This window comes from Dasypus novemcinctus, chromosome 17, assembly GCF_030445035.2.
Source record: "Dasypus novemcinctus isolate mDasNov1 chromosome 17, mDasNov1.1.hap2, whole genome shotgun sequence".
Classification (NCBI taxonomy): Eukaryota; Metazoa; Chordata; class Mammalia; order Cingulata; family Dasypodidae; genus Dasypus; species Dasypus novemcinctus.
Window position 1 is genome coordinate 81646960 of NC_080689.1, and position 72089 is coordinate 81719048.

Below are 72089 nucleotides of genomic sequence, written 5' to 3' on the forward strand. Positions count from 1 at the left end.
CTGGGCATTTAGGATTTTTCTTATGTTTGATTCTTAGACTTCTTGAAATGATTGAGTTAAAGGAAGAATACTTTTAGTCACTTTTATTATGTCTTACTAAATAGCTTTTCAAAACGTTATACCCATTTACAATGCTAATGACCTGCTTCGTGATCGTTTTATTCCAACTGCGTGAGGATTATTTTACAGTTTATTTCCACACAACTAGGTCCCTCCTCTCCCAACTAAAAAAGATTGTGCCTGGGTGTGAGGTAGGACATGGACATTCATACGTGCTCACGAAAATGTGTCCTCTGCAGATGCTGATCTCTGCACATCTTCTCCCTGAGAAACACACAACTCACCCATTGGCTCCAGGGCCAGAGTCTGACTTGAGTTACTATTTGATGGTCAGTTCTGTAGGTTTTTTGTCACAAACCTTGAGCAGTAAAGTGGACATTAGAGTGACCTCCCTTTTCTGACTGCAACTGCAGCTGTTCATCCAGAAAGAGGGGGTGAGGGAACTTGTCAGTCTTTTTACCCAGGATCAGTGCATACTCCACGTGAGCGCAGTAAGGAGTGTGGGCTGGGAGCCCTGTGCTGTGGAGGGACGGGTCTGAGCCACACCAGGGAGGTTCCCAAAGTTGCCTGTCGTGGGATGAATCCTGCTGCCGTCCCTGGGAGCTGTCTCCCTGGGAGCTGTGCACATAAGCTTGCAAAAGGTTTCCTTGAACGTTGCATGGCCATCTCAGTGCTTCGTGGAATGCAGGCAGGTGTTCTTATCCCCAGTTTTATACTGAGGTTTATGTCAGATGGGTTACACAACTCACTTGGCATCATGTAGGGGCAGAACCAGTACCAGGTACTGGACCATCCTGGGTTTTACTTATATTCTAGGCCCCCTAACTGTTGTTAAACATGCCATTTGGGGTGGAAGGCTCAATCCTCACCCAAGGCACAGATGAGTTACCTCGGTGCTTTTGCCCAATGTTGACGCTCGAGTCAGGATACTTGGGGATTTCTGGGTTTACTTTACGTGCGATCTCCCGTCTGCCTTGATTAAATAATCTGGGTAGTCTTCCATGCCATCTTGAACACCCTAGCGTTCTCAAAGTCCCTGTGGTGCACACATTTTAGGCGGCAAGCTCCTCAAGGCCTGCGGAGACCTGCACAGGGCCACACTCTCGGGCTTCGAGGCCGATCTGGACGACCACCAGCCCATCTCTGGCGGAGTGTTGTTTTAGTTTCTCTTTGCCCAGTCAACTTCCTTAGAGCAGTGCTTCTTCTATGCTTTTTCATTTGGTGCAACTTTAAAAATCCCCCCTAAAGTGAATGCTGCAAGACCTCTTTTCCTAGTACAGTGGTTATTTCCACACTATACATAGCACAACATGTCCAAGAAAGAACCTGAGCAGCTCTTGCTACGCCGTGTAGGAATCATAGCACTTTAGATGTGAAGGACCTTCACAATCACCCAGGCCAACCCCTTCCTACTGCTGTTGTTTCGACTCCAGAGTGAATCTTCGTTGTTTATTCTCCTTCCACTAAGGAAAATTACCTTAGTTCAGAAATCATAGGCAACTAATAATCACAATCACAGGGGCCCCTTACAATTCCAAAGTCCTTTTAGTTTTTTAATGCTCTTTTACTCAGAACTATGCATATGTGAAATGAAGTTTATTTGGTATTTTATGAATTAGAATCTTAATTTGCCAAAATTTCCTCCTCTTCAGAGTAGTACAGTAATTTACTGTGAGATTTCCAAGTGACTTCTGAATAGTCAAAGAAAGAAAATCATTAAAGAAAGGAAACCAAATCTATGGGTTTTATCTAACTTCAGTCATGATCATTTTTAAATCAATTCAGTTTATTTTAATTAGAATAACCCATTCTTTAGGTTAAGCAGCCAACAGGGAATTTTCTGAGGTTATTTAAGTTTTGACAATTTCCTTAACAATTTACTGAATATTTTTTATTTCATCTTTGCTAGAGACAAAGGGCTTGTGGATTTTGATAACTGGGCACACAGCATATTTTAAATCATAGGATAGAGGGAGGAGGTCTAAAGACATGACTTAAACTAGAATTTACAGGGTTAGAATTTGAGCGGCCTGTTCTTGCAAGGAGGAGGTTTCTTTATAGTGGTCTCTGTATCACTAGTGGAACCCTGAGGAGAGGATTTACTACTTATGTTCTGATAAGGAGATAGAGTAGGACAGCATCTTGTCTCAACTTTTTGAAAACTGTAAAGCCACATTCACATGTAGGTGGATAAAATTAACAAGACTAGTTAACCTTTACCGACAGCTGCACCTTCTGCTTTTGTGTTGTAACTTGTAGCTATCCATCCAACAATCTCCAAAGAAGTGCTTGCTGCTATCTTAAAATTACAGATGAGGACTCTGAGGCTTAGATGGTGCAGGTAACATGCTTGAGGCTGGGTCAGCCAAGTTAGTGGCCGAGCTGCGCTCATAGTCAGGTCTGCCTGGCTCCAGAGCCAACAATCTTTCCTCCCCACTTTTATTATTACACCCAAGAAACTATTACACAAATGTGTTTATGCTTTCCTTGGCAAGTTATTCTAAGGCCTAACAATTCCTTTTTTTCCAGACATGCTAAGAAGGGCCTTCAGGCTTGCACCTCTTCTAGTCTGTGGCTGCACCTTCTCTTGCTTCCCCTCCCTCCTGCTTAATCACCCCATCACGGGCCTACCTGGGTCCCTTCCTCTGACTTGGCCTTACTTTCCCCCTTGGGGTTATGGGGACAAGCTCTATAGTAACTGAATTGGGAATCTTGGGGGTACACCCTGTGGGGTACACATCAGCAATATTTGGCTCCCCCGTTGCGGCTTAAGCAACCTGCGACGTGGACCTTGTAGTGAGAAAAGCTTGTTTTCATTTCCTCTTTGGCCAAGCCCATCTGGGCAGAGCAGGTGCAGGGCTGGGCTCTTAAAATAGAAGACTTAGTTCCGTGCGACGTGGCACAATGGAAACCCCCTGGCTTTTCCCCCTGTTGTTCAGGTTAATGAAACGATGGAGAGTTGTCCCCTCATTGTGGCATTTTCCTGACTTCTGTGAAACCTTCTGCTTGTCAGTTGACCTCTCTAGTTTCTTCACGTGTCAAATGAGGACTTGTTAACCTCAAGCATTACCAGTAGCTTTCCCCTCCCCCTCTTTTGTTGGGAAATAGCATTTATTTTTTTCTTTACTTTTAAAGAAGCTTTAGATTACATAAATGTTATATCAAAAATATAAGGGATTCCCATATCCCCCAGCCACTCGTCTTTCCACACTTTGCTCCATTAATGACATCTTTCATTAGTGTGAACAGTTGTTACAATTGATGAACACATAATACTGCAGGAAGAATTAAACAGATGGAGATAGTGAATTCCAAAATCTGAGCTCTAATAAAAAACACAGATATAAAATGGTAAACTATAGACCGTGCTTAGTAGCGATATTTCAATATGTGTTTATCATCCCTAGCAGGAAAGACTGGAACTAAAAATTATTCTTAATGGTTAAAAATTACCATCGTACCAACTTTACGTTACACATTACCACTTAAAAGCTTGAATAAGTCCAAGTGAATGGGCTTAGGATCACAGATAACAGTGGGTGATTTAATTTAATATTGAGGGAGGAGTGTTTCTGTAGCAACAGTTCTTCCTTTTTGACAAGAAGAAAAGATTACTGTTAAAAGCTCTAAATCTTGAGGGACTGGGCTTTAAGAGATGGATGTTTATAAAACTCCTTCGGCTTTTTACTGGTGGTCAAACTGACCCTAAGTCCAGTGTCTCAGTTTCCTCCTTTAACTGGAAATAAAAATATCTCCTTCACAGTGGTGTTGTGGCAATTGAATGAGAGAAAGAATGTGGAGCTACTGAGCAAGTGCCTGATGCATATCAGGCCCTAATATGTGTGTTCACTCAGGGTCAAATAAGTTCCATTTACTCTGTTCATGAGTGCTTGCTAGCTATTGATTAGAGCTGTGGCTAAAATATGTCTAAGGTGGGCTCTGATTGCAAGAAGCTAGCAATATTTTAGATGAGACAAAAAGGATACATGTGGAAAAGGGGCAACAAATCCAGCCGGTGAAGGAGTCCTCTCTCTCCCAGTTCCACCTCTATGGGTCTTCTTTTTCAAGCTCCCTGCAGCCTGATATTGACTCTGAAGGAAGGGTGAGGCCCCAGGGGTTCTGCTTTTAGGCAGGGATTTGGCCTGCTAGTTCTCCGGAAAAAGCCTGGTTTTCCCAAGAATAAGTTAGCCCCCAGATAAGCACGTATCCCTTCATGAAAAAGCAGCATACGAACAATCAACCTAGCAAAGGATCATTCAGGAAGTGATTTAGGTTGAATTTTGGCAGATGGGCCCTTCACTTTCAAAAGAATTCCCCCAAAGCTACCCTTGGAGATGTGTTGACTTTTCCAAGACACATGGATTCCATGTAGATAGTGATGTCTGCTGAGGTTTCGTTTGTCCGCAGATTGAGTCGGGGGCTTCTTGTTGAGAATCTGAGGAGATGCAATCCAAATGTGATCCTCAGAGGGTTTCTAACTTTCAGTTCAAGTCAAATCAAATGAATTCAACCTTATTCAAGCCAATCCAATGCGTACCAGTCCACTGTCACTTGAGTGCTGAGTCTAAATCATTCCCTGCTGAATGAGAAGTTAACACAGCAGCATGGCTCGCCCTCTCGTCATTGCTGCTACCAGGGGAAGCCTTGGGCCCCTTCTCACCCCATGTGCCAACTTTTCAAGGCCTCCTTGTTGAAATTTACTTGAGAGTGTGGAGGAGAGGAGGGAGTATTGGACAGAATGCTTTGAGATTTGGTTTCTGGTCTTGGTTCAACGTCAACTACCAACAGGGTCGGGTAAGTCAGTCCCGTGCTCTTGGCCTGAGTCCTGTTTTTGTTTTTTTAAGATCTGGTTGCATCATTGTCTTTTGGGTGCATTGCCTTGCTGCATGGGTCTGAGTTGCCCTTTTTTTTTTTCCCTTCTTTTTTTTACCAGGAAGTCCTGGGGATTGAACCTGGTTCCTTCTTATGGTAAAAGGGAGTTCGATTGCTTGAGACACAGCTGCTTCCCTTAGCCTACTTTTTTTGCTAAAATAAAGAGTATAGTCTAGTTTCCTGGCCTCTTCTCCCCAGTTCTACATTCTAGGAATTCACCTTCAGCTCTTCCATCCAATTGTTTTTTATTAATTCTAACTGGCCTCTATCACTGTTATTTTACTTGGTTTCCATCAGCACATTAGTGTCTGATGTATTGTTTTGATTTACTCTTGCTTGTACCCAATTTTGTTGCAAGGCTTGTGCTTTTTTTCTCACAGACACCTTTGGATATCTCCTAGGGGTTGTGATATCCATGTCCTACTTTCTCCTCACAGTTCCCTGCACTCTGGGAGCCCTTGTAAAAACATTTTTATTGGTAATTCTATTCCTTCAGTAATCCAATCTCTTCTTTAGACTCTTTCTCCTATCAATAAAGCATTTTTAACAAAGAGTAAAAACTTATCACATTTTAAAATAAATCCTGGAGTTTTTATAGATTCTTTTGTTTTTTTTAGTAGGTACTGGGGATTGAATCCAGGACTTGTACATGGGAAGCAGGTGCTCAATCACTGAGCAATACCTGTTGTGCTCAATATTTCTTTTTAACTTCACAAAAAATATTTTTAAAGGTTTATTCTTAAACTGAATAAGTTGTTTGGCAAATTTGTCTGGACACACACACACATACACACAATCCTTTACAGTTGTGAAAGAGCAATAGTCCTAATCATTCAGGGCAAATAAGGACCTATTGCCTGGACAACTCAGAGATGTCTTGCATCTGGTCAAACCACTCTGACAAATGCAGACTTGCCTTCTTGACTCCAAGTGGAAGTGCGGTTTCTGTGTCACAGAAGGGGTGAGACTGGTGTGGTGCTTGGTTGGGAGCGGTGTTGGTGGAGTGGAACTAGCCAATCTGGAGTTCTGAGAAGTGAAAAGTCATGGCCAACAGCTGGCTCCAGGAGGTGCAATCAATGTGCATTGACGCACAAGGCAACGTAGAGCGGGCGTGCCCTACAAGGATGACAGAGGAATCAGTAGAGCATTCCCCGAAGGCTGTGGTTGGAAGGTGACTACAGGGCAGTGGACTCTTCAGGGAGGCCTGAGCTATCGGGTCCAATGGAGTTGCTCCCGGTGGGTGGTGATGTGACACTGGGCTTGAAGGGCAGGTACCTGAGCAATGGCTTTTGTCCTGGAGCAAGTCTCACTCTTTCTGGTTCTGCTTCTTCATCTGTAAACTGGGGTAATAATGTCACACTCTGTGAGTTGATACGTCTTGGAAACAAATAAATAACCACATGCAGAAAAACAATCCACATACAGGTCCACAAACATGTGTCAATGATCAACAATCCATGAATTAATTCATTCACTCATTTATTTATTCAACACATGCTCTTATGACCAAGGCACTGTGCTTTGTGATAATAGGCACAGCAAGTATTAAAGGTCCAGGTGAAGAATTCTAGTTTGGGTCCTAAATCAATGGTAGGAGAATCATAAAATGAAGTGTGGAACTAAAGAGGGACTCTCTAAAAAACAGGTACAATATGGTGGCACTTTTGGAATTTGGGAACCATCCTAAATGATATCATAATGACAGATACAGGCCATTATATTAATATATCCTGCCACAACTTACAGAGTTGAGTGGGAGAGAGTATAAACTACAATGTAAACTATAATCCATGCTTAGTGGCAATGCACCAAAATGTGTTTATCAATTGCAATGAATGTACCACACTAATGAAAGATGTTGCCAATGTGAGAAAACGTGGGAAGTGTGGGGAGACGGCATATGGGAATCCCCTCTATATTCTATATAAACATTTATGTAATCTAAATATCTTTTTAAAAAAATACTGAAAAAGAGTTACTCTCCATAGGTCCTCCAGCCCTTGCTTTGATACACAATTTCTGAGTGAAACTGCTTGGCTCACTACAGTGGACACAGGGCCTGCTTTTAGTAGCTTACTTTTTGATAGAAAATAAAGGCAGATGAGCTTAGCATTTACATGAATCAAATCCAGATGTGACAGATGGTATGTGGAGAACACAGTGATGTGTACAATCATCAGAGCTCATTCATCAGTCTCTTGGGAAGATGGTATTTCTTTAGGTCATCTAAACCAATAGAACCAATTTTATTTGGAAATAGAACCAATTGTTTTTGTTGATTTTCAGACATACCTGCAAGTAAACAGCTAATATAAGTTATAGAGTAAACAACTGTGATAGCGCTTCAAATAACGTGCTATTTGTGCCTCGTTATTTTGGGGCATGTCATGAATCTGACAACGTGGGTGACGTTATCTGTAGCTGTTGTCAGACAGGCCCAGTGAAAATCTGAGTTTTAGGAACTTTAACCTTACTTATTAACTCACTGCAGAATACAGTACTTAAGAGAAGTGAATTGTTTTTCTTACATAATAATTAGGTGTTTCTGTATTTCTGGGCAACGATTCATATTAGAAAGCCAAATTGAGGTTGGGGTGGGGAAAACCAGTCTGCAGAACGTGAGCGTGGTCAATCCTCTGGACAGACACGGATCCGTGAGGGGGTGGGGGTCATGCCGGGGGAGGTGGTGAGGGAGGGACCAGAGGAGCCATCACTCGTATGTGTGTGCTGAGCTTCTCCTGTTCCAAGGACTTTATTATTTTTGTTACAGACAATCAGGAACCAATGAAGGATGTTGTTAATGGGGAAGACTGTGGGAGGAGGAGGGGTTGGAGTAGATGAGAATCCCTTATGTTTTTTATTTTTTTATTTTTTATTTTTTGTCTTTATTTTTTTAATGTTACGTTAAAAAAAATGAGGTCCCCGTATACCCCCCATCCCCCTCTCTCCACTCCTCCCCCCATAGCGACGACCTCCTCCATCATCATGAGACATTCATTGCATTTGGTGAATACATCTCTGAGCACTGCTGCACCTCATGGTCAGTGGTCCACATCATAGCCCACACTCTCCCACAGTGCACCCAGTGGGCCATGGGAGGACCTACAGTGTCCGGTAACTGTCCCTGCAGCACTACCCAGGACAACTCCAATCCCCGAAAATGCCCCCACATCTCATCTCTTCCTCTAACTCCCTACCCACAGCAGCCACCATGGCCACTTTCTCCACACCAATGCCACATTTTCTTTGATTACTAATCACAATAGTTCATGAATAGAATATCAGTAAGTCCACTCTAATCCATACTCTGTTCCTCCATCCCCCTTATGTTTTTGATGTAACATTTATGTAATCTAAAGTTTCTTTAAAAACAAAAAGTTAACTAAAAAAATACAGACCTGATATAAAGAATAAAGTGATCCACTCAACTCTGAATCACACATTCTTTATGTGAAGAAGTGTTGACAATGCCAGCTTCACGGTCACTGCCAACGTGTAAAGTCATTAGCAAATAAAATATGACTTACTAAAAGAAAAAAAAAAAGACAGTCTGGGAGATACTGTGTCCTGAAGCCTGTGCAATACCAGAAGGGAAGGGACGGGGAGGGAGACGAGGCGATGTGAAGACAAGCTGCTGGGGAGCTGCGAGCCTCGGGCCCCTCCAGCCCTGGAGGATGTGGCGACCTCACTCTTTTCAACTTTGGGTGGGCTGCTCTGCTGACTACGGTCCCGTAGAGATTCTTTAACGTGATATCATCAAGCAGCTGAACCCTGGGACCGTGAGTGGCAGGTCAGCTGATCCACATTTCATTGCCCAGTTTATCGTGCATCGGCTGTGAGAAGCCCACAGCCCACGCGCACGCCGGAGAACAACCTGATTCGTGCTGCCTCTGGAGTCTCCCCATCTCTCTGTTTTTCTGTCTTTTCTCTCCTCATTCATTATTGCTTATGATTTATCTTTCTCTTTATTTTCTGTCCCTCCAATCTTTTTAAAAAATTTAATTGAAATTCAATGGAATTGAATTATAAACATCAATTTGTTGAATAAAATGTTGTTCTGTTTCCTGTGTGTCTTCCGCATACACACACATACACAGTATATTTTCTGTTCCTTAAAAAAAGAAGAGAGAGAGGAAATGAATACATCTGGAGGAATGCAGACTTATTCATTTGGATTGGTCACTTTGAACACAAGAGAGTCCCCAGGTTTGGAAAAACGTCTTAGTTGGGCAAAAGAAAATACGTGTTGGAAGCCCACATGTGGATCCTTGAGTGTGCGAAGTGTAGCGTGAACGTGGAATGGGAGGAGGTGTGAGATCCTTGTTTTACTTCAGGTCCTGGGGACAGATTCGAGCTTCTGTTTGTGCTGGGGCTCTTGAAGGGTCCAAGGTGAGGGCCTGTACTTCCTGCTGCAGACCCGTGTGGACAGGGCCAGCCGTGACCGTTTTCCTTGTGCAGCTTCCCAGCCCTTAGCACACAGAATGCACCGATCCAGGCATGACTGGGGGGTCGGGAGCTGTAGGAGTCTGGTAGAATTTATTATGACCCCCAAATTGTGCATCTGTTTATTTTCTCATTTTCTTCTGCGATGTTAGTGTTTTCCTTGTCATTTGTTTCTTTGCACAGTGAAAAGAAGTCATTAGAGGACATTAGTGATTTACCATCACGTGCCTGCTTATGAACTTCCAGGGCGAGAAGGCAGGTCTAATTGGCATGAAGCCCAAGAGGAGTTTGTGGTTTCTTAGCTTCCAGATTCTCCTTTTCCGCAAGGACAGGAAACATACCCTGAGCTTACTGTCCTTTTGGCTGGGAAGACAGCTGATAGTGGGACCACTGGGAGTCATAAGCTGATGACCAGAGACACATCTTTTTTTCTCTTCGGTATGAAATATTGGTCTTTTGGGAAATGCACCTTCCACATTAATCCAGCAACACTTCATATGTTCCATTTTGGCATCAGGCAGGATGAGCTGGGGGGAAATATGCTGAATGGAACTGGATTCTCAGGCCTGTGAGTGAGATACTGCCTCAGCAAAGAGTGCCTTCACTTTGCAACTCAGTTTCTCTATCTTTCAGAGATTTTTCTTGCCTTTACATTTCAAATAGATAAAGATGAGCAGGAGAACTGGAGTGTATTATTACATGTTGGAAGAAATAAAGATTTCAGACAAAACTTAAAGCTACCTTGTGGAATTACTACAAGGAGGATGTCCATTGAGCATAGCCATAGAACCAAAGAACCTATTAATAATTAAGAATTAAAAAAAGGATAGTAGATTGAGTATATGCTCCCTGTTCTAAGTGAATTATATACACTATTTTGTTTAATTTTCACAATGATATTAAGACCGAGATTATGGGTATTGCTTTACTAAAGATAAAGAACACAAGACCAAGATGGGTAAGTAAGTTTGTAAGTTTATAAGCTCATTAACCCACAGCTTCCCATTTGGAGGCCCCAAGCAGTGGACTGATGGATGAAGACAACCTTGCATCAGGTAATTCCTGGGCTGGCTAATGCTTGGGCAGGAGGGTGAAGGTTTGCATCTTCCCTGACCTCCAGCATGTGTTATGTGTCCCTTCTCTGTGCTAGACCTCTCACCCCCACTTCATCCCATTGTTCCTTATTGCAGTTTCTGGTAGTTTCCCTACTAGGCTAGGAGCTCTTTGAGGTCAAGAGCTCTGTCTTGTTCACTATGTTATCTGCAGAACATAGTACAGAGGCTGGCTGGTGAAGATGCTAATAAAGGTGCATAGAATGAATGAAGGTGGACATCCACACATTCCAACATAAAAACAAGTTTTGTCTGTAGCAGTTAGGGTTGCTTGGTAGAGAAGGGCAGGAGACTGAAACTGTGACTGGGTGAAGGGATGTATGGATAACTACATGCATGGATGGGACAGGGATGTGGTGGGCAGAAGGCTTCTGTCAGGGGTTCTGGGAAGTATACAGAAATATGTCCTGCAATGTTGCTATAGCTATTCCCTACCCTTCCCAGCCTCTGAGCTGTTCACCGAGATGCCCAAAATATTCAGTATAAATGATTTCTCATTGCTCTCAAATACTCCCAGGAGCTTTCTGGACCTTGAGAAGAAACTTCTTGCTTCCAGTTCCTTTCTCACAGGGAGTCACTATGGGCCCTATTACCATGTCAGCCTCTTAGAGCACAATGACTATTCAGAGCTGAGGCTTTCCAAGGGGAACAAATCCTAGGCCTGGAGATGGGGCAGTGAGGAAAGGTGAGTGATAACAATGAGTGTTAGGATCGCTGTTCCTCCCATTGCAGCACTGGACACAGCCCTGGCCAGGTGCTGTGAGGGCCCCAGGTGCAGGGGCCATAGGAACTTCTGAAAGGGTGTAAAGTGTAGCCCCAGCCCGTCAGAGGAGGGTGGGAGTGAAACCAGCAGATGTGCTCAGGGTTCTGGTTTCAGTTCCCCAAAGGATCTTCTCCTTGACCAAAGCAGTATGACCGTTGCTATGACATTTGCTATCTTGGTCTCTGGGACTATCCCTCATAAGGTATTGTTACTTTTTTAATCTTCTCAGTTCACTCATCTTGTAAGTTGATGGTAATCAGCCTGGGGGAGGGAATGGTTGGAGGCATGGTTGGGGCTTGAGGGATGAGATGATGGAAAATACTGGGTATGAAGAGGACCTTTGGTAAAGGAGTTTATTTACAAACTACCTTTCTTAATTCTCCATTTTTGCAGAAGTCCATGGATTCCTTCCCTAAGATGTCTCTAATTAGTTCACTATTGCATTGGGTAAAAACGTAACAGGATTTAGGTTATATAGTCTGTTGATGGCATCTACAGCTGATTGCAACTACAATCAGCAAAAGAGATTTCTCTCAGCAATGCAGGGAGTCTTTTTTTTCTTTTAAGATCTCTTTTTATTTATTTATTTATTTATTTATTCATTCATTCCCCCTTGCAGCTTGTTCCATTTCTTTGCTGTCTCTTCTCTGTGTCCATTCGCTGCACATTTTTTCTGTATCTGCTTGTCTCCCTTTGTTGTGTCATCTTGCTGTGCCAGCTCTCTGTGGTGTATGGGCCGTCAGCTCTCCACGGCATGCAGGCGAGCCTGCCTTCACAAGGAGGCCCTGGGTTCGCATCCCATATGGTAGACAGGAGCCCAACTGATTGAGCCACAGCCGCTTCCCTGTAGGGAGTCTTTTTATCCAACTCAATGGTGGCCTCAAGAAAAAAAATACAAACAAAAACATAGGTAAACGAGTGCTGGTCTCAAATTTCAATTCTGTTTCTAAATGACCAGACCATGTCATTCATTTGCTGTCCTTCAGTCTCCTTAATTAATAAATGAGAAATTTCATTTCTAAGCTCCTTTCTCACTCTAACAGTCTCTAATACTTTGTCCCTGAAAGTAGCAACCATGAGTAGTAGCTATTGAGGGGCCAGCACTCTGTTTTAGAATTTGGACTCTTGATCAGGCTGCCTGAGTATGAATCCTGATTTCTGGATTTACTGATTGTGTGACATTGGACATGGTATTTACTCTCTAAGTCCTAGTTTCCTTATCTATATAATGAGGGTAATCCAACCTGCCCCATGGGACTTTTGGAGGATCCACTGATATGATCCTTGTCAGAGTCTGGGACATTGTATCCCTTACTATTATCATAAAGTATTACAAAAACCTGCTGCACGTTGGCATTTGTTGAACCATCAGCTGTATCACAGGTCTCCTCTGTTCTTGTTTTGTTTCTTATCTTGATTATCAACATTTTATTAGTGTGACATAGGCCATGGCATGTTTCTCATTTGCTTCCACAGTGAACCCAAGGTAAAATAAAAGCTTGTATATATTCTTGAGAAAGACTCATAGAGAAGGAAGAAGCTTATTCACCATCTAGTCTGATTCTTTTATTAGTTAGTATTTGGATTAAGTCATGGTTCTACTGCTCAGGAGTTTCGTAGTCCTAAGCACATGGCATCACCTTTCTCAGCCTTAGATTCCTTATTTGGGAAGCAGGGCATGTGGCAGTACTAGCTAATGTCAGTTCCCTGCTCTCCTCTGCCTCCCTGGCTCCGTTGTCCTCTCCTTTCCTTCAACCCTGTCCAGACTTTACCCAGAGAACCTTGCTAGCTTCAGGGATACAGAAGAGTAGGGCCAGAGTTGGGAGATAGAACCTTCTCATAAAGAGATAAATTGCCACATGAGATGCCACATGGCAGGGGTAGAAAGGACTAGCTGAAACCTGAGAAGAGATGGGTCAGTAAATGGAGGGGAGGAAGGCTGAGAGGAGCTGGGGAAAGAGAGAGGGGGAAGGAGAAAGGGAAGCCATTGCTTACCTGAGAATGGGGGATGGAGAAGAAGAAGAAGGGACAGAGGAGAGGGAGGATGGAGGGTGTGGGGGGAAAGGAAAGCAGGGTTCAGAGGGGACATCTGTTGGGGTGTCCATGGGGGTCTTTGTCCATGACAATGTTGGCAAGTGGAGCCAAGGAGAGAGGAACTGGCAGGTGGAAAGGAATCATCCTAGACAGTTTCCCCCTTCTTCCCCATTGTTTCTCCTCTTAGCTTCATCCTGCTCAGACCCTTTGCTTAAATTTACAAAGTCTTCCCAGGCTACTAAACCTACAATATGCAAATGATACAAATTTATTGGAGAAGTCATGAGCAATTCCCAAGACAGCCTTGCTCCTCTCTGCTCTGCACCTGTGGATACAACCTTCTCTTCTGTAGTGAACCATCTCTGTCCCTTGCTAAGGTCAACATCTCCAGTGGTGCTCCATCTGCTCCTCTCACCTACTCAAGTACATCACTCCAGCAATTTTCTCCTCTTTCCCTTGCAGCATCAGACTTTTCTCTCCACTGGATCATTATCATTAACACTTAAAAATTTGGTCATTTAGTTTAATTTAAAATATACCCTGAGTAGACACCAATTCTTATTCCAGGAACTGCCTTACTGCTTCCCTTTTCTAACTCTTTCCTTCAAGAGTTGTCCATGATGGCTGTTTCCAATTTATCATCTCCCATTCTATTTGAACCCATTCCAGTCAAAACTTTTGCCCCTGCCATTCCACAGAATTTGCTCTTATCTAGTTCATCAATGACTGCCTCATTGCTAACTCCTGTGGTTCATTTTCATTCCTAATCTTCTTGGACCTGTCATCAGCTGTTGACATAGTTGGTCAGTTTTTCCTCCTTGTAGCACTTGGACTGCATTCAAGGGCACCACTACCCCCTGATTTTCCTTCTCCCTCTCTGGCTGATACTTCACAAACCTTCCTGGATCCTCCTCATATTGCCAACTTTCTTAAAGTTGGAGTGTCTCCCAGCTCAGAACTTGGATTCCTTCATCCATACTCAGCCCCTACGTGCTCTCACTCAGTCTTAGGATTTTAAACACCATCTCTATGAGGGAGACATCACACCTATGTCTCCAACACTGGCCCCTCTCTTCTGAATTCCAGACTCATAACCAGCTGTTTACCTAACGTCTCTACTTGGTGGTCTAACAGGCACCTCAGACTGAACATGTCCAAAATAGAGCTCCTAAACTCTAGAAATCAAGACAGTATCTCTTGGCATAAGGATATTCAAATAGAACACTGAAATGAAATAGAGCCCAGAAATAGACCAAATTGATGTATTCAGTTGATTGTCAATGAAGGCCAAAGCAATCCAATGGGGAAAGGAAAGGCTTTCAATAAATGATGCTATAACGACTTGATATTCATAGGGGAATTCATGAACCTTGTCCCCTGCATTATACCATACAAAAAATTAACTCCAGATGGATCAACATTTAGCTCTTGGTCTTTCCTCCCAAATCTGCTCCTTCTATAGGTTTCCTTAATTTCAATTAAAGCAACTGCATTCTTCCAATTCCTCAGCCTGTGCATTCTGGAGTCACCCTTTTCTTCTCTCTCTCTTTCTTTCTCCCTCCCACCTCCACAGGCAGTAAGTCTGTCAGGTCCACTTTCAAGATAGCTTACAGTATTATAATAGCCTCCTAGCTCTGGCCCTTACCTCCATACTTGCCCCTGCACCAACCCCTGATGGTTGTTCTCATCAGAACATTCTAGTGAAATCCTGTTTAAATACAAGTCAAAGGCAATCATGGCTCTGCTCAAAACTCACCAACGCTCATGTCTCTTGGAGTAGAAACGTTCACTCTGTGACTGATGAGAACCTACATGATCTGCTCCTCTTCCTCGCCATGCCGGCCACTTCCCTTGGTTGTGAGCACACCAGGCACACACCCACCCCAGGACTTTTTGTTTGTTGTTCCTGTGCCCAGAATATCTTTCCCTCTTCATCCACATGGTTTGCTTCCTCACTTCATTTAGTTCTTGCCCTAAATGTTACCTTCTCACTGACACCTTTCCTGAACTACCTAAACATATAAACCTGCTCCAGCAACCTCTGCCCTTCCTCCTAACCTTAATTTTCTTTTTAGCACTTATCATTATCTAAGATAGTTCATTTTATACTTATTAATATTGTTTATTATTTTTCTCCCCCACTAGACTAGAAGCTCCGTGAGGGCAGGAAGCTCTACCTGTTTGGTGTTCTCAGCATATAACACAGCGTCGGACACATTTCAGGCATTCAATAAATGCTTGTTAAATGAGTGAGTAAACTGGGGTTCAAGTCCATGGACTATTGGTCACAAGTTTTCAGCTTCCCCACACGGCCTTTCCCATCAGATGCTGTTGTCTTAAGGGACTGGTTCAGTTTCTTGTGTGTGTCTCGATTGTGGAATTACATTGTAAGCTCATCAGTGGCAAGGAGCATGAAACTGGTCTCATACAGTTTTACATTCCCCACTATTGCTAGCATTGGGAGGGGCAGGTAGAAGCTGCTAACCTCCCTTTAGCTCCCTACATCATATGTCATGTCCAGTAAATATGTGAGCTTGTGTAGATATGTGAGAAGTTAGGTCTACTACCCTCTAATGCTTTGCAAAATATTTCACACCTTTTTAAAAAATTATTTTTTTTTAATTTTTAAAGATTTGGATTATATAAATGTCCCATGAGAAATATAGAGGATTCTTCCCATATGCCCCAATCCTTCCCCTCCCATACTTTCCAACATTAACATCTTTCATTAGTGTGATACAGCTGTTAAAATTGATGAGCACATATTGAAGCATTGCTACTAACTGTGGACTATAGTTTATATTAGAGTTTATACTCTGCTCCGCTCAATTTTATAGGTTATGACAAAATGTATAATGGCCCATATCGTTCATTCCAATGTCATGCAGGCCACTTCCAGTGTCCCGAAATACCCCCATGTTACACCTATTCTTCCCCCTCCCTCCCCTCGAAGCCTCTGGTATTTCTCATCTTATAACTATTTGAGTCCGAGTATATTTGTATTCCAAGGAAGTTATGTAATTATGGCTTACATTGTTGCAACTTCTATACCCATACTTGTGAAAAAGGTATCGAGAGATTTTTTTGAGGGATAATTGTACAGAAGGAGATAGAGTGGTAAAGAGGAATCAGTAGCAAACTAGATGTCAGGACACAGGAGCCCAGGGGTTTAGCAGCTGAACAATCTGAAGCAGGCGTCCCTCTGCTGGAGTTTTCATCTGTATGAGGGGATTGGACTGGAAAGTATCTTTTCACTAATAATTACTCTAAGCTTTGCTAACGTTTTGGGTGTGAGCCCAGGGAAATTCATCTCATTTTTCCATGGGGCAGATTAATGTTAAGTTCAAAACTTTTTGTATAAAGCTTGGGACAGGTGTGGTAGCTTAGAATTATCTAGACAGCCCCGCCGGATAGAAATATAATGAGAACCACATATATAACTAAAAAATTTCCAGTGGCCACATTAAAAAAGTAAAAAGAAAGCTGTAAAATTAATTCTGATATCTTATTTGATTTAACCTAATATATCTAAAATATTACCATTTCAACATGTAGTCAATATAAAAATTATTAATCAGGTATTTCATACACATAATTCTGTACTAAGTTTTCAAATTTGATGTGTTTTTACACTTACAGCAAGTCTCAGTATGGACTAGCCTCATCTCCAGGCTCAGTAGCCACGTGTGGCCAGTGACGGCTGTGCTGAAGACAGAGAGGAACAGCAAGCTTCAAATATCTTGGAGATTGAAAGATTTATGACTGTGAAGAATGGGCTCAAGGAGCCCTGGAAGGAAGTCAAACAATAGGCAGATTGAGCTACTCCTGTTACGTGCAGTGATTGACATTTTTAGCAGCTAGAGTGTGTATTAAGCCAGGTGCTTAGCACTTTAGTTGAATTTTTTCATTTCATCCTCACATCAGTGTTACTAAGTCATATTCCTCCCCTTACATATGAGAAAAATGAGGCATAAAATTCGAGTAATTTCCTATTATGACTTGTGAGCCTATTTTCCTGGGCAATTATGTGCAGACAATGATGTGGGAAAAGGAGCTCAATAGTTTATCCACTGAGTCTTTCCAGGCTTAAATCCCAGCTGCCTTGACCCCTGGTGGTAATTCACCTGTGCTCACCCATGGGGATGGGGCCTCGGAGCTCAGGGCCCGTGTCCTGGCATCTTGGCCTTACATCCTCCAGTGGCCACTTCATCAACAATGTAGTTTGGTACAATGTTAGGTCCCACCTCGTTAGCCTTTATAAACCCTCCTCTTCCTCCCCAAGCTCCAGAGCCAGCCTAAGTGTCTCCTTCTATGGGAAGATGAAAAGGCCTGACCTACACGTGATCTCACTGGGAGCCAGGATTTCAAGAAAGTGCAAATAAAATTGTTAGGTTGGAGGGAGACAGATTGAAAAGCTAGGACTGGGAATTGTCAAAGCCAGGAACAAGGCGTGCTATAAAAAGACAAACAACAAACAAGCATCTCTGCTTTCCCTTTTCTCTTCCTATTTCATATCTTATCCTCTCATCACTCAACTTTTGCTTCTTTTTCCTCCCCTCTCTCTCTGCCTTCCCAATTTCTTTCTCTCCATTTTCCTTTACCTGTTTTTTCTTTTTAAGGAGGAATCAGGGGCCTTGTACATGGGAGGCAGGCACTCAACCATGAGCTGCATCCGCCCCCTCCTGTTCTTTTTATTTTGTTTACTCATCCACTCCACTCCCTTTTCCCATTTCTTCAAAATACTGTGTTTACCTCATGGAATTGCTCCAGGTCTTGTGGGCAGGAACGTGTTAGCATCAACATGAAGAAACATGGAGTATTCTAAAAACCTCCTTTTATAGAAATAATTTAAAAACAGAAGCTACATTCCAGTTTTGAAACCAGAGAGGATCCCATCCTGAGGCCTGGACGTCCGAGTTGGAAAAGGACCTCGAGGTCTCCAAACAGGCTCTTGGTCTTGCACACCAGCTGAGGTGGATGTGGGGGAAGCGGTGCACTCAGGGGTGCCTGGGGCGGTGGGCGTGGCCTAAAGCGGGGACAGGTGGGGTGAGGGGTGAGCAGCTGACTGCCCCAGTCTTGGAAGGCTAAACTTTTGTTATTATTATAAAACTTCCTCCAGCTACCAGGAAGTCTTGGCTCTTCTCACTGTGTCTTAGTTTATACACAGTCCACATGCTCTTTCCAGATGTCCAGACATCTTTTCCCCCAAACAGTTGATGTCCTCTGCCATGGGTGGGTCTCCCCATGTCAGAAGGAGTCGCTGCTTCCCACTTGCTACGTGCAGAGTGTGGAGACGCTCTCTCTGCCTTGAGAGAGGACAGCAGCCCTGCCTGACGGGGTGTCCCAGGGCAGGCCCTTCCTAGTTTCTTTGCCAGAGATCCTTTCCTCATTCTTGCTTTCTTTTTTATTTTCCTCTTCTCCCTTCCCTTCCCCTTTCCCTCTTTAATTTCTTCTCTTTCCTTTTCCTCCCTGCTTTTGCCTTTCCCCTCTCTTCTCTCTTACATGTACCACTACGCATGCTCAGAGCTGTCTGCACTCAATAGGCTGCACCCACTGGGCTTTCAGAGGTGCCAGGGTGTGAGCTCCTCACCTGCCATCGCTTTTAATCTTCGCAGTTATTTTTAACCTACCAGGTGGTGGCTATCGTTATCTGCATTTTAAGGGAGACAACATGAGGCCCAGGTCGGTGAAGAACCTTTCTCAGAGTCCCACAGCCTGTAAATGGCAGAGTTCTGACCCAGAGTTCATGTTCACAGCCCACAGGTGCAGCCTGGCTCTCTCGCCTGCTTGGACTTGAACACATGTTGGCATGAACTTTCCAGATTCAAGGAACGTTCAGACCCCACGGTGCCCGTTTCTGGGAGGGGATTCAGCCATACTGGGGTGCACGAACCCTTACTGGGGCCACTGGACCTTGTGGAAGGAAGCCTGGGGGAGCTGAGCGCTCTTCTTTGCCAGCCTCATTGGGTTAGCTTCCTAGCGATGCTGCAACAAAGGGCCACAAACTGCATTGCGAAATACAGCAGAAACTGCCTGGGTCAGCTCAGGATTCCACCACCTGTCCTCCAGCCGCCTGGAAAATCCCCACCCTCAGCACAGTCTGTGAAGTCCAGGGAACCCCCGAGGGATGCTGGACGTGTCTGCCCACCTTCCCTTCCCTCCAGCTCCTGGAACAACCTCTGCTCGTTGCAGCCTGAGGCAAAGCTCTATTGAACTAAAAAGCAAACAGAAATGTATTCTCTCAGGGTCCTGGGGAGCAGAAGCTGGAAATCAGGGTGTTGCGGGGTTGGCTCCTCTGGAGGCTCAGAGGGAGAAACCGCCCCTCCTCTCCCGCAGCTCCCGGGGCTTCCAGCCAGCCTTGGCCTTCCTTGGCTTGCAGGTGTGTCCCTGCGCTCCCACCTGACCTTCCCGAGCTGGTTTCCAATCGCCCCCTCCTTACTAGGACACCAGCCACTGGGTTAGGGCCACCCCAGTCCAGCAGGACCTTATGTGAACTAAGTGTACTTGCAAAGACCCTATTTCTAAATAAGGCCACGGTCACAGTATGGGGAGGTTCACACTTCAATATACCCTTTCAGGGGGCACAATTCATCCCATGACACCTGGTTTTACTTGTTGGGTCCTGGGGTCTGGCTTCAGAGTGTTGCTTTCTGAAGCGGAGCTGACGTCAGGTTCATAGATGAATCACAGAAGGACGAGGGGCTTGCAAGCCTCCAGTGTGCTTGGGTCTGCAGAGACCCTGAGCATTCCTACAGTGCTTGCGAGAACAGTTTTGAAATGGTTTGACGCCTTGCTCTGCTCCATCTACAGAGCAAGGTAATAGAAATTCAGACCGTTGCTTCCCCCTCCCAAATCTCCTGTACCGGGCATCTTGTCTGCACTGTCTAATATTGCAGCCACCTGGCCATGTGTGGCTTGTTTAACGCAAAGTAAAATTTAAGATTCAGATTTTCAGAGGCTCTGAGTCTACAGGATGTTCGATTAGAGAAAAGAAGGCTAAGTTTTTACTGAAAAGCTGAATGCTTAAGGAGCTAAGGGCTGGTGAGGGCAGCATGAGCTGAATTTAACGGAAGAGCATTGGAGAGTCAGGTGAGAATGTCTGCTGAGCACCCATCCTGTGTCAAACCTGCTGACACTCAGCTTAGTTTCAATGTTGAGGAATAGCTGTAGCTGCAGAGCAGTATGGGAGCAGAGACTGAACATGCTGGGCCTCAGCAGGGTTCCTGTTGGAGACAAAGCTCGGCTGTGATGTCTTCCCACCATGGTGCACAGCACTTTGGAGTCTACTATTCCCCTGGTGTTTGAGCAGCAAAATTCCCATAATGCCAGAGCTGGAAGATCCTTGAAAGGCTGCACCTTCGGTGCTCATCAGGCTGTTCCAGGGAATCTGTGCAGTGATGAGGAAGTTGATGTGGCTCAAGAAGTTGGGTGCCTGCCGACCACACAGGAGTCCCCAGATTTGGTCCTGGTGCCTCATAAAGAAGACAGCAAGCTGATGCAATAAGATGATGCAACAAGGAAACACAATGAGAGACACAACAAGTAGTGAGCAGGGGTGGCTCAAGAAATTGGGCACCTCCCTCCCGCATGGGAGGTCCCGGGTTCAGTTCCCAGTGCCTCCTAAAAAAGAATAAGAAGATGAGCAGTCCCTGTGAGTGCGAACAACAGGGAGGGGGGTAAATTATCCTCGAAAAAGTCATTGGAATTTCTGGTTCTTGGCGTAACGCTGGGGGTAGAGTGTCTAGCTGAGGCTTAAGCCTGAGGTGGGGTGGGAGTGGTTGAATAAAGGTGTTTTTAAATCTGTGGGGAAAAAAAAGAATAAGGTGAACCCTTAATTGTTGGATGTGGCTCCCAGGGATGGGTGAGCAAGTTTATGTAATTTGAAGGGATGGTATTGAGCCTTTCTGAACTCTACTAAGTCTCAAAAACATGGTAATAGTGAATATTCTCTAGAGGAAGGATGGCAAGGGGTTGCCCTATCCAGCTTTCCCACCACCGTGCTTTCCCACCCACTGCTCTAGGTTGGACGAGGGAAAGGAAAAAGAGTAGAAAAACTGGATTATCAATTGTTCGAGGGAAGGGATACTGCCTTAGCTGTGTCTGTACTTCCTTAAGAGTGTTTGCTGAGAGCAAACTCAGTGAGTGTGAGCTGGATGGGTGGGAGAATGAGAGGGGAAGGCTCGGTGCCCACACAGAAGTGGGAGGAGAATCAGAGTGGGTTTGACCTGCTCCCCCACCCCACCCCAATACGTGACGCTTCACACGTGGGCCCCCCGCGCTGTCCTTTGTGCCCTGCTGAAGCCTGCGCCCTTCTGTTTCCATACCTGGTGCTCCTCACTAGGGGGTGGAGGCGGGGAAGGAGCATGTCTGACCCCGTGGTCTGTGGAGCCCCGTTAGCGCTGGAAGGAGAGCAGTGGGGGCTTCAGAGGGCGGGTTCAGGCAGGAGGGATTTGATCCCTGCCCACCGTTTGCCAGCTGTACGGCCTCGACCTGTTACTATTCTTCTCAGCCTCTCTTACCTGTAAACTGGGTCTTAGACATTCCTCTAGATGAACTTATTTTGAAATATAATATACATACAGAAAAGTGTACAAGTCATAATCATACAGCTTTCACAAAGCAGCACTGCACAAACGGAGGGCAGAATAGTGCGGAGCTCCAGACCCTCTTCTTGGCCCTCCCAGTCATCACCCACCCCACCTGATGCAAGAGGACCCCATCCCAATGTCTAGCTTTATTTTACTTCTCTCTGTTTTTGAATTTTATATGGATAGACACGTACAGAATGTACCTTTTGCATTTGGTTTCCTCTGCTTAACATCATGTTTATAAGATTCGTCTACAGTGTTGGGTGTAGTTGTGGGGTGTTGTGTCTCCTTACTGAGCACTGTTCCAATGTGTATGTATACCACGAGGTAATTATCCCTTACACTGTGGGCAGACATTTCAGTTATTTGCAGTTTTGGACTCCGAGCACTATTACATATAAATTTTTTTGATGTACAGGTGTTAGGAGGGGAATGATTCCATCTAGGAGTGGAACTGCTGGATTATGGAACATGACCAGCTCTGAGCCCTCCAGAACCTGCCCGACAGTTTAATGTTCATTTCTGACCTCACAGGTTGTGAGGATTCAAGAGCTCGTTAGGGTGCTTGGCACACAGAAGGCCCCAACATGCCATTAAAAATGTAGCCAAGGCTTAACACTCCATTGATTTCAAGTACCATAATGGACTTAAACATTTTTTTGTCTTTATTTATTTTTTTAATATTACATTAAAAAAATATGAGGTCTCCATATACCCCCCACCCCCTTCCCGCACTTCTCCCCCCATAACAATCTCCTCCATCATCATGAGACATTCATTGCATTTGGTGAATATATCTCTGAGCACAGCTGCACCTCATGGTCAATGGTCCACATCATAGTCCACACTCTACCACGTTCCACCCAGTGGGCCATGGGAGGACATACAATGTCTGGTAACTATCCCTACAGCATCACCCAGGACAACTGCAAGTCCCGAAAACACTTCCACATCTCATCCCTTCCTCCCATTCCCTACCCCTAGCAGCCACCATGGCCACTTTCTACACACCAATGCCATATTTTCTTCAATTACTAATCACAATAGTTCATGAATAGATTATCAGTAAGTCCACTCTAATCCATACTCTATTCCTCCATCCTGTGGACCTTGGAATGGTTGTGTCCACTCCACATCTGTAACAAGAGGGGACTTAGATTCCACATGGATGCTGGATGCAATCCTCCTGCTTTCAGTTGTAGGCACTCTTGGCTCCCTGGTGTGGTGGTTGATCTTCTTCAACTCCATGTTAGCTGAGTGGGGTAAGTCCAATAAACCAGAGTGTGGGAGCTGAAGTCTGTTGAGGCTCAGGGCCTGGCTATCACATGGTCAGTCCAGAGATTCAGGTCCCCTGGGTATATATTAAACCCCAGCACCAACTATAGTTCTGGCAAAGGTAACAGGAGAGGCTTGTGAACAAAGATCACATCTGAGTCCAGCTCCATCACACAGAAACACAAACTCCAAAGTAGGGCCAAGTGACATGGCACTGAACTCCATCTGCCATTACCATAGAACCTGTGGGTCTCTGTAGCCCTCAGAAGAACCAATACCCGGGGTTGTATCTACTTTATCTGTCTCTGGGACTTTGCTGAGGTGTGCACAATGGCAACCCCTCTGATAACCTCCCGGCTCTTTTTGGAGACTCATAGCCATATAAACTCATTTGTCCTTTCCATTTCCCCCTTGATTCAGGTCAAAAAGCATTTTTAACTCCTGGTATTATATGTAGACAGGGATATACTGCTGGTCCGAGTTGAACCTTTTATTCAAGGTCATTTTCTAGTTACATCAGCTGGCACTTGGTAGTAATCCCTCGGCACTAGGAAGGCTCATCCCCGGGAGTCATGTCCCATTCTGGGGGGAAGGCAATGCATTTACATGCTGGGTTTGGCTTTGAGACTGGCCACATTTGAGCAACACGGAGGCTCTCAGGAGGGAACTCTTAGGCACCCGCAGCTCTAGGCCTTGTTCTTAATTCAGGTGCACAGGCTCACAAGCATAGTCATTAGTATCAAGGGCTCATTGTTGGACCTTCCTTCTTTTTTGGTCTTTGCTGTTGCACTTGGGGGATTGTTGCTGTTCCTTTAGGACTGTGATAGAGCTCGCTTGGCTAGGAACTCAGCAGTCCCTCAGTTGTTGTTTTTAATTGTATCCACTATGAAAATATCCAAACATTTTTATGTACCCTGGATATATGCCCTGTAGAACTCCCTGCCAGCCATGTGTCCCCTGTCAATAACATCCCACACCAGTATTCCTCCCTGCCATTGTTGAACCTCTCTGTGATCCAAAACTTCTTCAAAAGTGAAGCCCAATATATTGCCAGGTTCCATTAATAGTAAAATGGAATATAGTGATGAGTTTAAAGGTTAGATATAGAATACGTATTAATTTGAAAATTAAGGTAAAAATAAATTGGAGTATCAAAAAATTAAAAAATGCAAAAGCTTTGTTTTCTTATTGCTTATTCATTTAGGTGGTTACTGTTATTGTTTTGTTGTTGTTGTTGTTGTTTTTAATATACCGCTGAAGGAAATAACTCACCTTATAGCTGTTTCCTTCTAAAAACTTGCTTTGGGTTAAGTTCTCAGGAGAGGTTTAATGGGCCAAGCATATGTGACTTTGAGAACGTCCTCCCTGGAAAGACCACATGGGCTGGCTGAGAAGGGAAAGCAAGGCAGCCTCTCATGCCCTGTGCGGTGGAGCAGGCTCTGAAGACAAGTGGGCTCTTATAGAGGGCAGGGTAGAGGATGGATTTCTGTAAATGGTGGTGCCCTTGAGGCAACTAATGACTTAGTTCCTTAGAAGGAAAAATTGGCAATTTGAAAAACAATGTATTACCACATTAAGTCAGGGAAAGAGAAACCACAAGTGCAAAGCATTTTCATTTACTTTATTAGTTCATTCTTTTTTTTGTTTTTCCCCAAATATTAGGATCTTAAAGCCAAAGGGGCAGGGGGAAGGTGAGCTGGGGAGGGCCTGGAGGACTGAGAGAGGCTCGGGCATCTCTGGGGAGAGGCAGCGCCCTGGGCTGGGGCGGCCTCGCAGGTTCTAGCACTCGTTCCTGTTGAAGCTCTTGACCAGCGGGGAGCTCAGGCTCTCGTGGGTGACCTCGCAGTCGTACTTGTTGTGAGTGTTGTACTGGGCTGCGGGGAGCGTCAGGACACTGTTGAGGCTGTAGGTGCTGTCCTTGCTGTCCTGATCCGTGATGCTGCTCTGGACGTTGTTGGTCTGGACGGCTCCATCCACCTTCCAGGTGACCTTGGCGTTACCGGGATAGAAGCTGTTCACCAGGCACACGACGGAGGCCTTTCCAGTAGTGAGCTCCTCCGAGGATGGTGGGAAGAGGAAGGCGGACGGCTGGGCCACGCTCCCTGGGGAGGGAAGCACAGAGGGGTGGTCAGGCGGGGCGCGTGGGGACAGACACACAGCAACATGCCTACTCCGTGTCAGTGCAGCCACGAGCCTAGGAGGCCCCGTGCTGGGCTCAACGGTTCTGAGTCTCTGCTCATCGCCACCTACCCATTTTTTAAAAAAAGTTTCCAATATACCCCCCCACTCCTCCCACATCAACAACCTCTTTCTCCTGTGGCTCTTTCCTTGCGTTCGGGTGGCTCATTGCTGCTCTAACTCTGACACCACCTGAGGTCTCCTGGCTGGCTGGTCTGACCTCACCTTCTGTCCTTCCCCTGTTCTCCCTGCCTCGTGCAGTGATCTCAGTGCCACGGGCAGAGAAACCCACACCTCTTCTGACCCTCCAAGTTCGAAACCCAGGACAGGTGTGGGCTGTCCCCATGGAGGAAGAGGAGGCAGCGGCCGCTGGGGAAGGCTCCGGCTCCCACTGCCCCGTCCCCCTTCCAGAGCTGCCCTAGGCTCGAGGCTGCCCCCGCCCCCCGTGCTTCCCTCGCCGTGGCAGGGCTGGATGCACCCTGCAGAGTGGGCCCCAAGCCCATGTCTGCGCCTGGAGGGGGAGGGCCCTTTGCCTTCTGGGCCCTGCCACCCACTCTCCCCTCCCCAGAGGCTCTAGGTGAGTCCTGGCCCTGGCCCGAGTCTCTAGCTGTGTGGGGGCAAAGTTCAGCCAGCCCAGGGGTGCTGAGATGATCTGGGGTCCACTGCGACCTTGGCCACCTGCCCAGGAGGAGCTGGCTGGCTTCAGCTCTGACCTTGAGCAGCTGCCAGGTGGCCCCTGGAAATCCCCCTTGTGTTCCAGCCCCGAGTGGGACAGCAAGTCCCCAACAGCCCACTCAGTTTGCTCTCCTTTAAAGTCACAAAACAAATCGAGAATCCTTTGCTAGGAGAAGTCAGCAGATAAGTGTAAGGTTCTTATAAAGCTAGCCAAGCAGTTCAACATAAGACACTGTACTTTTTAAATTTCTCTTTTAACCTTACATGACTAATTTTTCCAGAGCATTGCATAAATTAGCCATGCAGAAAAAAAATATGATCTCTAGGAATTAAGGAGAGGGAAAACATTCTGTGATATCCCCATCTGGGTTTCCCTACACATTAAAACATCGAACAATTACTCCATTAGATCTAGGCATTATTTCAAGTAATCTTATTAGCTTTTAATAGATTTTAAAGGCCCAAATACCTCTGCCAAGTTTGTCGAGACCAGAATAATCCCCCTTAAACATCATTTTTGAAATCAGCTGATGCTAAGGAAAGCCAAATTAATAAACTCTTTTAGAGGCGATGGGATTAAAATACCTAGATTAAAATTTTTCTATCAAAAATTAAGGTATTGAAAATATGTTTATGTTATTAATCACATTTATAAATAATTAGATATTTTGTACAACTGAAATATTATACTCCTACCCAAATCAGTTCAATTTTTGAAAATTAAAAACATCACAAATTTAGCTTATTTCTATTTATCGGTTAATATTTATTAATGATATTTGATGTGAATTCAGTAAAATGTATCAAGACCTGAGAGGTTAGACTGCTGGCATTAAATTTTGCTGCTGTGGAGGTTGCCCTGAAAGACTTATATATATTTATCTTTTTTGGATTATGCTTTTATCATTTAAATAAATTTTATCACAGGTATTGAAATAATTTATATATCACTGAAAAAAATCTCTTTCAGTTCTTTATAGTCCCCTAGTGAAAATTAAGGGGATATAATAATAGAAATGAATGTGAATTTTATATCTGAAATCTCTAACAAATAGATACATTACCTGTTTTTTCCACATTAGGTTATGTCCACCACATTTCATTCGTGGCATTATTTGTATCACTGTGTGTCACGAAGAGCAGGCCACGGCAAATTTAAACGGATCAGTGCCGGGTTGCTGCAGACCTTAACAGCCAGGCACTCACTGCCACATGAGCGCCATGGCCACGGAAGTCACTCAATCGTGAAGAAATACTGCCAAGAAGATTATGGCCCACGCTAGCTGTGCCACGGCCTCCTTGGCGGTATAAAAATGTGGCCACTCTTCAAATAAAATGTTTCCTGCTTTTCTACTAGTCCTTGGCCAATTAAAAATGCAATTATTTTACTTTCCTTCATTTAAACATTTCTTTGAAACTGGGATTTTGGGGACAACAGTCTTGACACCATTATCATAAAAGATCATTTCATATTTAGTCTAATGTAAAAATTGGATTACAACAAAAAGAAGATAACATGTCAAGGCCTTCTTCCTATAGAAGAGCATGAACATTCCAAGCTGATTTTGACAGTCTACCACTCGGACTCTAAAAAATGACATTGAGCCACCTCTTCTACTTGACAATTGGGTATACTTTTCTAGCTTTTTGCTGGCTTTTAGTTCACACTATTGATTTTTCTACTTGTGAAATAATTCTGAGGTAGAAGAGAGAACACAGACTAAGAAATACATTTCTCTCCTTTTCTTAATCATATATGATGAGCAAAAAACCAATAAAATATTTGGCAAAACCCAATGAAAATGAAATTACTTTTCTTCTTTATAATTCCAAGGGTTCTTCATTCATCTACACACTTTTTTCTGAGTTATTTAATTTAGATCAATTTTCACCATTTTTTGGTCTCCAAATCTAAATTTGGAACTGAGTTTAACTTTCTTAACCTGATGACAAATCTGAACTGCTCTCAATTACTATCATCACAAAACTTATATTTAAGCCTCTAACAGACAATTCTGGCAATTGGACATACATTTCAGAAGGCAGTAGAGAGAAATTACTTACTTTTAATCTCCAGATGGGTCCTTTGGCCAAAGGTGATCCACAGTATTAGCTTAATTACTTTCTCCTCAACAAAAATTCCTTCCTACTGCCATTCTTACTACATTGGCTGATATGGAGAAAATCTGGCCATTTAAATGCCGCATCAACTGACTGGCTCTACGTTCTTCCTTGAGATGAACCGATTGTCAGCCCCTTACTCATCTGATTTCAGGGAGAATCCCATGCTCCTTAGAACTGACCTCAACCCATATCCCAAATATGAAAAGCCCCCAATTTCACAAATCTACAAGAAAAATGGTTAGAGAAGGGCACTTACGTTTCAGCTCCACCTTGGTCCCCGGGCCGAAGGTGAGCCACAGTGATAGGACCCACACTTCCCCCTCAACAAAAACCTCCTCTTTTTGAACCTAATCAGACTAGGTTGGCTAATTTGGAGAGAATTCCAGCTCTTTCTTTCTCTTTCTCCCTACAAATCCTATTCACCTTTAAAAAATCCAGCAATTGGTTCGCTCACCCAGTTGGCAGATTTTCTGCCATTTACTTTTGGGTCACTAGGCATAGTTAATTTAGCCTAAATATCACAAATTCACACAAATGTCACAACAGTGCAAAAACTTCACAAATAATGGAGGAAAAATGTACTTACGTTTGAGTTCCAATTTGGTCCCTTCACCGAAAGTGAACCACAGTGCTGCTTCTTAAGTTTCCTCCTCTACAAAAACTTTTCCTGAGAGGGGCACCAAGACCCCTTCTCCAATTAAATTATTTTGATTTGGAAATCACAAAAATTAGCCATCAGTTAGCCTCCTGGGCAACAATTTTCCCTTCTCTGGATCTAATCTAGGAATGAAATTTTTTACATCCCTGGCCTGCCACTACTGAAAATACACAAAAAGGAACAATAGGCAAATCCAATGGACAGAAATAGTAAGAAACAGTTGGAAAAATACATACGTTTGAGTTCCACCTTGGTCCCGCCGCCAAAACTGTACACACAGTGGTTTCTCTTAGTCTCTCACTCATACAAAAACTGAGTTTCCCTTTCTGACCATTGAGCAAGGCTCTGTTCAGAATCTATGATGATGCTCCCCAGTAAATTTCTGAAACTATCACTCAGGCAAGTTATTCTCACCCAGTGACTGAATCTTGTCCTTCAGAGAAACAGAGAATGTGCACTCGATTCTCAAGTTTGCTTAAGGCTTTATCTTTATCTTTACCCCATAGGATATCAGAGTCTGGCTGCAAAGAGTCAGCTTATAGGTCATTTTATAACACAAGGATCACAAGACACAGACAACCGAGGGAGGAAAGTTTGGATTTTACTCACGTTTGAGTTCCACCTTGGTCCCTGGGCCGAACGTCCAACACAGTGATATTTCTCTGATGTCTGGCTGTACAAAAACCCTTCTCATTGAAGTGGAACAGAGCCTGGCTCAGCTGCTGAATCTTAACTCCCTTTTCCAGCAGGCATGGGAGCCCTGGGTTCTCCTGACAGGAGGAAATGTTTGTTTCCTTAGGTGAAATCTGAAGTTCTAGAGATTAATACATTTTTGTCCATGGCCCAACATTCCCTTTCTCTAGCATTTTATTTACCATATCAGGATTGCTTCCCTCCTTCCTTCCCCTAATGTAGGCTGAATGTAAATTGGGAAGGAAAAACAAACAAAATATAAAGATTGCCACCTCTTCATACCTTCTCCTGATGGGGAGAGGTGCTTTGCAAATGGTAACCCTCATTCAGTGAAAGTAAGAAACTTGTTACCGTCTCTAAGTAAAGGTTAATGCCAGACTGTCTTCCTGTTGGAACTGTTCCTTGGCCATGATGCTGTTTCTAAACAGACAGACTAACTGTATACCAATCCAAGGCAAATGCATTTCTTTGAAATGTACTTGCTATCAAGCAACTGATGACATGACATGAAAATGAAGGTCAAGAGAGTAGGCAAGTAGATTTTATTTTGACTGATTGTTCTCTTGTTGTAGGGCAGGTAAAGCCCAACACAGGTGCCACCATTTCCGCGGAGCTCACCCAGGTCCTTGCTGTCTTTGGGCTGCCAGGGAATCATGGATGCCACGGCATTTCCATAGGAACACAAACAGGGATACCAAAAACCTCACGTTGTTTTGTGAACAGCTTCATCTACTGTCATCTTGTTTCCCTTGTAACCCTCCACTCCCACCCTCAGCCTACATTGCTCCCACCAGGCTAAACTCCTTACAGATCTTTATGTCATTCGGCTTTTAGAAAACACATCCTCTACTCGACAATATCTCTGCCTACTTGGGTTAGAATGTGAACACCTAATTGTTTCTAAGACTCCTGTCTCTTTGATTATCTCCAAGCAGCTGACCAAATCATGCAGAGCACAGAGGCAGGCAATTGGGCCTAGAACACCTAATTGCTCTTATCAGCTGTCAGATTCTTTCTCCTCTACTAGATTGTCAGATGGTTGATATTTTATTTCTATTGTATTTGGGAGGCCCAGTCCAGTGTCTTTACTAGGCAAATAATTGGCAAACATTTGTAGAATGAATGAAGAAACCAGATAGTTAAAAATCAATAATAGCTCAGCACTGCTAAATTGTAATAGGACTAAGTTCTGATACCGACCTTCACAACAGCAAGCTATATAAAAGACATTATAATTGTCATTCTGAAGAGCATGGGCAGGTTTCTTTGGTTCTGTCACTGGGAGCTTGGCTAGTTGCCTTGAATAGCAAAATCAGCAGTGGGTCTCACCAAAGATGAATAAAGGGCAGCGTCAAGTTGGAAGTAGAGAAAAGAGAGAATTTGGCAAGTGGAAATGACATGTGCAGAATAGCTGACCCAGATATAGCCAACGTGGTTTGAAAGAAGGATGGAAAGAGGCTTTCTCTTCAGAGATATAACAATTCCTACCATAATAGCCGACATTTACAGAGCTCTTACAAAGTGCTAGACATTGTACATGGACATCACTTTTAATTATTCTCCACATTTTATAGACTAGAAACTAATATTATCCTGTTTTGTTGGTGAGGAAACCTCAATGCTGAGAGGTTCAGTCACCTGCTCTGGGCAGTAAGGCACTGAACTGCACTGCTCAGCAGGCTAGACCCCGAGGGTGAAATCACCCAATGGAAGCTGCAGGCATGGAAGAAAGTACGGGATAGTGGGTAGGAAAAAGAAACTCCCGGACTGTGCTGGGGCTGGAAACGACTGGGTGAATGTGCCCAGGTGTATATTTGAGTCTTCTCAGATAAATCTTGTTTAGAAGATAAAAAGTGAAAAATAACTGATGTCTTAATCAATATGGGTTTAGTTAAACTAATTAGGATAGAGCAATGCAATGGAAGAGACAGCAGCTAGTAAGAGGATAAAGTGGGTCTGTATATAGTCACATGGAAGGTAAACACTCAGGTTTGACTGAATGTTATGGAGAATGTAATACCATGATCCCATTTGAATGGAATTTAAATGTTTATTAATACAGGTTAATACAGGATATGAAGCAGACTATTCTCAGTAATTTGCTGAAATTACAGGATATGCTGTGAAGGGAAGAGGAACAATGACACTTTTTCTTTCTACTTTCCCATATATTTTGGATTATTTGATTTTTAATTATGGGAATAAATCCATTTTAAGGTCTTCAGAAACAATAAAACTATATTTTGAAAAAAGTAAACTCTGACATTGCCTAGTAGAATCCTCAACATTCATATGCAATTCTACATATAATTCTTAAAGGAGTTACATACATGAGCTTTCTTTGTCAAATTGAATACTTTTCTGTAATCTTTAAATCAAGAATGCAAAAAAATCAAGGGCTTTCATGGTTCTGCCTAGGAGAATTCTTTCACAAATGTAGAAGCTGTGAGGGTGTTGGAGCTGGAAAGGGGAATGAAGAGATGACCTGGTTGTACAAGGGATATATGACCCTAAATGAGTAAAGTGGAAATATAATGTGAAGAGTACAATGGAATGACTATTAGAAAAAAGTATTTGCTACTAATCAAAGATGATTATTTTAAAAACCATTGTAATGAAAGGCATTTTGTTGATCATGCACAATTGTATTCTATAGGAATGATTTTTGTGATGTCTGTTGTAACAGAATGGATTACTGAGAAGTCTGGTATGTGTGTGGTTCATTATGTGGCAAAGGATGCCTTGGAGGCCCTGCCAGGACCTGCCATTCTATGAAGCATCCATGATGGACGTTGACCAGATGGATGGAGGAAAAGAGAAGAGTCAGTGAAGCAGTCGGATAGGTTCTTGGGTGGACTGTACAAGAGGGGAGGAAATAGGACTTCTTGGGGAGCATTTCAACAAATTTATCACTGAGACTTTGACCCCAGCAAAGTTAGATTCTCACAATAAACCCTTAAACTACTTATGGAGAAGAGAAAGAAAAAGAAAGAAAAGAGAGGGGAGAAAGAAAGAGAAATAGAGAGACTAAGGATACATCTCTAAATCATTTTGAAAATTATTATACTCTCTCTTATCAATGTTCCTCAGATCTAAGATGCCGAGAAACATTGTATTTACTTTTTATTTGACATAATTAGCCAGTCTATATGGTGAGGTGTCCCTCACATACAGTAAATCACCCAGTGTATCAGGGACACGATGCCACAATTTTGCTCTCTGCAAGGTTTGAGAGGTGGTAGCTTCCCTACCTGGTTCTGGAATATTTGTGTCTGATAATCCATCTTGAAGTCTGTTGTTGCATATATGTTTTGTCCTGCTCATCAGACATGGTAGAGTTCAATGCAGGTGATTCTTTTCACCTCAGCTTGGTTCCTCCATAGAATCATAACATCAACCATTTTCACTTGATTTAAGCTGATATCTACAAGGAGAGGCAGACATTTGGGGATTCCATCCAGTGATGCATAGAATCTGAGCTAATTGTCTGTTTTCAGTAATAGAGTGCCAAGAATGTCTTGAAGGACATTCTCTAAATCCCCAAAGGGCAAGGCTGTGTCCCTTTAGTCAGAAAGAAGGAGACAGGTCACCTGAGAAAGAGTTGCTCCTCTGCTGCTTCCGAGCTGTGTCTGCTCCACTAGTTTCTGAAGAAGGAGGTGCTGGGAGAAGTGAAGTTGACCAGGGTGAAAAGTGTGTACAGGCAACAAGACCACAGATTCGGGTTCCACTCTTGAAAATGCAGACTCTCTTCTCATTTCTAAGGGGACATTAAGCTACAGGTATTGTTCTGCTTCTCAGAATGGAAGAGAAAAAGCAGCTTCTGTGTCAGGATTTACTACTTTGGGAGGAGCTTAGCTCAGCCACCAAGATTTGCATACTGAGCGCTGTGGTTTCCAGCTGGACAGTCATGAGTGATGGTGAGACAGCACCTTGACTGTGCTGAGAGTTCCCTGCCCTCCTGCTTCCTACTTGACATTTGGCTCCAGGCACAGCAGAGAAACCTGTAATGGACAACTATGGAGATCAGGTAGCTCTGGAGGAGCTATGAGATCAGTGTGTTCTGGTTGGTTCTTCATGCTCTTTGCTCTCTCTGCTGTCACGGTCCTCAGGTCTGTCATGGACACACAACTGCTCCCTGCTGGTCTGGGGTCCAGCACTTAGGACTACCCTTCTGGGTCCTGCTCATCTCCATGAAGAGCCTAGACACTGATCTTTCCTTCTACTGCCCTGACTTTGCTTCATGCCTCGGAAATGCATATTCCGAGCACAGTGTCTGAAAGATTCTGATGTCTCTATGCTTTCTGGTCCTACTAATGCTCTTATTTGCTTTCTTGGATCAGTTAAATTGGTTACCACGTGACATCTGCATTATAAGGTCTAATATTTTGCTGCTGTTGCCTCCTGCTCAGTTCTTCCTCTCTTTATGGGTTTGTTTTTTAAAAATAATATTCTTATAGGGAAGCAGATATGGCTCAACTTACCACATGGGAGTTACCGGTTTGGGTCCAAGTGCCTCCTAAAAGAAGATGAGCAGACGCCACGTCCTGCCACATTGCGCTAGATGCCACTCCCGATGCAACAAACAGATGCCACATGTCAGCAGATGCCACAGCCACAGGGAGTAGATGTGGCTCTGTCCATTGGGTACTCACCTCCCACGTGGGAGGTCCCTGGTTTGGTTTCCAGTGCCTCCTGGAGAAGGCGAGCAGACAGATGAGAGAGCCATCTGGGGGACTGGCAGTATGAATAAAGTAAATAAAATAAATCTAAAAAAAAAAAAAAATATATATATATAAAGGGAATCCCTTCTATTTAATTAATGTAACATTTATGTAGTCTAAAGTTTCTTTAAAAATAAAATTTAATTGAAAACAATTTCTGTTGGGGATTTAGGGGGTGTCTTAAATCCACTCTCATAGCCTTGCTTCTCCTTTGACTGGTGCTTCTGTGTGCTAGTTAGGGTTGAGCTAGGCTGCTTCCTGATGCTCCCACGCATCCTCATCCACACAGTCAAGTCCTGCTGGTCTGTTGCTGGGAAGAAGCAGCGAAGCCCACTGTCTCCTATTTCTCACATTATCCTGGTAATCCTGGCAGAGACCTAGATAAAGTTCCAACAAAGAAGAGTAGATAGGATGAAGGCAGACCAGGAGGAAAAGAAGAGATTGAAACCCTTGACCATGTGGACTTTATGTTCAGTATTTCATGCTCTCAAAATCTTTGAAATCAGAGAAAAAATAGAAAAATGCTAAATTTATCTCATAGTTGGAGAATCATGATTGGAGTTCATTTAGCAGAAAACAAATTTTGAGGAAAACCTCAAAGATTTAACTTATGTGATCAAATTGATGGAGAAACTGGAATCTAGAAACTTCTATTATTTTGTGTGAGCAGGACTGGCCCTTGAACCAGGCAGTGCTGGTTGTCTGCACAGAGCTGGGGAAAGCCCACCTCATTCTTCACGGGCTGAGGTGGGGTGAGGTGGGCAGTGGAAGGTGGAATCACATGAGGAGCATCTGCCCGTGTTCAGAGACCTTGGCTCTCCCCTTCAGGCTGTGTGGACAGTGATGGAAATAAAAAAGGGTAATGTTAGTCGACACAGAACAGCGACAGGATTTAACACTTCCAAACCACTTGAAGGAACAAGATGTGGAAAGATAACTAAACCAATCCAGCCAAATTCTGGACAGGGTAATCAAAACCCAAGAGGAAAATATGATAAATAGAAATACTAAATTAGATGGAGGCACCAAGTCCACACATAACAGTCAAACTATAATTAGGGGTTTTAAAGAAACTATCTTACCCAGGTCAGGTAACAGGGAGGTAAAGATGGTCAACAACTACACCAGGGAACCAAGAGTGCCTACAACTGGAAGCAGGTGAATTGCATTCATTAGCCATGTGGAATCTAAGCCCCTCTTGATATAGAGGTGGAGTGGACATCACCATCCCAGGGTCCACATAATCGAAGAATAAAATATGGATTAGAGGGGACTTACTGACATTCTATTATAAAACCTTCGTGACTAGTAATAGAAGAATTTGTATCACTGATATGGAGAAAGTGGCCAGAGTAGTTGCTGAGGGCAGGGAGAGGGAAGAAGAGATGTGATGAGGGGGCATTTTGGGGACTTGGAATTGTCCAAAATGATATTGCAGGGTCAGATGCTGGACATTATATATCCTTCCATAACCCACTGAATGTCCTGGGGGAAAGTGTGAACTATAGGCTAAACTATTATCCATGTGGTACAGCAGTGCTCCAAAATGTGTTTGCTGAGTGCGATGAGTGTGCCACAGTGATGGGGGAGGTTTTGGAGTGAGAGGGTTGGGGTAGGGGAGTGGTGGGTATATGGGAACCTCTTAGGTTTTTAATAATGTAACCTTTTTTTGTGATGTATGTATCTTAAAAAAATACAATTTACAAAAATGATAGGGGTGGAGGGTGGGGAGTGGGTTATATGGGAATTTCTTATTTTTTTAAATGTAACATTCTATGTGATCTTTTACCTTTAATTAAAAGGTTTTAGATAAAACCCTGGAAAATAAATAAAAATGATGACTCTATGGCTTTTTGTTTGTTTGTCTTGATTTTTTTAATATTACACACAAAAAATATGAAGCCTCCATATACCCCCACTCTCCCACCCCACTCCTCCCCCATAACAACAATCTCCTCCATCATCATGAGACACTCATTGCATTTGGTGAATACATCTCTGAGCACCGCTGCACCTCATGGTCAATGGTCCACATCATAGGCCACACTCTCCCACAGTCCACCCAGTGGGCCATGGGAGGACATACAATGTTTAGTAACTGTCCCTGCAGCACCACCCAGGACAATTCCAAGTCCCGAAAATGCCCCCACATCTCATCTCTTCCTCCCACTCCCTACCCCCACCAGCCACCATGGCCACTTTCTCCATACCAAACCTGAGTTTTCTTTACTTTTGAAGAAGGCCTGGAATTCATCAATTTAGATGTTACCCTAGAGAAAATTGATAACCATGAAAATGATAGATAATTTTGGTCTTGTAGTGATGATAACCCCGGAGCTTATGGTTTTGTTGCTCCTTAGGTCATTACCCAGTTTTGCATCTCATTTATCAATCTCTTTCCAGTCTTGATAGAGATGTGTGTGTGTGAGTGTGTGTGTGTGTGTTTATTCCTCTGGACCAGGTTTGTCATCGGCTGGTTCTGTCATTAACAATTTTTTTTTTAGCAAATCTTTGACGCGTGTTTGTAAGCTATCGGCATGGGAATTATATTTTAGTTTTTCTGATTATACTTTGACAATGAAAATAGGAAAATTTCACAATGGGAAGACAAAGAGTAGATAAAATACAAATTTAGCTATATGGTATTTATATAAAATTCATTTAAAACTAATACGTGAAATGGCTGGAACTAATGCAATGGATAAAAGTATGCCAGGAAACTGCCAATTGAAAGAAAGCAAAAGTGACAATATGGGATATGAGAAATGTAGAATTAAAGGGCAAAACACCAAGGGGCAAAGTAAAATATGTTCAATGTCATATAGCAAAATGATCAATCATAAGACTAAAGAGGCTAGAGTGTAGAAAAAATATTTATATCAGATGGATTTATTTTTGTAAATATCTTTTGAGGACTGAGGGAGCAAAGCAGTGGATTTATGATTTCCAGTTTTCCTAGGGACAGGAGCTAGTAGGTGCTTGGGCCTGGAGCATCCTCTGGGACTCAGGGAGCAGCAGGAATCTGCTGAGGGAGAGGCTGTGGTGGGATGGGGGGAGCTGGGCTGGTCCCATCTCTCCTGGACTCATGGATGTCACTAGATGGGCGATGCCTTCAAGTCTCTAATTTATGTTCCCCCTCACCCTCAAATGTCCTTGAAGCAGGAACATTCTGTCCAGGGCACTGTGATTGGAAAGCCTGAAATGACTTCGGTCTCTTCTTCTCCCATCTCAAGATTCAGGTTGCAAGCAGGGAGGTCTGCTTGGCCTGGCTGGTCAGAAGTTCACCCCTGGGTTAGCACAGGGTGGACCTATGACACCCCCCTGACTGCAGTTGGTCAGAAACGTGGTTCCTCAGAATGAGAGGTCACCATGCTCTCAGGATATGTGAGGTGCAGCTAGGAAATAGGATCTCATTACATCTTTTTGTTTTGTAAATTTTGAACTCAGGATTCACGGATCAGAACATTTTAGTTAGAGGCAAAAGTACAATTCTCCCAGAAGACTTAATAGTGAGGAACCTTTATACTCAATCACATTGCATCAAAATACATAAAGAAAATAAAATCTTATAGATAGACTAAGAACCTGAGGGAGGCGGCGCAAGATGGCGTCTGAGTGAGTGCACCTCATAATCTCTCCTGCAAAGAAGCAGCTGAGCAGGGTTGGAATTTTTCTGGACCAGGCTGTCTCAGGTGTTTGCAGGGCAGGAGGTGTCTGGACATTGATTTAGTGGGACGGTGACAGAGAAGATTCGTGTAAAAGGTAGAATTTTGGGTCTCTTTCATGGAGATGGGGGCTGTGCATGGGATGCTTCCCCCTGGGGTGGGCAGCATGGCGGTGGCGATTCCTGGAGGCTCTGCTGCGCTGGGGAATTCCTAAGCCCTGAGTGGGCTATTTGGGGGCTTGCAGGGTGGGAGGTGTCTGGAAGTAGATTTGGTGAGACAGAGACGGAGGCATTCTTGCGAGACGTGGAATTTTGGGTTTCTGACACGGAGACCAGAACTTCTGGCTAGAGCCTCTCCCCCTAGGGCAGACGGCCCATCTGCGGAGTCCCCGAACTGCTTGTAGTACAGGGGTGACCCCAGCAGGCTGTTTCGGGGGCTTGCAGGGTGGGAGGTGTCCTGAAGTCGACTTGGTGAGACAGTGACAGAAGAGACTCTTGTGAGAGGGGGAATTTTGGGTTTCTGACACAGAGGTCAGAGTTTGTGGGTCTGAACCCTCCCCATAGGGCTGGTGCCCAGCTGCGGGGATCCCTGAAGGCTGTGTTGCCCTACAGTGTTCCCAGGCTCCCTGTTAACTGGATTCATGTTTCCCAGGTCTGTGTGCCCTAAACCCTGGTGACCCACACCCCAGAGACTCACACCTCTTGAGTCTGCAATATCACAGACTTCCCATCCCTGAATCCACCATGCCCTGAGGCCCATCTGAGGTCCTTGATTGTCCTAGCCCTCAGCGTTTGTTTTTTATTTTTTCCTTTCTCTCTCTCTCTCTCTTTTTTTTTTGTTTTGAATTTTATTGTCTTGGTTGCTAATATTGCATTATCTCCTGGTCTTTTCTCCCATTGTATCCCCCAAGGTCCTTTTTCATTTATTTAGGCTTTTTTTTCTTTCTTCTTTTTCTTGTTTGTTTCCCTCCCTTTTCTTTGCCCACCCCCCTTTGTTTTCCTCTCTTTTTTTTCTTTTCTCTCTTTTTCTTCTTATTTTATTTTATCTTATTTATACAATAGGTGCTGCAGGGAACGCCTCACATTTGCTGTGTTTCCTCATCCTCCATTTCCTCGTTTCTGTGTGAATTGATTTTGGCCACCTACACTATCCCCTTTCCCCCACATCTCGATATCCTCCATCATCTGCTGTCTCTCTTACATTCCACCTCCCTTTCTTTGGTCCCCAAATTGTCTAACTTTTAATTTCTAATACCTTTGTTTGGTTCTATCTTTTATCCACTCTTGATACTATTGTCTTTCTTTTCTCTTTCCCTCTCTCATGAACACTGGCTTTTTAATTCATACTATATTCTTCCCCATACTCAGTTGGCTATCTCATTATACTCTATTTACTGCTATAAATCTATACAACTTACATGAATCTAAAATCCATTCTCCCAGATCTCATATTGTTGCTCTGTTAACATTTATTACCAATACTACTTTACACATTTTCTTTTCTTACACAATTGCTTTTCCCTGGCCCTAATATTTTCCTTCAAAGTGACCTCAGCCAGCAACAAGAAATTAGAATAAGAAGAACAAAGTGACAAAGAGAAGATATAACAGTTACACAAGAACAACAACTAATTAATCCCAAAGAATAGACAAAGACGCTAAGGAGCTGATTAAACACGTCAAGATAAAATGATGACCAGACAGCAACAAAAAACTACAAACCAAACCCGAAAACATGGCTGAATCCAATGAACAAACTAAAAACCAGGAAGGGGAGCAGAACATTGGACAAGTAATGAAAGATCTCAGAACATATATTAGAGACCAACTTAATGAAGTAAAGGAAGAGTTTAACAATATGAAGAAAACACTTGGAGAGAAATTGCATGCATATGCAAAAAGATAACAAATATGATGAGAATGAACACCACAGTTCAAGAAATCAAAAATACACTCTCAGCAAATAGCAGCAGATTAGAAGAGGCAGAGGAGAGAATTAGCGATGTGGAAGACAGTACATTGGAAATCAAACAGATAGTAGAATTGATCGATAAGAAGATAGAAAAAATCCAGCTAGGACTTAGGGACATGAATGACCATGCAAAATGCACAAACATACATATTATAGGCATTCCAGAAGGAGAAGAGAAGGGAAAGGGGACAGAAGGAGTGTTGCAGGAAATAATGGCTGAAAACTTCCCAAATCTACTGAGAGAGACGGATGTACATATCCAGGAAGCACAACACACCCCAAACGTCATAAACCCCAACAGGCCCACCCCAAGACATATACTAGTCAAATTATCCAATGCTCCAGACAAAGAGAAAATTCTAAAAGCAGCAAGAGAAAAGAAAACCATCACATAAAAGGGAGACTCCATAAGATTAAGTGCTGATTTCTCATCTGAAACCATGAAGGCAAGAAGGCAGTGGTATGATATAGTCAAGGTACTAAAAGAAAAAAATTTCCAACCAAGAATACTCTATCCAGCTAAACTAGCATTCAAAAATGATGGAGAGTTTAAAATATTCACAGATAAACAGAAATTGAAAGAGTATGCCAACAAGAAACCTCCCCTTCTAGAAATACTAAAGGGAGTTCTGCAGGAAGACAGGAAAAAACAGGAGAGGCAGAGTTGGAGGAGAGTGAAAGAGCAACAAAAAAGACAAAAAGAGAAGGAAAACAAACAAGCAAAATATGACAAACACAAGTCCAATCAAAATATGGCTAACATAAATAATTCCTTGAAAGTAATAACACTGAATGTCAATGGATTAAACTCACCTATTGAAAGATTCAGACTGGGACATTGGATAAGGAAATATGACCCATCTATATGATGTCTAGAAGAAACACATCTTAGGCCCAGGTATTCATGGAGGCTGAAAGTGAATGGTTGGAAAACAATCTTACAAGCAAACAATAACCAAAAAAAAGGCAGGAATAGCTATATTAATATTAGAAAAAATGGACTTTAAATGCGAAACAATTGTGAGAGACAAAGAAGGATACTACACATTAGTGAAAGGGACAGTCTCTCAAGAAGAACAAACAATCATAAATATTTATGCTCCTAACAAGGGTGCCTCCAAATACGTGAGGCAAACACTGGAAAAACTAAGTGAAAGAACAGATGCCTCTACACTTATAGTGGGAGATTTTAATACACCACTATCAACTTTGGACAGAACATCTCAAAAGAGAATCACTAAAGAAACAAAATATTTGAACAGTATATTAGAGGAGCTGGATCTAATAGACATATACAGATCAATACACCCAAATACAGCAGGATATACATTTCTCTCAAGTGCACATGGATCATTCTCCAAGATAGACCATATGCTAGGCCACAAAGAAAGGCTTAATGAATTCAGAAAGATAAAAATCATACAAAATAATATCTCTGACCACAGTGGAGTGAACCTGGAAATCTGCAAGGGCCAGAGGGCCAGATTTCACACCAACATATTGAAATTAAACAGCACACTCTTAAAAAAACAGTGGGTCAAAGAGGAAATCTGAAAAGAAATCAATAACTACCTTGAAACAAATGATAATGACAACACAACATACCAAAACTTATGGGATGCAGCAAAAGCAGTACTGAGAGGGAAACTTATAGCCATAAATTCATACATCAAAAAAGAAGAAAGAACAAAAATTGAAGAACTAACTGCACATTTGGAGGAATTAGTAAAAAAACAACAAAGTAACCCCACAGGAAGAAGAAAGAAAGAAATAACAAAGATAAGAGCAGCAGAACTAAATGAAATAGAAAATAAGAAAGCACTTGAAAAGATAAACAAGACCAAGAGCTGGTTCTTTGAGAAGATCAATAAAATTGACAAACCCTTAGTGAGACTAACAAAGAAAAAAAGAGAGAAGATGCAAATACACAAAATAAGAAATGAGAAAGGAGAGATCACCACTGACCCCACAGAAATAAAGACTATCATAAGAGGATATTTTGAAAAACTATATTCCAACAAAAATGACAATTGAGAGGAAATGGACAAATTCCTAGAAACACATACGCAGCCTATATTGATGAAAGAAGAAATTGATGATCTCAACAAACGAATTACAAGTAAAGAGATAGAATCAGTCATTAAAAACCTCCCAACTAAGAAGAGCCCAGGGCCAGACAGCTTCACAGTTGAATTCTATAAAACATTCCGGAAAGAACTAACACCATTCCTGCTAAAACTCCTCCAAAAAATCAAAACAGAAGGAACATTACCGAACTCATTCTATGATGCCAACATTACCCTAGTACCAAAGCCAAACAAAGACACCACAAGAAAGGAAAATTACAGACCAATTTCTCTAATGAACCTAGACACAAAAATACTCAACAAAATACTTGCTAACCATATTCAACAACACATTAAACAAGTTATACACCATGACCAAGTGGGATTCATTCCAGGTATGCAAGGATGGTTCAACATAAGAAAATCAATCAATGTAATACACCATATAAACAGATTGAAGGGAAAAAATCACATGATTATATCTATAGATGCAGAAAAAGCATTTGACAAAATATGGCACCCTTTCTTGATATAAACACTCCAAAAGATTGGAATACAAGGAAAATTTTTGAATATGATAAAGAGTATTTATGAAAAACCCACAGCCAACATTGTTGACATTGGTGAAATCCTAAAATCCTTCCCTCTAAAGTCAGGAACAAGGCAAGGATGCCCACTGTCTCCCCTTCTATTTAACATTGCCTTAGAAGTACTTGCTCGAGCACTGAGGCAAGAACCAGATATAAAAGGCATTAAAATTGGAAAGGAAGAAGTCACAATTTCATTATTTGCAGATGACATGATCCTATACATAGAAAACCCTGAGAGGTCTACAACAAAGCTTCTGGAACTCATAAATGAATTTAGTAAAGTCACAGGACATAAGATCAATGTGCAAAAATCAGTAGCATTTCTGTACACCAATAATGAGCAAGCTCAGGAGGAAATCAAGAAACAAATACCATTTACAATAGTCAATAAAAAAATAAAATACCTAGGAATAAATTTAACTAAAGAGGTAAAAAACTTATACACAGGGAACTACACAAGACTGTTCAAGGAAATCAAAGAAGACCTAAATAAATGGAAGAATATTCCCTGTTCATGAATAGGAAGACTAAATATTATTAAGATGTCTATCCTACCAAAACTGATCTACACATTCTGCAATCCCAATAAAAATCAGCACAACCTTCTTTAAGGAAAGAGAAAAGCTAACTATGAAATTTATTTGGAAAGGAAAGAGGCCCCGAATAGCCAAAGACATATTGAAAAAGAAAAATGAAATTGGAGGAATCACACTACCTGACTTCAAAACATACCACAAAGCTACAGTAGTGAAAACAGTTGGTATTGGCATAAGGAGAGACACACAGACCAATGGAACAGAATTGAAAGTTCTGATATAGATCCTCATATATATAGCCATATAATATTCAATAAAGCCACCAAACCCTCTCAACTGGGAGAGAATGGCCTCTTCAACAAATGGTGCCTGGAGAACTGGATATCCATATGTAAAAAACTGAAAGAGGAGTACCATCTCACATCTTATACAAAGATCAACTCAAGATGGATCAAAGACCTAAATATAAGAGCCAAGATCATAAAGACTTTGGAAAGCAGTGTAGGGAAGCATATACAAGACCTTGTAATAGGAAATGGCTTCATGAACTTCACACCAAAAGCACAAGCAGCAAAAGAACAAATAGATAAATGGGACTTCCTCAAAATTAAAGCCTTCTGCACCTCAAAGGAGTTTGTCAGGAAAGTAAAAAGGAGCCTACACAATGGGAGAAAATATTTGGTAACCATATATCAGATAGGAGACTTAAAACTTGCTTATATAAAGAACTCCTATTTCTTGAAAACAAAAAGATAAACAACTCATTTAAAAAATGGGAAAAAGATTTAAACAGACACTTCTCCAAAGAAGAAATACAAATGGCTAAAAAGCACATGAAAAAATGCTCCAAATCTCTAGCTATCAGGGAAATGCAAATCAAAACTACAATGAGATACCATCTTACTCCCATAAGATTGGCAGCTATAAAAAAAACAGAAGAATACAAGTGCTGGAGAGGATGTGAAGAAAGGGGAACACTCATTCACTGCTGGTGGGAATGCAGAAGGATCCAACCATTCTGGAGGACAGTTTGGTGGTTTCTCAAAAAACTAGCTATAGATTTGCCATATGACCCAGCAATTCCACTGCTGGGTATATACCCAGCAGAACTGAAAACAGGGACATAAACTGATATATGCACACCGATGTTCATAGCAGCATTGTTCACTATTGCCAAAAGTTGAAATCAACCCAAATACCCATCAACAGATGAATGGATAAATAAAATGTGGTATATACATACAATGGAATACTACTCGGTGTTAAGAACAAATACACTACAAACACACGTGATAACATGGATGAATCTTGAGAACCTTATGTTGAGTGAAGCAACCCAGGCATTGAATGACAAGTACTACATGACCTCAATGATATGAAATAAGTAAACCAAGCTGCCTCAGAGAGCTAGAGACTGGATGATAGGCTTACAGGAAATCAGGGGGTAGTGGAAGGATGTAAGCTGATATCTACATGGGTGAAATCTATGATAAGCTGGAGGTAAGTATGTGTACAAGGAAGGGATAAAATGGGGGCATAGGGTTAACTTTGGGTGGGGCTTTGGGGGTTTGAAGGGGGCTAGGGATGGAGGGATGTGTAATATTGCCCAAGAAATTGGGGGGAGAGTGGGGCAACATATGAACAATAGGAGATTGGCATGTGTTCTTGAGAGTATAATGCTTAGAAAACCTTTTCAAAAATATAATAAGGAAAGTTACCTATTTAAGATACTTAAAGGGGATAATCCGATGCAGGATAGACTCCTAGGGAATATGTGAATGCTCATTTTGCCAGAGTGGGTTATATCATTGGGTAGAGACCCATATAATGAGAGTGAAGGTATACCCACATCCTGGGGAGGACTGATGCCATCAAATAGAGGGAACTGTATCTCTCAAGAGAAATGGTGGCTCCCAGGGCATTAGGGCAGTTGAGCATGACAAGCCCTCAACAATGTTGCAAGTATCTCTGAACATGGCTCCTCAAGAAATGAAGATTGACTGTCACTGTGGGCCCTAGGGGGAGGGGGAAATAGGTATTGAATAGATGGAACCAACGTAACTGTGAGGGCAATAGAAGTGTTTCACAAGAGTACGCAAGGACGGATATAAAACGTGTAAAATTACACCAAAATATATAGGGGCTGATAGGTTAAAATGTAAATCATAATGTAAAACATAGGATAGCTAAAAATTTAGAAAATTGTATAGCCTAAAGTATAAACCACAATGTAAACACAGATGTTACCTTGTTTAAAAGCTATTGTCTCAATATCTGTACATCAGTTTCAGTAAAATGGGATGAATATGTTAAAAGTTTATTGCTGTGGAAGGGAAAAGATTTTATGCTGGATATGTGGGAGTACTGTATATTGTATCTATGAATTACTGTGATCTAAAACTCTTGTGATGATAAGCTTAATAATTAGAAAAAAGAAAAGAAAAAGATAGGATGTAGAATTTTTCCAAATTAATATGTATTCTATATCCAACCTTTAAACTCATCGCTATATTCCATTTTACTATTAAGGGAACCTGGCAATATATTGGGCTTCACTTTTCAGGAAGTTTTGAACTACAGAGAGGTTCAACAATGGCAGCAGAGGAATACTGGTGTGGGATGTTATTAACAGGGGACATATGGTTGACAGGGAGTTCTATAGAGCATATATCCAGGGTACATAAAAATGTTTGGATATTTTCATAGTGGAAACAATTAAAACAACAACTGAGGGAGTGCTGAGTTCCTAGCCAGGGGAGCTCTATCACAGTCCCTAAAGGAACAGCAACAATTTCCCAAGTGCAACGGCAAAGACCAAAAAGGAATGAAGGTCCAACAATGAGCCCTTGATACTAATGACTATGCTTGTGAGCCTGTGCACCTGAAATAAGAACATGGCCTAGAGCAGCAGTGTGCCTAAGAGTTACCTCCTGAGAGCCTCTGTGTTGTTCAAATGTGGCCAGTCTCAAAGCCAAACTCAGCATGTAAATACATTGCCTTCCCCCCAGCGTGGGACATGACTCCCGGGGATGAGCCTCTCTAGTGCCAAGGGATCACTACCAAGTACCAGCTGATAACGTAACTAGAAAATGACCTTGAATAAAAGGTTCAACTCGGACCAGCAGAATATCCCTGTCTACATATAATAACAGGAGTTAAAAATGCTTTTCAACCTAAATCAAGGGGGAAATGGAAAGGACAAATTAGTTTATATGGTTATGAGTCTCTAAAAAAGAGCCTGGAGGTTATCAGAGGGGTTGCCCTCATGCACACCTGAGCAGAGTCTCAGAGACAGATAAAGTAGATACAACCCCAGGTATTGGTTCTTTTGTAGTTGGGGCTGGGGTTTAAGATATATCTAGGGGATCTGAATCTCTGGACTGACCATATGATAGCCAGGCCTTGAGCCTCAACAGACTTCAGCTCCTACACTCTGGTTTATTGGACTTACCCCACTCAGCTAACATGGAGTTGAAGAATGTCAACCACCACACCATGGAGCCAAGAGTGCCTATAACTGCAAGCAGGAGGATTGCATCCAGCATCCATGTGGAATCTAAGGCCCCTCTTGACATAGATGTGGAATGGACACAACCAATCCAAGGTCCACAGGATGGAGGAATTAAGTAAGGATTAGAGTGGACTTACTGATATTCTATTCATGAACTATTGTGATTAGTAATTGAAGAAAATGTGGCATTGGTGTAGAAAAAGTGACCATGGTGGCTGCTGGGTGTGGGGAATGGGAGGAAGAGATGAGATGTGGAGGCATTTTCGGGACTTGGAGTTGTCCTGGGTGGTGCTGCAGGGACAATTACCAGACTTTGTAGATCCTCACATGGCCCACTGGATGGAACCTGGGAGAGTGTGGGCTATGATGTGGACCATTGACCATGAGGTGCAGCGAGGCTCAGAGATGTATTCACCAAATGCAATGAATATGTTATGATGATGGAGGACAATGTTGCCATGGGGGGAGTCGTGGGGTGAGGGCAGTGGGAGGTACAGGGGACCCTCATATTTTTTGAATGTAATATTAAAAAAAAGGAACTAAAACAATAAATTAATTAGAAAAATATAGCCAATGGGATGTAAAGGGGAAAAAAAAAAGCCAATGGGACGTAAACGGGGGGAAAAAAAAAGAACCTGAGAAAAATTGTTTCTACTGAAGGCTCTAAAATGATTTTCTCAGAAATAGATGTTTCAAGTAGACAAAAATAATTATGGATATAGAACATTGAACCAAGACAACTAAAAAAGCCCTTGATCCTTCTACTCTCCAATGTTCCCTCCCAGCTCCATCATTCTTTCTATCCTACATGGATCCACAGAAATGACAATATATGATAGAGTTGTTTTCACCTGGTCTCAATGTATTAAAGATTTTCTGGCTCTTCCGTAAGTGAGCTTATGTGAAAAACAACTTCTCAATAAGTGGCAGAGTATATTTCTGTTTGGGTTCTGTAGTTGAGCAAAATAAGTTTCAAATAGATTCTTTCTAATCTCTAGTCCAGCCCCCAGTAGAAAATGAAATTACAATTCACTAGATTGTTTAAAAATAAATACAAGGAGAATACTACATGTCCATCTATGGGATGTGGTCAAAGTGGTTCTCAGGTGAAAATGTATTGCCTTTACTGATAAAAGCACAAAGAAATATTGAAAAACCTAAGTATAAAACTCAAAGAGTTAGCCATAGTATAACAATGTAAACCAAAAGAAAGTTAAAAGGAAGCAATTAGTAAAAATAAAAAGAGAAGGAAATGAAAACCAAAAAATGTTAATCTGATGAATAAAATAAAATGTTTTTTTATTTGAAAAGGGTCAATAAAATATTCAAATTGGCAAGCTTAACAAAGGAACAAGAGAGAAACTAATAGACAAAAGGAACAGGAAAGAAATTATAACAATAGATTAAAGGAGTATTTTAAGCAAGTGCTGCCTGGATTTTTCTTCATTTTCTAAACTTCTGTGGGCATCTTTCCTCTTATCTAAATAAAATTGCCCAGGCGTCCCTGTGAAATGCTGGTGAAGGCTGCACCCTTCCCAGGATATCTTAGTATTTGCAGAGTTTTCTCATCATACATTCCCTTCTTGTTTCAGATTTGTGTTCCAAAAGAAGCACTGATCTCCTGACTGTGGTTCCTGTGGCCACTGCCTTCTCTGTGTCCCTCCTTCCTCATGCTGGACTCTTCTTCCCTCATTTTCACAGAGGTTCTGTAATGCTGGGTGTCTGGGTTCAGCAGGGCTGGGTTGGTAGAATATTTATCCTCTCCATTTTCTCCTCATACTCAGAGCAAAACCCTACAGGTCATGTTGTTGTTGTTGTTGTTGTTTACATCTAAGCGAAGTGGACACATCTCCACCCCCCTCAAAAAAGAACAAAATAACCCAAGAAGAGAAATAAACTGTAATAAATCCACCACCATAGAAGGATATGAGGAGTTTTCAAAGACCTACCTCCTCCTAAAGAACCTAATACAAGATGGTTTTCAGGCAAATTCTTTTTAATTCTTTGTGTTTCTGTGTCAAGAATATAAAAAATTGGAACCCTCTGTAATTCGTTCTCTGATTTGGCATAACTCTGATGTTGCCACTACCTGGAGTAACCCATGAAAGAAACCGAGGGCCACTCCAGATTGGAAGGGCTTCTCTCTATTCCTTGAACCCTAAATCCAGTGATTTCATGTCTTTTAAAAGGAAGTGAAGAGAGAGAGTAGAGATTGTCATCTCAAGTTTGCTGGCTGAGAGTCTGGAGAAGTTCTTCACACAGGGGCAGATGCCAAACTTACTGACAGAAATCCAGAACAGTGCATACAAATATGCCATATTGTACAGGCCACATCAGCCCGGGATATGGGATGGCTTGGACGTCCATAGCCCAGTGAAGCATGTTCTTAACTTACTCCATTCCGTGGGTGTGAACCCATTGTAAGTAGACCTTTTTGATGTGGTTTCTTCAGTTAAGGCGTGACCCATCTCAATCAGGAGAGGTCGTAATCCTCTTACTGGAGCTCTTCATAAATGGGGTGAAAATCAGACAGAGAGAAAAAGCTATGGGAAGCTAGAAGCTGAAGGTCAGCAGAACCCAGGAGAACGCAGAGAGGCACCATGTGCATTGCCATGTACGGAGGAGACTAGGACCAGGATCACGGCCACCAGCCCCAGAACGCCAAAGTCTTGGGGAAGAAAGTGTCACCTTGATGATGTCTTGATTCGTACTAATAAATTCCCATTGTTTAAGTCAACCCATTCCATAGTATCTGCTTGAACAGCTAAGGAAATTGAAACAGGATAAAACTAGGGTCACTAAAATAAACAGTATGTCACTGGCTTTCATCTCTGCCCAGGATGTCATATCTTCCAACCCCATGAAAATTAATATTATTCATCTTCTGCCGTCACTTTCTGGATCTCAGGGGGCATCTCGTGGCTCCCCACATTCACAATTGTACCCCGAGTGGGTAACAAGTACTTGGCACACAGTTGGTGCTGAATAAATACTGACTAAGTGATTGAAATGAACAAGGATAGTTGGGCAGCCACGTGGTGCTTGCTGTTCCAGCCTCGTCTCCTCTGGTGCCCTCTGGTGGTCAGGCCGATGACTTCTGCAGCGAAGGTGGAGATGTCTAAACCCAGCAGGCAGCAGCCCTGCCTTATCAGGACGGTCTCAATCCTGCACGACTCTGGGGCCACGGTGGGCTAATACAAAGTGAATGGAGTGAGGGCTTCCCTGGGGCTTTTGTAGCTTGTGGGTTGTTTGAACTGGAAGAGACAATTTCCAGCTCTATACATGGCTGACAGGAGGCACGTCTTCTAAGGGAGGAGGGGATTCGCTCAAGGCTGCACAGCTGGGGAACCACTGGGCTGGCAGTGGGGCAGGAGTCTGGTCTCCCAGTAAATGGACTTCCGTTACATTTCCTGAGGCACCCGGGAAGTCTTTGCAAGCCAGAAAATTCCCTGCAAAGTTGCCACCTGGTTGCCCCAAATCAAGGTGGGGGTATTTTAACACATTTCCTGAAATCAGGGAAAGAATGAGAAATGACCAAGCACCACTAGAAAATGTGCCTTTCTCCAGCATGGCAGCTGCTCCAGGACTCATGTATTTGAACATTTCTTTGCAGTATTAATTAAAAGGGATACTGTTTTCAGTTGGAGGTGTGTACATATTGAAATTTGATAATTGATCTTCAAGTTTTGTTTACCAATTTAAGATCCTACCTTTACAGTGGTAATCGCATAGGAGGTTTCCCTTTCTCCAATACTTGATATTTTCAAGCTTTTTCAATTTTTCAGTTTTTGCCAGGCAAATGGATAAGTAAATTGTATCTCATTGTTAATTTAATATGCATTTTCATGATTCCTAAGACGTTTGATCATTTAAAAGTATTTATTTACCACTGGGGTCCCATCTGTTGTTGAATTGCTTGTTCATAATGAATGCCCACTTGTGGTTTTTTACATTTCTTATTTGTTATAGGTGTTCGCCTTATCTCCCTCCCCCTATCCCCTTAATCTTTAACATCAAAATTACAGTTTTGTACAAGTCAATAGTGTCTTAGCCAAAATCAGATTTCTCATTTCCATGCAGGTAGGGCAAGGGAGACATAATGTGCACTCTGTTGTGAATTTCTGGGATAATTGCAACTTCTTGTCGGAGGAATTGCTGCTTCCTTGTTCTTTGGTTTCCTTATGCTTTCTTGGTCTGGAACATGGTAGAGGAGCCATCCCACAACAGTTAGAGTGTTGAAAAGGCAGGGAGAAGGAAGCTGGGTCCTGGGGCAGCTGCTGCAGACCTGAACCGCTCACTCCCCCCCAGCATTTCTGAGGAAAAATACACCTCATTCCATCAGGCTTCTCCAGTTTGATTTCAGTTACATGAGGTTGAATGACATTCTAATACCACATTGTAATATTTTCTCTTGCATTACTGCATTGATGTTTTCAAGTGAATTTTTCTATAATTTTCTTCTTCACTTTCAGTCTTCTATTTTGGTTTCAAGATTATCTTAGGCCTAGGATATGACTTATGTTGGTAAACTCTAATATTTTACCCTCTTCTATTATTCCCTGAAAAAATTAACATATAGGGATTATTTTAGGTTTTGGTAAAGTTTAACCATATATTTTTCTGCACCTGGATCTTAATTTAAGAAAAGTTACTGTAAAACACTGTTCTGAGACAATTGAGGAAATGTGATCAGAGACTGAGCATTAGTTGACATTAGGGAATTACTCTTAAATGTATAGGTATCTTAATTGCCTGGTAGTCGTTTTAACAAGTCCTCATCAGTTATCAATGCATTGACTCTCTTGACAGAAGAAATAAGTACTGTCTGAGATTTCCCTTCACATACCCCATGTGGGGTGTGTGTGAGAGAGAGATGCGGGAGGCAATGGGATGAGAGAGGTGGTTGAAACAAGATTGGAAAATATTAAAAAAATAAGGGGAAGCTGCTGTAGCTCAATCAGTTGGGCTCCTCTCTATCATATGGGAGGCTCTGGGTTCGAGTCCCAGGGCCTCCTTGTGAAGGCAAAAGCTGGCCGGTGCATTGCGGTTAGCTGACAGTGGGTGTGCCAAGGAGAGCTGGTGCTGCAAGATCATCCAGCAAAAGGGAGACAAGCAGATACAGAAAAAACACGCAGCGAATGGACACAGAGAAGAGACAGAAAAAAAAAAAAAGAACAAACCTCAAGGGGTGAAATAAAAAAGTAAATTAAATCTTTAAAAAAAAGTAAGAGGAAACAACCTCTTCTTGTTCACTAGGTGCAGTAAAGTTAACATGCAGCTCCAAGATTAGGTCAGCAGATGGCAGTGTTGCATAAATAATCAGGCTAACCTGTGCCTCGCGGTCTTGGGTGGGTTATTGTGCACTCTAGGCAACAAAAGTAATGAAATTACAGGCTAGGACAGATTTTACTACTTTTAGACCAAAGGTCATGGAAGATTTCCAGGGCGAAGACCAGATACAGATAAATCTTAAATTATTTTTTAAATTGGAAATGATTTCTAAAGTCTTAACATTTTTGTTAAGACTTGTAACAGTTTGTGTGATCTATGTATCTTTTTTAAAAAGGTAATAATAAAGAAAGAATATATGAATAAAAAAGTTTTTTAAAGAATCTAGGTGGAAGTGTAAAATAAAACAACCCCCCACAAATTTATAAACTTATTATATCTGTATAATCTTTTTTTAAAAAGATTTATTTATTTTCCCCCTTCCCCTCCTCCTGCCTGCCCACCCTGCTCTCTTTGCTGTCCATGTCCATTCGCTGTGTGATCTTCTGTACCTATTTCTCTTTTTTTGTCTTCTTTTCTCATTTTCTCTCCTCTAGGATTCACTGGGATTTGATTCTGGAGACCCTGATGTGGAGAGAGGTTCCCTGTCAGTTGTGTCACCTAGTTGACAGTCTCTGCTGCACTTCACTTTGAATTTCCTCTTTATTTATTTATTTATTTCTCTCCCCTACCGCCCACCGTGGTTGTCTGTTCTGTGTCTATTTGCTGCATCTTCTTTGTCCGCTTTTGTTGTTGTCAGCGGCACAGGAATCTGTGTTTCTTTTTGTTGCATCATCTTGTTTTGTCACTTCTCCGTGTGGGCCATGCTATTCTGGGCAGGCTGCCCTTTCTTTTGTGCTGGGTGGCTCTCCTTACGGGGCACACTACTTGCGTGTGGGGCTTCCCTACACGGGGACACCCCTGCATGGCAGGGCACTCCTTGCATGCATCAGCACTGTGCATGGGCCAGCTCCACACGGGTCAAGGAGGCCTGGGGTTTCAACCATGGACCTCCCATGTGGTAGACGGACGCCCTAACCACTGGGCCAAGTCTGCCACCTGAATCTCCTCTTAATCTCTCTTTTCAAGCATCATCATTTGCTGCGTGACTCATTTGCGTGGGCACAGGTTTACCACGTGGTCACTCAAGTGGGCAGTGGCTCACCACTCAGGCACACTTTTTCTTCTTCTTTTCTCACCAAGAGGCACCAGGATTGAACCCGGGTCCTCCCATACGGTAGGCAGAAAATCCATAACTGGGGCCACATCCACTTTCCTGTATAATCTTTTTTTTTAAACATTTCTTGGATTTTTATTTTTTAAAGATTTATTTTTTATTTATTTCTTTCCCCTTTCCCCTTTCCCCCAGTTGTCTGCTCTCTGTGTCCATTCGCTGTGTGTTCTTCTGTGACCACTTCCATCCTCATCAGCGGCACCGGAAATCTGTGTTTCTTTTTGTTGTGTCATCTTGTTGTGTCGCCTCCATGTGTGCAGCACCATTCCTGGGCAGGCTGAACTTTCTTTCCCGCTGGGTGGCTCTTCTTACGGGGCGCACTCCTTGTGCATCGGGCTCCCCTATGTGAGGGACACCCCTGTGTGGCAGGGCACTCCTTGAGCGCATCAGCACTGCGTGTGGGCCAGCTCCACACAGGTCAAGGAGGCCTGGGGTTTGAACCGCAGACCTCCCATCTTGTAGGCGGACGCCCTAACCACTGGGCCAAGTTCGCTTCTCTCCTGTATAATCTTTGACCTTCCCCAAACTTCATCTCATTTACCTGCATTTTGACAGCATTTTCATACATTTACACATTTATTTGCATAATTTTAACAATTTTGAACTTTGCTCTAAAAAATTATATCACAAAGTTTCTTATACTATTCTGTAGTTCTCTTGATCACCGTTTTTATTTGGTGCAGTTCAATCTATTGTAAGAACTGTATATTTTAAGAGATTTTCTGAGTATATCTGTAAGCAGTCCAAGAGGTTTCTAAAATTTCTACACAATTTAGTCTGTTTATATCTTGCTTTTATAACTTTCTTCTTTCCTCCAAAATATTTGGGTTTAATTTAAAAAGTTATGATGGAATTATTAAATAAGCATGAAAAGAGAAAAAGCAAATTGAATTAAAAATATGCTTATAAAAACCTTGAGAAATTGTAGTTCATCATAATTAAAAACTTCTGCTCTTCAAAAGATACAGTTAATAAAATAAAAATCTAAAACATACACAGGAAGAAAATATTGGTAAAACATACACATGATAAAAGAATGGTGTGCTGAATATATAAAACCTTTTTTAATTTTTCATGTTTACTTGTCTTTTAAAAAAATATACATAGATCACAAAAAATGTTACATTAAAAGATGTGAGCTACTCTTATATCCCACTGCCCACTCCCCCCACTCCTCCCACTCCTCAAAAACCTCTTTCATCATTGTGGCACTTTCATTGCATTTGGTGAATACATTCTGGAGCACTGCTACACCAATGGATTATAGATTACATTGCAGTTTACACTCTCCCCCAGTCCATTCAGTGGTTTATGGCAGGATATATAATGTCCTGCATCTTTCCCTGATTTAATATCATTTAGGACAACTCCAAATCCTGAAAATGTTCCCACGTCACACCTCTTCTTCCCTCTCCCTGCCTTCAGAAACTCCCGTGGCCACTGTCTCCACATCAATGATACAATTTCTTCCATTGTTAGAGTCACAGTTGTTCTATAGTAAAATACGAATAAGTTCACTCTAATCCATATTTTATTCCTCAGTCTTGTGGACCCTGGGATGGTGATGTACATTCCAACTTTCTGTCTAAATGTGACTTAGATCCCACATGGCTGATGGATTGATTCTCCTGCTTGCAGTTGTAAACACTCTTGGTTCCCTGGTGTGGTGGTTGACCATCTTCACCTCCCTGTTAGCTTACCTGGGTAAGTCCAGTGACCTGGAGAGTAGGTGTTTCTGAGGCTCAGGGCCCAGCTGGCACATGGCCACTCCAGAGATTCAAGTCTTCTGAGTATACACTAACCCCAACACCAACCACAGTTTCAATAAAAGTGAAAGAAGAGGCATTTATAGAAAGGTCACATCTGAGTCGCACACCATCACACTCAGGAGCACAAATCCCAAAGTAGGGCCCACTGGCAAGGCTCTGAACTCCCGAGTCATCTGCCAGGACTGTATAACCTGTGTGTCTCTGTAGCCCTCAGGAGCACAAGTACCTGGGGTTGCATCTATTTTGGTTGTCTCTGGGATCCTGCTGAGATGTGTATCAGTCTGACCCCTCTGATGACATCCTGACTCATTTTGAAGTCTCTAAGCCATATAAACTAATTTGTCTTTACCATTTACCCCTTTTATTCAAGGTCTTTTTCTATTTGAATCACCAGCTGGTGATTGGTAGTAATCCCCCAGTGCCAGGGAGGCTCACTTCTGGGAGTCATTTCCCAAATTGGAGGGAAGGTAATGCATTTACATGCTGAGTTTGGCTTAGATAGTGACCATGTTTGAGCAACATGGAGGCTTTCAGGAGGTAACTCTTATGACCCTGCAGCTCTAGGCCTAGTTGAAATTTCAAGCACATAGGCTCCTAAACATAGTTATCAGTATTAAGGGCCCATCATTGGATCATCCTTCTTCACTAGTCTTTGCACTTGGGGGATTGTTGCTGTTCCATTGGGGAATGTGACAGAGCTCCCCGGAGTAGGAACTCAGCACTCCCTCAGTTGTCATGTGTAACTCTACCTACTATGACAATAGCCAACGAATATCTGAACATTTTTATATACCCTGTATACATGCCCTGGAGACCTTCCTCCTATCCATGTGTCCTCCATCAATGACACCCCACACCAGTGCTCCTCCCCTGCCATAGCTGAACCCCTCAGTGATCCAAAACTTCTTAAAAAATGAAGCCTACTATTTTGCCAAATTCAATCAGTAGGAAAATGAAATAGTAATTTTTTGTTTAATGATTAGAAATAGAATACATACTGATTTAGAAAAACTAAAATAAAGTAAGAAATAAATTGTGGTATTAAAAAAAGGAAAATATCATAAAACTTGGTTTTGATCTTTTGCCTTCCATCACTGTAGTTGGTGTTGCCGTGTATGTACAGTGGCAAGGCAATCTCTTCCATTCCTTCCTCAGAATCTACATCTTTTTTTAAAATTTTTTATTTCGTGTTCAAAAAAGTATAAGAAACTCTTAATAAGTAAAGAAACAACTCAATAAATACTAGGAAAAATTTTGAATGTGCACTTCATTGAAGAAGTTTCCAATAACCTGACGACACCAGGTTGAGCAACTGGCATGATCATGCATTACAGGAGAGCTGCAAAATGGCACAGCTGTTTGGGAAACTGCCGACTGTTTCTTATAGAGTTATGCATGTACCTGCATTATGACTCAGCAACCCCCTCCTAGGTATTTCATGCCCAAATGAATTGAAGCCCTATGTCACACAAAAACCTGCACACACATCTTTACAGCAATAATAACCATTAAAAATTGGAAACAGCCCAAATGTATTGAAACTGGTGAATAAATATGTGAACTGTGGTAAATCTTCAGAATGGAATACTATTCAGCACTAAAAAGGAGTGAGATGTGTGGATACATGCAACAAGTTGGACAAATCTCAAATGCATTATATAATGAAAGAAGTGGACTTGAAAGGCTTCACACAGTAGGGTTCCATTTATATAGCATTCTGGATGCGCAAAAACTGTTGGATTATAAACAGCCCAATGGTTGCCAGAGACTGGGAATGAGGGAAGGTTGACTACACATTAGCAAAAGAGGTCTTTTAAACCTCATAGAACTGTTCTACATTGTTTTGTGGTTACACAACTGTGCTTTGGACCAAACTCATAGAAGTATACACTACAAAGAGTGATTTTGCTGTATGTAACTTTTGCTTCTGTAAACTTTACTGAAAAAAACCCCCAAAAACTAGTGTTGAAATTGAATATAAAATCTGGCTCAGAGCTTGCTGAAAGCCAATGAAAACAGCTAAACATATAAATATGCAGGCCTCTTATCCTGGGAAAAAATTCCAGTTTCTAATGTGACTAAGTTTTCCCAGTATCAAAGTAGAAGAAAATTCCTGTCTTGAGGGTATTACATGTAAGACATTAGATGGTGAATTGCACAGTATTCTAAATAAAAGTTTTACTGAAAAGACAAAAATATAAATTCATATGCCATTTTTCTATATCAAATGTGAGTGCGTTGTGAAATAGTATAAAAAATTACTTACCATAGTGCCTGGGAATCTAATAAGTGCTTAGCACATAATAATTTTTGTTAGACCCAATTAGGGCAAGCATAATTAGATAGGTGGTTGAGGAGCAACAAATCTTCCAAATTATTATCCTTCACATAGCAGCCACAGCAATCTTAACATAAAACACACTCTTTTTTTTGTTAATTCAGTCACCCTGCTCTGAATTCTTCAAAGGTTGCTCAATGCATGTAGAGTAAAATCCAAACTCCTTGTCATGGCCTCCTATGTCCACATCAGTGGTTCTCAGCCTCGGTTGCTGTGAATGGAGTCTCCGGGGGAGCTGTGGAAACTACCGATGCTGGGATCCTGCCCCCAGAGGGTCTGATGTCCCCTCAGTAGGTGGCAACTGGGCATCGGAGTTTCATGGAATCTTCACTTGATTCTAAATCTGTTGATATCTTGACCACTCTATGATCCAACATTGTTTCTTTCTATGACTCCACTCCCTGCCCTGCTTGTCTTCCTTCCTGATTTTTAAATGTGCTGAGCCCTTTCTCATCTCATAACCTAGTGCTTCTTTACTCATGAGTCAAATGCTACCAACCCTTCAGTGTTGAGTTCAAATTCCATCTCTATTAATTAGGACTCTGGACCCTTGTCAGAACCCAGGATCCTCTTTCATGTCAGGAATCTGGGGCTTTGGAGGTTGGGCACTTTCATCATCAGAATTTTGCATCATCTTTTGTAGTTGGAAATACCCTGCCTCCTCATATGTGAATTAGACATCAACCACAGGTGTAATTTGGTCTCCACAGTGAAGTTGTCAGTCTCAGGAACTCAAAAGTCATCCATGCTCTTTGGAATTCCCTTATCCAAGGGAGGGACTAGGGTGAGATATGCAAGATAGTATTGCCTGTAGTGGTGTTGTCATGTCATATTGCAAATGTATGTTTAGCTTTAGAAACTGTGAACCCTTCACAGCAACTGCACCTGCCACAATCCTGCCACAGCGAATAAGCATTCCTGTTTCTCAACATCCTTCTCAACACTTGAAGTTTCCTTTTTTTTTTTTTTCTTTCCATATTGGTCATTCTATTAGGTATGAAATGATAACTCATAGTAGTTTTGCTTTGCATTTCCCTAATTGTTAGTGATGTTGAACATCTTTTCATGTGTTTTTACTCCTTAGAAAAATGTCTATTCTAGTCTTTTGTCCATTTCTTAATTGGTTCTTTTGACTTTTTATTGTAGAGTTGTAGGATCTCTTTGTATATTCTACATTGGTATTAAAACCTTTTTGGATATGTGATTCCAAAATATTTTCTTCCATTGTGTAGGTTACTTTTCTCCCTCTTGAGAAAGTCCTTTGTGGTAAAAAAGTGTTTAATTCTGAGGTCGTCCCATTTATATACATATTTTCCTTTCGGTTGTTAAATCTTTGGGTGTGAGATCTAACCATCCATCTCCTGCTACCAAATCTTGAAATTGTTTTCCCACATTATCTTCCAGGAGTTTCATAGTCCTGGTTTTTATGTTTATGTATTTGATACCGTTTGAGTTCTTATACAGGGAGTGGGATAGGGGTTCTCTTTCATTCTTTTGGTTATGGATATCCAGTTGTTCCAGTACCATTTGTTGAAAAGACTGTTCTGTCCCAGGAAAGTGGATTTGGTAGGTTTATAAAAAATGAGTTGACCATATAGGTGAGGGTCTTTTTCTGAACTCCCAGTTCATATACATTGATCAATGTGTCTGTCTTTGTGTTACAAGTTGTTTTGACCACTGTAGCTTTGTAAGGTGCTTTAAGGTAAGGAAGCAAAAGTCCTCCAACTTTGCACTTCTTTTTGATGGGTGCTTTTGGCTATTTGGGGCCCCTTTCCCTTCCAAATAAATTTTCTATTTTTGTAAAGTGTGCCATTGGAATTTTAACTGGGATTGTGTTGACTCTATAAATATTGGAATTTGTGTTCCTGATGTGATGGAGTTGGACTCAGATGTGACCTCTCTACACTTGCCTCTTCTGTCATTTTTACTGAATTTGTGGTTGGCACTGGGGTTGGTTTATATCCAGAGGAGACTTGAGTCTCTGGACTGGCCATGTGCCAGTTGGGCTCTGAGCCTCAGCAGAGTTGCAACTTCTATTCTCCGGTTTGTTGAACTTCCGCAGGTCAGCTAACAAGGAGGTAAAACTGTTCAACTACCAAATCAGGGAACCGAGAGTGCCTATAACTGCAAGCAGGAGAATCACATTCATCAACCATGTGGGATCTAAGACCCCTCTCGATATATAGGTAGAATGTACATCACCATCCCAGAGTCCACAGAATGGAGGAATAAAATATGGATTAAAGTGAACTTACTGATATTCTACTATAAAGTTATTGTGACTAGTAATGGAAGAAACTAGCATTGATGTGGAGAAAGTGGCCCTGGTAGTTGCTTAGGGCAGGGACAGGGAAGAAGAGATGGGATGTGGGGGTATTTTGGGGACTTGGAGTTGTCCTAAATGTTATTGCAGGGACTGAAGCTGGGCATTATCTATCCTGTCATAACCCACTGAATGGACTAGGGGAGAGTTAAACTACAATGTAAGCTATAATCCATGTGGTGCAGCAATGCTCCAAAATGTATTCACCAAATACAATGAATGTAGCATAATGATGAAAGAGATTGTTGATGTGGGAGGAGTGGGGGGTGGGGTTTGGACTATGTGGGAACCTCTTATATTTTTTAATGTAACATTTTTTATGATTTAAAAAAAAGATAATTTAATGAAAAATAAAAAGTAATAAAAAGATGGATTTGGATAGAATTAACATCTTTATGATACTTAGTCTTCCAATCCAAGTACACAAATTGTCCTTCCATTTGCTTAGGTCTTCCTTGATTTCTCTAGCACTGTTTTTTAGTTTTTCTGTCTATAGATCATTTACATTCCTGGTGAAACTATTTCCTAGTTGTTTGATATTTTTTGCCATCATAAATGGAATTTTCCCCTTGATTTCAACCTTAGATTGTTACTACTGTGTAAAACACTAGTGATTTTTCCATGTTTAGTCTTGTGTCCTGCCACTTTGATGAACTCATTTATTAGCTCTTGTAGCTTTGTCATAGATATTTAGGAATTTTCTAAATGTAGGATCATGCCATCTGCAAATAGTGAGAGTTTTTCTTCTTATTTACCAATTTGGATGTTCTTTTCTTTCTTTTTTCTTGCTTAACTTCTCTAGTTAGAACTTTTAATACAATGTTGAATAACAGTGGTGACAGTGAATATATTTGTCTTTCTTTTTTTTTGTCTTTCTTTTTTTAGTGTAACATTAAAAAAAATATGAGGTCCCCATATACCCCCCCACCCCCTCACCCCACTCCTCCCATAACAACAACCTTCTCCATCATCATGGGACATTCATTGCACTTGGTAAATATATTTCTGAGCACTGCTGCACCACATGATCAATGGCCAACATTTTAGTATAGTATATACTCTCCCCCAGTCCACCCAGTGGGCCATGGCAGGACATACAATGTCCAGTACCTGTCTTGGCACTACCACCCAGGACAATTCCAAGTCCTGAAAATGCTCCCACATCACTTCTCTTCTTCCCACTCCTCACCCTCAGCAGCTACCATGGCCACTTTCTCCACAGTAATGTTACATTTACTTCCATTACTAATCACAATAGTTCCAGAATAGAATATCAGTAAGTCCACTCTAATCCATACTCTATTCTTCCATTCTGTGGACCCTGGAATGGTTATGTTCACTCCAACTCTATATCGAGAGGGTGCTTAGATTCCACTTGGATGATGGATGCAATTCTCCTGCTTGCAGTTGTAGGCACTCTTGGTTCCCTGGTGTGCTGGTTGATCTTCTTCACCTCTCTGTTTGCTGGCTGGGGTAAGTCCAATAAACCAGAGGGTAGGACTTGCAAGTCTGTTGAGGTTCAGGGACTGGCTATCACATGGAAAGTCCAGAGATTCAGGTCCCCTGAGTATACACTAAACACAGTGTCAACCACAGGTCTGGTAAAAGTAACAGGAGAGGCTTGCGAACAAAGATCACATATGAGTCCAACTCCATCACACTCAGGAAAACAAACTCCAAAGTATGACCACCTGACATGGCACTGAAGTCCATCTGCCATGACCATAGATCCTGTGGGTCTCTGTAGTCCTCAGAAGAGCCAATACCTGGGGTTGTATCTACTTTAGCTGTCTCTGGGACTCTGCTGAGGTGTGCATAAGGGTGACCCCTCTGGTGACCTCCCAGCTCTTTTTTGGAGACTCATAGCCATATAAACTCATTTGTCCTTTCCATTTCCCCCTTTTATTCAAAATCTAAAAACATTTTTAACTTCTGATATTAAATGTAGGCTGAGATATTCGACTGGTCTGAGTTGATCCTTTTATTCAAGGACATTCTCCAGCCTCATCATCAGCTGGTAATTGCAAGAAATCCCTCGGCAACAGGGGGCTCATCCCCGGGAGTCATGTCCCATGCTGGGGGGAGGGCAGTGCATTTACATAATGAGTTTGACTTCTAGACTGGCCACATTTGAGCAACATGGAGGCAACTCTTAAGTACACTGCAGTTCTTGGCCTAGTTCTTAATTCAGACACAGGCTAACAAGCATATTCATTATCATCAAAGACTCATTGTTGGACCATCTTTCCTTATTGGTCTTAACCATTGCACTAGGAGGATTGTTGCTGTTCCATTAGAGAATGCGACAGAGCTCCCGTTGCCAGGAACTCAGAACTCCCCCAGCCGTAGTTTCCAGCTGTAACCACTGTGAAAATATCCAAACATTTTTATGCACCCTGCACATTGCCATGGAGAACTTCCTCCCAACCATGCACCCCCCCCCCCCAATTACACCCCACACCAGTATTCCTCCCCTGCCACTGTCGAACTCCTCTGTGGTCCAAAACTGCCCCAGAAATGAAGCCTAATATATTGCCAGGTTCCATTAATAGTAAAATGGAATATAGTGATGGGTTTAAAGGTTAGATATAGAATACATACTAACTTCAAAAATTTAAAATAAAAATAAATTGGGGTATCAAAAAATTTAAAAATGAAAAAACTTTGTTTTTGATGTTTTGCCTCCCATCACTGTAATAAGTGTTGCCCCATATGCACATTGGCAAGGCAACTTCTTCCATCTCTTCCTTAGTGTCTATGTCCTTTCTTTTTCTTTTTTCTTTTTTCTAATTATTAAGCTTGTCTTCACAAAAGTTTTAGACCACAGTAATTCATATATACAATATACAGTACTACCATATATTCAACATCAGACACTTTGTCCCTTCCCCAGCAATAATCTTTTTACATGTTCATACTATATTTACTGCAACTGATGTACAGATACTGAGACAATAGCTTTCAAACAAGGTTACACTTGGGTTTACGTTATGGTTTATATTTTAGACTATACAATTTTCTAAATTTTTAGTTATCTTATGTTTTATATTATGTTTTATATTTTAGCCTATAAGCCCCTCTACATTTTTGGTGTAATTTAACATGCCCTATATCCATCCTTGCATAATCTTGTGGATCACTTCCATTGCCCCACAGTTACACTGATTCCACCTATTCAATACCTCTTTCCCCCTTCCCTCAGGGCCCACAGTGACAAACACTCTTCACTGCTTGAAGGGCCATGTTCAGAGATATGTGCAACAATGTTGAGGACTTGACATGCTCGACTGCCTTAATGCATTGGGAGCCACCATTTCTCTTGAGGGATAAAATTCCCTCTATTTGAGAACGTCAGTCCTCCCCAGGATGTGGGTATACCTTCACTCTCATTATATGGGTCTCCATCCAATGGTATAACCCACTATGACAAAATGAGCACTCACACACTCCCTTGAAGCCTGTCCTGTGTCAGATTCTCCCCTTTAAGCATCTTAAACAGGTAATCTTCCTCATTATATTTTTGAAAAAATTTTCTCATCATTATACTCTCAACCACACACCTGATGATTTCCTATGTTCATATGTTTCCCCAACTTCCCCCCAGTTTCTTGCACCATATTACTCATTGTCCCATCCCTAGACCCCTTCAAGCCTGCTAAGTCCCACCCAAAGATGTCCCTGTGTCCCCATTTTATGCCTTCCCTGTACTTACCTCCAGCTTATCATAGATTTCACCCAGGTAGCTGTCAGCTCACAACCTTCTTCTACCCCCCAAATTCCTTTAATTCTATCATCTGATCTCTAACTCTCTGAGGCAGCTTGGTTTACTTATTTCATATCATTGAGGTCATGTAGTATTTGTCCTTCAATGCCTGGGTTGCTCCACTCAACATAAAGTTCTCAAGCTTCATCTACATTATCACATGTGTTTGTAGTGTATTCATTCTTTTTTTATTTATTTATTTATTTATTTTTTTAAATTACATTATGAAAAATATGAGGTCCCATTCAACCCCACCGCCCCCGCCCCCCACTCTCCCCACAGCAACACTCTCACCCATCATCATGACACATCCATTGCACCTGGTAAGTTCATCTCTGAGCATCACTGCACCCCATAGTCAATGGTCCACATCCTAGCCCAGACTCTCTCACGTTCCATCCAGTGGGTCCTGGGGGGATCTATAATGTCCCGTAATTGTCCGTGAAGCACTATCCAGGACAACTCCACGTCCCGAAAACGCCTCCACATCTCATCTCTTCCTCCCGTTCCCCACACCCAGCAGCCACCATGGCTACCATTCCCACACCCATTCCACATTTTCTCTGTGGACATTGGATTGGTTGTGTCCATTGCACATCTATGTCAAGTGAGGGTTTAGATTCCATATGGGTACTGGATGCACTCCTCCCGCTTCCAGTTGTAGACACTCTAGGCTCCATGTTGTGGTGGTTGACCTTCTTCAACTCCATGTTAGCTGAGTGTATTCATTCTTAAAGCTGAGTAGTATTCCATTGTATGTATATACCACATTTCATTTATCCATTCATCTGTTGATGGGCATTTGGGTTGATTCCAACTTTTGGCAATAGTGAACAATGCTGCTATGAACATTGGTGTGCATATATCAGTTTGTGTCCTTGTTTTCAGTTCTACTGGGTATATACCCAGCAGTGGAATTGCTGGGTCATATGGCAAATCTATAGACTAATTTTTTGAGAAACAGCCAAATTGTCCTCCAGAATGACTGGATCCTTCTGCATTCCCACCAGCAGTGTATGAGTGTTCCCATTCCTACACACCCTCTCCAGCACTTTTAGTCTTCTGTTTTTTTCATAGCTGCCAATCTTATGGCAGTAAGATGGTATCTCATTGTAATTTTGATTTGCATTTCCCTAAAAGCTAGAAATTTGGAGTTTTTCTTCATGTGTTTTTTAGCCATTTGTATTTCTTCTTTGGAGAAGTGTCTGTTTTCCCCATATTATAAATGGGTTGTTTTTTTTTTTCCAAGATATAGGAGTTCTTTATATATGCAGGATATAAGTCTCCTATCAGATATATGGTTACCAAATATTGTCTCCCATTGTGAGGTTCTCTTTTCACTTTCTTTTTTTTTTTTTTTAAGATTTATTTATTTATTTATTTCTCTCCCCTTCCATCTGCACATCCCGGTTGTCTGTTCTCTGTGTCTATTTGCTGCGTCTTCTTTGACCGCTTCTGTTGTTGTCAGTGGCACGGGAATCTGTGTTTCTTTTAGTTGCATCATCTTGTTGTGTCACCTCTCCGTGTGGGCGGTGGCATTCCCAGGCAGGCTGCACTCTCTTTCATGCTGGGCAGCTCTTCTTAAGGGGCGCACTCCTCACTTGTGGGGCTCCCCTATGCGGGGGACGGCACTCTTGCGCACATCAGCACTGCAAATGGGCCAGCTGCATATGGGTCAAGGAGGCCTGGGGTTTAAACTGTGGACCTACCCATATGGTAGGTGGACGCCCTATCCACGGGGCCAAGTTCACCGCCGTCTTTTCACTTTCTTGACAAACTCCTTTGAAGTGCAGAAGGCTTTAATTTTGAGGAAGTCCCATTTATCTATTTGTTTTTTTTGCTGCTCGTGCTTTTGGTGTGAAGTTCATGAGGCCATTTCCAATTACAAGGTCTTGTATATCCTTCCCTACACTGCTTTCCAAAGTCTTTATGGGCTTGGCTCTTATATTTAGGTCTTTGATCCATCTTGAGTTGATTTTTGTGTAAGGTGTGAGATGGTTATCCTCTTTCATTCTTTTATATAAGGATATCCAGTTCTCCTGGCACCATTTGTTGAATAGGCCATTCTCTCCCAGTTGACAGGGTTTGGTGGCTTTATTGAATATTATATGACTATATATATGAGGATCTATATCAAAACTCTCAATTTGGTTCCATTGGTCTGTGTGTCTCTCCTTGTGCCAATACCATGCTGTTTTCACTACTGTAGTTATCTAGTATGTTTTGAAGTCAGGTAGTGTGATTCCTCCAATTTCATTTTTCTTTTTCAATATGTCTTTGGCTATTCTGGGCCTCTTTCCTTTCCAAATAAATTTCATAGCTAGTTTTTCCAGTTCCTTAAAGAATGCTGTGTTGATTTTTATTGGGATTGCATTGAATGTGTAGATCAGTTTTGGTAAGATAGACATCTTAATAATATTTAGCCTTCCTATCCATGAACAGGGAATATTCTTCCATTTATTTAGGTCTTCTTTGATTTCCTTGAACAGTGTTGTGTAGTTCTCTGTGGATAAGATCTTTACCTCTTTAGTTAAATTTATTCCTAGGTATTTGATTTTTTTATTGACTATTGTAAATGGTATTTTTTCTTGATTTCTTCCTGAGCTTTCTCATTATTGGTGTACAGAAATGCTACTGATTTTTGCACATTGATTGTATAACCTGTGACTTTACTAAACTCATTTGTGAGTTCTAGAAGCTTTGTTGTAGACCTCTCTGGGTTTTCTATGTATAGGATCATGTCATCTCCAAATAATGAAATTTTGACTTCTTCCTTTCCAATTTGAATGCCTTTTATATCTGGTTCTTGCCTCAGTGCTTGAGCAAGTACTTCTAAGACAATGTTAAATAGAAGGGGTCAGAGTGGGCATCCTTGTCTTGTTCCTGATCTTAGAGGGAAGGATTTTAGGATTTCACCATTGTAAATGATGTTGGCTGTGTTTTTTTCATATATACTCTATTTCATGTTCAGAAAATTTCCTTGTATTCTGATCATTTGCAGTGTTTTTATCAAGAAAGGGTGCTGTATTTTGCCAAATGCATTTTCTGCATGTATAGATGTAATCATGTGATTTTTTTCCTTCAATCTGGTTATATGGTGTATTACATTGATTGATTTTCTTATGTTGAACCATCCTTGCATACCTGGAATGAATCCCACTTGGTCATGGTGTATAATTCACTTAATGTGTTGTTGAATATAGTTAGCAAGTTTTGAAGATTTTTTAATCTAGGTTCATTATAGAAATTGGTCTGTAATTTTCCTTTCTTGTGGTGTCTTAGTTTGGCTTTGGTACTAGGGTAATTTTGACATCATAGAATGAGTTAGGTAATATTCCTTCTGTTTCAATTTTTTGGAAGCGTTTCAGCAGGATTGGTGTTAGTTCTTTACGGAATGTTTTGTAAAATTCAACTGTGAAACCTTCTGGCACTGGCCTCTTCTTAGTTGGGAGAATTTTAATGAATGAGTCTATCTCTTTACTTGTGATTGGTTTGTTGAGATCATCAATTTCTTCTTTCATTACTATAGGCTGCGTATATGTTTCTAGGAATTTGTCCATTTCCTCTGAATTGTCATTTTTGTTGGAATATAGTTTTTCAAAGTATCCTCTTATGATAGTCTTTATTTCTGTGGGGTGAGTGGTGATATCTCCTTTCTCACTTCTTATTTTTTGTATTTGCATCTTCTCTCTTTTTTTCTTTGTTAGTCTTGCTAAGGGTTTGTCAATTTTATTGCTCTTCTCAAAGAACAAGCTCTTGGTTTTATTTTTTCAAGTGCTTTCTTATTTTCTATTTCATTTAGTTCTGCTCTTATCTTTGTTCTTTCTTTCTTTCTTCTTCCTGTGGGGTTATTTTGTTGTTTTTTAACTAATTCTTCCAAATGTACAGTTAGTTCTTCAATTTTGGCTCTTTCTTCTTTTTTGGTGTATGAATTTATGGCTATAAATTTCCCTCTCAGTACTGCTTTTGCTGCATCCTATAAGTTTTGGTATGATGTATTATCATTTTCATTAGTTTCAAGGTAGTTATTAAGTTCTTTTGAGATTCCCTCTTTGACCCACAGTTTTTCTAAGAGTGTGCTGTTTAATTTCCATATCTTGGTGTGAAATCTGGGCCTCTGACCCTTGCACATTTCCAGTTTCACTCCACTGTGGTCAGAGATATTATTTTGTATGATTTCAATCTTTCTGAATTCATTGAGCCTTTTTTTGTGACTTAGCATATGGTCTATCTTGGAGAATGACCCATGTGCACTTGAGAAAAATGTATATCCTGCTGTATTCGGGTGTAATGATCTGTATATGTCTATTAGATCCACCTCCTCTAATATACTGTTCAAAATTTTTTTTCTTTAATGATTCTCTTTTGAGATGTTCTGTCCAAGTTGTAGTGGTATATTAAATTCTCCCACGATAACTGTAGAGGCATCTATTCTTTCACTTAGTTTTTTCCAGTGTTTGCTTCACGTATTTGGAGGTGCCCTTGTTAGGAGCATAAATATTTATGATTGTTCCTTCTTCTTGAAAGATTGTCCCTTTCACTAATATATAGTATCCTTCTTTGCCTCTCAGAATTGTTTCACATTTAAAGTCTATCTTGTCTGATATTAATATAGCTACTCTTGCCTTTTTTTGGTTATTGTTTGCTTGTAAGATTGTTTTCCAGCTATTCACTTTCAACTTCCATGAATCCTTGGTTCTAAGATGTGTTTCTTGTAGACAGCATATAGATGGGTCATATATGCTTATCCAATATCCCAGTCTGAATCTTTTGACAGGTGAGTTTATTCCATTGACATTCAGTGTTATTACTTTCAAGTAATTATTTATGTTAGCCATATTTTGATTGGACTTGTGTTTGTCATATTTTGTTTGTTTTTTCCTTCTCTTGTCTTTTTGTTGCTCTTACACTGTCTTCCAACTCTGCCTCTCCTGTTTTTTTCTTTCTTCTTGCAGAACTCCCTTTAGTATTTCTTGAAGGGGAGGGTTCTTGTTGGCATACTCTTTCACTTTGTGTTTATCTGTGAATATTTTGAACTCTCCTTCATTTTTGAATGCTAGTTTAGCTGGGTATTGTATTCTTGGTTGGAATTTTTTTTTTGTTTAATACCTTGACTATATCATACCACAGCCTTCTTGCCTGTGAAATCAGCACTTAATCTTATGCAGCCTCTCTTGTATGTGATGGTTTTCTTTTCTCTTGCTGCTTTTAGAATTTTCTCTTTGTCTTGAGCATTGGATAATTTGACAAGTATATGTCTTGGGGTTGGCCAGTTGGGATTATGGTGTTTGGGGTGCGTTGTGCTTCCTGGACATGTACATCCATCTCTCTCAGTAGATTTGGGGAGTTTTCATCCATTATTTCCTCCAACACCTCTTCTGTCCCCTTTCCCTTCTCTTCTCCTTCTGGGATGCTTATAATACGTATGTTTGTGTGTTTTGCATTGTCATCATGTCCCTAAATCCTAGCTGGATTTTTTCTATCTTTTTATCTATCAGTTCTACTATCTGTTTGATTTCAGATGTACTTTCCTCCATGTCACTAATTCTCTCCTCTGCCTCTTCTAATCTGATGCTATTTGCTGAGAGTGTATTTTTGATTTCTTGAACTGTGGTGTTCATCCCCATTGTATCTGTTATCTTTTTGGGTATGTCTGCAATTTTCTCTCCAAGTGTTTTCTTCATATTGTTAATCTCTTCCTTTACTTCATTAAGTTGGTTTCTAAGATATGTTTTGAGATCTTTAATTACTTGTCCAATGTTCTGCTCCCCTTCCTGGTTTTTAGTTTGTTCATTGGATTCAGCCATGTTTTCCTGATTATTGGTTTGGTTTGTAGTTTTTTGTTGCTGTCTGGTCATCATTTTATCTTGACGGGTTTAATCAATTCCTTAGCTTCTTTGTCTAGTCTTGGGGATTAATTTATTGTTGTTACTGCATAAGTATTATGTCTTCTCTTTGTCACTTTGTTCTTCTTACTCTATTTTCTTGTTGCTGGCTAAGTTCACTTTGAAGGAAAATATTAGGGCCAGGGAAAGCAAAATGAATAAGAAAAGAAAATGTGTAAAGTAGTATTAGTAATAAATGTTAACACAGCAACAATGTGAGATCTGGGAGAATGGGTATTAAACTCATGTAAGTTGTGTAGAGTTATAGCAGTAAGTAGAATACCTATAATGAGACAGTGAACTGAATATGGGGAGGAATATAGTATGAATTAAAAGGCCAGTGTTTTCATGAGAGAGGGAAAGAGAAAAGAAAGACAATAATATCAAGAGTGGATAAAAGACATAAATCAGAACAAAGGTATTAGAACTTAAAAGTCAGACAATTTGGGGGCCAAAGAAAAGGAGGTGGAATGTAAGAGAAACAGTAGATGAAGGATGATGGCAAGATGTGGGGAAAAGGTGATAGTGTAGATGGCCAAAATCAATACACACAGAAAAGAGGAAATGGAGGATGAGGAAACACAGCAAATGTGAAGCGATCCCTGCAGCACCTATTATATAAATAAAATAAAATAAAGTAAAATAAGAAGAAAAAGAGAGAAAAGAAAAAAACAAAGAGAAAAAGGGGATGGGCAAAGAATAAGGGGGGGGAACAAGCAAGAAATAGAAAAGGAGAAAAATAAATAAATAAATGAAGAAGGACCTTGGAGGATAAAATGGGAGAAAATACCAGGAGACAATGCAATATTAGCAACTAAGACAAGAAAAAAAAAAAAACAAACAAACCCACAAATGCCAAGGGCTAGGGTAATCAAGAACCTCAGATATCCATCAGGGTGTGGTGGATTCATGGAGGGGAAGTCTGTGATATTGCAGACTCAAGATATGTGAGTCTCTGGAGCGTGGGCCACCAAAATTTAGGGGACTCAGACCTGGGAACCATGCATCTGGTTAATTGGTGGCCTGGGAGCACCACAGCACAACACAGCCTTCAAGGATCTCTGCAGCTGGGACCAGCCCTAGGGGAAGGGGTCCCACCTGCACCCTCTCACCTCCATGTCAGAAACCCAAAATTCCACCTCTCACAAGAATCTCTTCTGTCACTATCTCACCAAATCAATATCCAGATACCTCCTACCCTGCAAGCCCCTGAAACAGCCTGCTGGGGGTGCTGCTGCACTACAAAGATTTCAGGGACCATCACGGGTGGGCTGCCGGGTGTAGGGGGAGGGGTTCTGCCTAGAACTTCTGACCTCTGTGTCAGATGTCAGAAACTGAAAGTTCCACCTCTTGCAAGAATCTCTTCTGTCACTATCTCACCAAATTGACATCCAGACATTTCCTGCCCTGCAAGCCCCCGAAAGCCTGCTCAGGGTTTGGGAACACTCAACACAACAAAGATCCCAGGGATCGCCAGGGCCCAGCAGCCAGCCTTAGGGGGAGGGGCTCCAGCCAGAATCTCTGACCTCCATGTCAGAAACCCAAAATTCCACCTCTTGCAAGAATCTCCTCTGTCATTGTTTCACCAAATTGACTTCCAGACACCTCCTGCCCTGCAGGCCCCCGAAACAACCCATTCAGGGCTTGGGAACTCCTCAGCACAGCAAAGCCTACAGGAATTGCCACTGCTGGGCTGCCAGCCCCAGGGGGAAGGGTCCCACTCACAACCCCAACCTCCGTGAAAGAGACCCAAAATTCTACCTCTTGTAAGAATCTCCTCTGTCACCGTCCCACTAAATCAATGTCCAGACACCTCCTGCCCTGCAAGCACCCAAAACAGCCCAGTCCAGCAGAACTCCAACCCTACTCAGCCGTTTCTTTGCAGGAGAGATTATTTGAAGGCAACTTTTGTATTACTCCTTTTGCCTATAATTCATCTGATATAGAATGGGGAAAAATTAAGAATCATTTTCTAGGCCATAAAAGTATTATCTCTCTGGAAATAATGGAATTACAAAGAAAAATATTAGAAATGTCTCAAAATCAATTTCATGTAGACAATGATAACCATATTTTCTCAAATATAATTTCACATATTACAAAATTTAACCCAGTTAATTGGTGGAAATCACAGCATTTCCTGTCAGCTTTAGGAATAGGGCTAATCATATTTGTTCTTTTGCTCATGATTCTCGCCTGTGCCAGACAGTGCTTTTGAAGAAAATTGCAAAGGGTAACAGCCATGGGACATGCAAATAATCTGGTGCTAGCAAAAGCACTTCAGTAATTACCCCAAGTCGAAGAGCTAGGCCGGTAGACAATGACGGGTAAGACTCTCAGAGGAGGGCAACCTAAGACAGGTGCAGTCACCTCAATTAAAACAAAAAGGGGGAGATGTTGGAAACTGAGGCACAGTGGCCTCACAAGGAGAGATGTGCTGTCTCCATGCTAGTGCTGTCTCCATGGTCATGCTTGCACCCTAAAGAATGTGGTAATTAAGAGTTCCCTGCAAATGGGATGAAGCTGTTAAAGGCTGAAAGAAAAGATGAGCACATACCTTTCTTAGTGAACAGAACACTTTGACTTTGTACCTTGAGATAAGATTTTTAAAAAATTCCTTAGACATATGGGTAATGCTGCTTGATGTCACGTAGGCTACGTGTTCCTGCTTATTGTCACATAGGCTACATGTTCCTGCTTGTTGTCACGTACACTGGGGTATATAGAGAGCCCGTTGTGAACAACAAAGTTGTCTGATGAGTCTCTACTCACAGACCCCCTGATCCCAGCTTTCTCACTCTCTCTTTCTCTTTGTTTCCATTTCCCTTTTCTCTTTCTTTCATTCCCGATATGCTTTGGGTCCAAATCTCCAACACTATAGTTCTCTTATAAAATGGTTGAACCATAAAACTCACCAAAAGTTAAATGTTTTACATATTGCTATGAGATCTGTGTTTACTTCATCTTATTCTCA

The 72089-nt window shown here is 41.8% G+C and overlaps 1 non-coding gene and 1 gene segment (V, D, J or C); one reads left to right on the forward strand and one right to left on the reverse strand.

The window, feature by feature from the left end:
• Positions 1 to 19987: 19987 nt before the first annotated feature.
• LOC111765807 (small nucleolar RNA SNORA9) lies at positions 19988 to 20121 on the forward strand. The gene has a single exon (XR_002798033.2). It is a non-coding gene; the product is annotated as a small nucleolar RNA SNORA9 (small nucleolar RNA).
• A 4632-nt stretch (positions 20122 to 24753) lies between these two features.
• LOC101428700 (immunoglobulin kappa constant-like) lies at positions 24754 to 29541 on the reverse strand. The segment is given in 2 exon segments: positions 24754 to 25249; positions 29392 to 29541. Coding segments are annotated over 2 exon segments (408 nt in total).
• Between the last annotated feature and the right edge of the window lie 42548 nt (positions 29542 to 72089).